General features: G+C 34.4%; 5 protein-coding genes and 2 pseudogenes across 6 annotated transcripts; 2 read left to right on the forward strand and 5 right to left on the reverse strand.

The window, feature by feature from the left end:
- Positions 1 to 8,870: 8,870 nt before the first annotated feature.
- On the reverse strand, positions 8,871 to 10,412 carry LOC120215883 (annotated as a pseudogene).
- A 5,167-nt stretch (positions 10,413 to 15,579) lies between these two features.
- On the reverse strand, positions 15,580 to 31,788 carry LOC120215987 (pentatricopeptide repeat-containing protein At4g14170-like). Its single transcript, XM_039213516.1, has 2 exons — positions 30,311 to 31,788; positions 15,580 to 15,589 (listed from the first exon to the last, which is right to left on the reverse strand). The coding sequence occupies exon 1, from the start codon at positions 31,779 to 31,781 to the stop codon at positions 30,345 to 30,347; it is 1,437 nt and encodes a 478-aa protein (XP_039069447.1). The 5' UTR covers positions 31,782 to 31,788; the 3' UTR covers positions 15,580 to 15,589; positions 30,311 to 30,344.
- On the forward strand, positions 21,284 to 44,084 carry LOC120215986 (SUPPRESSOR OF GAMMA RESPONSE 1-like). Of its 2 annotated transcripts, XM_039213514.1 has the most exons (7): positions 21,284 to 21,299; positions 40,979 to 40,987; positions 41,337 to 41,466; positions 42,152 to 42,338; positions 42,423 to 42,928; positions 43,235 to 43,783; positions 43,866 to 44,084. In XM_039213514.1, exons 2-7 carry the CDS (start codon positions 40,980 to 40,982, stop codon positions 43,917 to 43,919), a joined length of 1,434 nt encoding a protein of 477 aa, XP_039069445.1. In that variant the 5' UTR covers positions 21,284 to 21,299; position 40,979; the 3' UTR covers positions 43,920 to 44,084. The 2 variants fall into 2 exon arrangements, with proteins under 2 accessions (XP_039069445.1, XP_039069446.1); XM_039213515.1 differs by lacking the exon at positions 21,284 to 21,299 and having other exon boundaries at positions 40,882 to 40,987.
- LOC120215989 (transcription factor bHLH30-like) lies at positions 23,654 to 26,605 on the forward strand. The gene is made up of 3 exons (XM_039213517.1): positions 23,654 to 23,925; positions 23,999 to 24,575; positions 25,441 to 26,605. Exons 2-3 carry the CDS (start codon positions 24,012 to 24,014, stop codon positions 25,906 to 25,908), a joined length of 1,032 nt encoding a protein of 343 aa, XP_039069448.1. The 5' UTR covers positions 23,654 to 23,925; positions 23,999 to 24,011; the 3' UTR covers positions 25,909 to 26,605.
- Positions 32,007 to 33,502, reverse strand: LOC120215991 (annotated as a pseudogene).
- On the reverse strand, positions 37,662 to 57,653 carry LOC120215985 (serine/threonine-protein kinase STN7, chloroplastic-like). The gene is made up of 11 exons (XM_039213513.1): positions 57,178 to 57,653; positions 56,990 to 57,079; positions 56,492 to 56,614; positions 56,277 to 56,375; positions 55,892 to 56,060; positions 55,717 to 55,810; positions 55,079 to 55,172; positions 54,939 to 54,995; positions 54,392 to 54,805; positions 54,125 to 54,305; positions 37,662 to 37,695 (listed from the first exon to the last, which is right to left on the reverse strand). Exons 1-10 carry the CDS (start codon positions 57,607 to 57,609, stop codon positions 54,144 to 54,146), a joined length of 1,734 nt encoding a protein of 577 aa, XP_039069444.1. The 5' UTR covers positions 57,610 to 57,653; the 3' UTR covers positions 37,662 to 37,695; positions 54,125 to 54,143.
- LOC120215990 lies at positions 51,149 to 51,516 on the reverse strand. Its single transcript, XM_039213518.1, has one exon. The coding sequence runs from the start codon at positions 51,493 to 51,495 to the stop codon at positions 51,352 to 51,354; it is 144 nt and encodes a 47-aa protein (XP_039069449.1). The 5' UTR covers positions 51,496 to 51,516; the 3' UTR covers positions 51,149 to 51,351.
- Positions 57,654 to 64,152: the final 6,499 nt, after the last annotated feature.

Consider the following 64,152-nt stretch of genomic DNA (forward strand, 5'->3'; position numbering starts at 1 on the left):
TAATGCTTCATCTTTAGTACTTAAGAATAGAACCCAAGTATATCTAGAATAGTCATCTACCAAGACAAATGCATATTGTTTTCCACCCAAGCTAGTAGTCCTAGTTGGCCCAAAAAGATCTATATGGATCAATTGTAATACTCTACTAGTTGACACATCATTAATGGATTTAAAAGAAACTCTCTTTTGTTTTCCTTTAGCACAAGCATCACATAATTTATCATTATCAAATTTTAGTTTAGGCAGCCCTCGAACCAATTCTCCTTGAACTAACCGTTGCAAAACACTCATGCTAGCATGTCCTAGTCTCCTATGCCATAACCAACTATCATGCTCATCCTTTGCAACTAGGCATAAAAGTCATTTCTATAGAGTCTAAATGCACCATGTATATGTTTCCTATTCTATGACCAACAAGCATAATCATATTAGATGCAATGTCAATGACTTTACAACCATTAGTTTCAAATATGGCATTGAATCCCTTATCACATAATTGACTAATACTCAAGAGATTATGCTTTAATCCATTCACATATAACACATTTTTAATTTGTATGGAAGAGGTATTACCTATTGTACCTATACCTTTAATGTGACCTTTTGAATCATCACCAAAAGTCACTTCTCCTCCATTTTTGTCGTTAAGCTCTATGAACTGGTTTTTGTCCCCGGTCATATGTCTCGAGCATCCACTATCAAGGTACCATGAATTTAGATTTGTTTCTCGTGCCTTGTAGCAATGCTCCTTTTCCTACAAACATAGATTAATTTTTGATTTTTGGTACCCAAATTCTTTTGGGTCCATATTCATTAGTTTCCAAAATCCTAGTCCCCTTAGGTATCTATTTATGTAGGATATCCTTATCTTTAGTAGTAATGAGCTCTTTAGGAACCCATATGCTTCTAATAATTTTTTCATTAGAGGTTCTTTGGGGACCTCTATGATTGTAGTTTTTAAAACTTTTTATAACAAAGTTGGATTTTGAATTTTCTCCATTTTCAAAACGTTTTGTTCCAACTTTATCAAAGAAGCTTTAAGATCATCAATTTTCTTTTGATGATCATCATTGACCTTTGAAAGTAAGTTTTGCAAATCCAAAATTTTCTTTTCAAACTCTTCTAGTTTGATTTGCAAATCTTTGATTTTACTTTCAAGATCGTTGTTGGTTTTGGATATGAGTTTATTTTCAATTTTCAATTTTGAAATATCATTTTTATATTTTAAAAACAATTTCTCATACTCCGAAGCCAACCCATTATATTCCTCTAATAACTCATCATAGGATAAATCATCAAAATCAGATGAGTTAGAGGTTACCTTAGAATCTTCCCCAAATGCCATCAAGCACAAGTTTGCTACTTCTTGTTCCTCTTCATCAGAACCTTCTTCATCGCTCCATGTAGCCACATGAGTCTTGTGCTTATTCTTAATTGACCATTTCTCTTCAATTATGGGCAATCATATTTGACATGCCCCGATTTTTTGCATTCATAGCAAATGATCGGGTCCTTTTCTTTTGGTTCATTTTTTAGGCCTTCACTTCGTTTGAATTTTCTTCCTTGGTAAGGTCTCATCATTTTTCTGAACCGTTTGGAAAACAATTCCATTTCCTCATCATCGTCATCTTCATTAGAATCACTCTCATCTTTTGTGGATTTGAGAGCAACTCCAATGTTTTTCTTCTTCTCCTTCTCCTTTGGTGTCTCGTCAATCTTATCGAGGTCCACCTCATCTTCAAGTATCATTTCATGAGTGAGGAGGGAACCGATTAGTTCTTCAAGAGTTAAGGATGTTAGATCCTTAGACTCGATGATTGTCGTCTTCTTTGATTGCCATGATTTTGGAAGGGAGTAAACTAACTTCCTCACAAGCTTTTCATTTGAAATGATCTCTCCATATGATTTGAGACCATTGACAATCGTTGAGAATCTATCTGTCATAGCTTTGATATCTTCATTTGGTTTCATTCTGAAATTTTCATAGTTATGCGGTAGAATACTAATTTTAGATTTATTTACCTCATCGGTACCTTCATGAGTGACTTGAAGTTTGTCCCATATTTCTTTGGCGGTTGTACAAGATGAAACTCTTCCGTATTCATCTGGTCCAAGAGCACAAAATATGATATAGATGGCTTTGGAGTTGAGCTGGAACATTTTTGTCTCTCCTTTACTCCACAATCTTGGATGAGTGAGAGGCTTGATGTATCCTTCTTCTACGGCATTCCATGCTCCCATGTCACTTGCTTGAATGAAGTACATCATCCTATTTTTCCAATAAGCATAGTTAGCCCCATTGAAGAAGGGAGGCTTGTTGACGGGCATCGAATCGAGACCGGAGTCGAAGTTTGAAGCGGAGGCCATTGATGACTTTGATTATCGATATAACTCTTCCCGAATCGACTCAAGAGGCGATTAAACATTCAAATGAGTTAGGCTCTGATGCCAATTGTAGAGTTAATCGATTGACAGAATCGGCCAAGAGGGGGATGAATTGGCAATTAAAAATTTGTGGAAGTTTTTACAGAAAATTGAAAGTAATTGCATAGCGATTTAGAGTGGTTCGACTTTATCAACCAAAGTCTACGTCCACTACCTTAGCTATCCACACTAAGGATTTTCCAACAAATTCACTAATTTGTTCTTTCTTTTGAGGCCAAAGAGATAACCTTACAACTCCTTCAAGAATATACCCCAATTATTGAGAACACTCTTTTCTCAAAGAGAAGATTACAAATTTGCAAACTTACAAGAAAAACTTCACAAGGAAAATATGTTTGCACAATTCTAGAACAAAGAAAGAACACTCAAGAATAAATACGATTGAGCACAATAAGTGTTCTTGAAACCAAAATGAATATTGAATGAAAAATAGGCTTGAAATGCTCAAACTTGAGGTTTGATGCTTTCTCTTTGATTCTCTCTTGATTCTAGTTGCTTGATGTTTCTTGTTGTTGATCAATGGCTTATAAGCTTGCTTAAATATACCTTGAATCACTTTTGAACGTTGGGGATCATTAATGAAGTTATTGTAGCCGTTTAAGTGTGAAAACAATTAATATTTCTGCTTGGAGCGTGGGGGGAATCGATTCCCTAAGTGTAAAGTTCAAATATTTCAACCGTTGAACAGTGGGGGGGAATCGGTACCCTTGGGGGGAATCGGTTCCCTTCGAGCATACTGGAATTCTCGGAGCCAAACCATTCAGGGAGAATCGGTTCCCTTTGAGCAATCTGGAATTTTTGGCTTTGAAATGGTTCGAAATATTTTGTAAAATCGTTTTGAAATTATTTTAAGATTAAAACTTAATTTTACACTTGAGTAAGGATTTAAAATGAACTTTGAAATACTTTGAGTAATATTTTGATATTCGATTAATATATCGAATGTGCTTAGAAAAATCATTTTCAAAATTAAAATTCTTTTAATTTAATTTGTTATATCAAAACATCAAAATGTTTTCAACAATATTTATGGAAATCCATGCAAAGTGATACAAACTATGTGACATATGAATATGAATTCATATGAAAAGTGACATGAATTACATGAAAGTAAACTACGTGATTATATGCACATGTGATATGTGATCATAAGAGCAATGATATGAGTACATGAATATATGGAGCATAAGAATAATGCCCATGTTATATGATACGAGAGCTATAGGTATAGTTGGCATGCCAAGAGTAGAGGGTCTACGCGGTCCTTCGAGACAAATTCTATGTGGTCCTTCGGGACGTATATGTATTATTTGGAGCATGTATGAGGTCTTTTGAGACACTTACTTGATCATTGGTATATGTATATGATTCTTAAGGAATTTATATGTGGTCCTTATGGACAATCTTATATGGCACTACGGTGCATTTCTACGCGACACTTCGGTGCAAATTCTACGTGGCACTTCGGTGCAATTTATACGAGCTGTGGTGACATCATTTGTGCACAACCTCAGTGTACTCACATACCTTAAGTTCTCAATAATGTACATGGGCTAATAAAGAAATTTAATAAGTATATTGAATATGATATGTATATGTGATTTGTTATATGAAATAGATCACAGGATTTATATAATGGTGTATTGCTTGGTTAATGCATGATACATTATGTATAAGATTGTTAATTATAAGGATTAATGATAATGGATATGAAATGATGAACGTGTTGATCAGGATATATGTGTGTGTGGGTATATATTACAGAAATAATGTATGTTTTTATATGATGTGATCGTAATAAATGTTCATGCATTTGATATGAATGATATGAGGTTAAGTGTATTTATTTATGAAATGTGTTACGGTTTCCATTATATGTTTATATGCTTCACTAAGTCTATGACTTAACGTGTGATTGTTTCACACGTAGGTTTCGAGAAGAGAAAGATTGATAAAAGTTATACAATACAGTCCAGTTTCTCCTTTTCAAAGATCAGATCAGAAAAGAAGTTAATAGTATGTATTTTGTAATAATTATAGTGGTTGACATGTAATAAAGATTTGAATATGATATGCTCTAATTTGCTTGTAGAATCATATGAATGAGTTTTCTAATGTTTAAACATATTTATGTATATGTAAATGTAAATGTATAGTAATGAACGGTTAATTTTTTACGAGTTTTATGTATGTTTTACGAAAATCACTGTAGCAGTACTTTAGCAGTGCATCGATGCACTATAGCCGTGCATCGATACATAAATTTGCTTCGCAATTTTGGTGCATCGATGCACTGTAGCAATGTTCATGGCAATGTTCATTACTGTTCACGATACTATTCATACAATATTTTACTGTTCATAAATATATTTTTATCTCAAAATTTTATATCAAACACAATTGAACAATATATGATCATATTTTCTTAATATAAGCTCAAATGTTTTGAAATTTTGTAAGAATATGGTTTTAAAAAAAACAATGTGACATTTCGGACTCGTATCCGGATCGGGTATGGATTGAGGTGTTACATTACCAGTTCAACTCGTTTATGATTGGGGTGAGTCGAGAGGGTTTTCATACCTTGGGAATCAAGACTATGTGAATGGAATTGACTAAGGTAAGATCGAAGCGACCTGTAATCAACCCGATGTACAAATTACCAATATCTCTGCCAACAATACGCCGAAATCGTTGTTAAAATAAAGCACCAAGTCCGTCAGCGCCAGACGCCTTCAAAGGGCTTATCATCTTCACGATACAGTGAACCTCGTCATGCGTGAACTCTATCAGTAAAGCTCAATTATGCTCAGTCGTTATGCACGCTTGAATGCCCATTAAAGTTCTGCCATCAATCTCCTCCAAATTGGACTTGAAGAGGGTTTGAGAGTAAACCCATGCCAATTGCTCTATTCCTGCCTCTCATTCAACGTGTTGTCGGAGTCAGTCAACAAATGAGAGATGTGGTTTTGTCGTTTGCGTTGCGAGGCAAAGCGATGGAAAAAAGCAGTGTTATTGTCACCGTGCTTAATCCAGTTAGCTCGTGCTCGTTGCGAGGCAAAGCGATGGAAAAAAGCAGTGTTATTGTCACCGTGCTTAATCCAGTTAGCTCGTGCTCGTTGCTCTCAGTATAATTCAGTCTTATCGATTTCCATATTTAGTTGCAGCTTGGTGTCCATGATTTCATTAAGTACCTCATTATAAGGAGCCCTCTCCATCAAATCCTTAAGACGTCTCTCAAGGTCGGCTTCAGTCCACCTCCGACTATCCCGAATCTTAAGAAACCAAGCATCAAGCTCCACTCGAACATGTTCTAACTATTCCAAAGTCGAAGTTGCTGGGAGATTCCAAAGTCGTACATGCACCCCAGTCAGCCCATTTCTCATGATTATTGGGAAATTTCGCTGCCAATATGGTACTGTACAGGTGAAATTATACAGTCAGTCCTTATACTTGATCGAATTTGAGATTTGGTTTTTTCTATTTGAAAAGTTGAAAAATTATATATATTTTTATTTTGAAATCTTCGTTTAATCATTAACATTGCACATTAATATGATTCTTTTATCAGAAATCGTCATAAATTCACCCATGCAATCAGATTGATTTCAAAAGCAAATTATTATCAACTCAATTAATATATACGACGATACGCAAAATTTGTCAAACTACAAATACTAAAAGTGTGGTTTTACTTTATGGATAATTGTCACACATATAAGCTCGATAGTATTTCAATTTTAAATCGAATAATGACACCAACAAGCACATATGAACCAAAAAGAGACCAACAATTACGATTATTGTTGCGAATATGATTGCAGTGTCACGGTTATAGATGATACATACATTATAACGTGATTTATTTTTAAAAAATAATTATATTTTTAAATTACATATACAATTATAATACTTTGACAATCTTAAAAATCGTATACCAAGTTGAAATTATAATATAATATTATCCATGTAAATACAAATATAAGTATTTTTGCTTTATTCGTTTCTCCTTTTTTCTATACGTGTGAATTTACAAAGGCGGGCGCATATGATGTTCTGAATTGATGAAGATTCAAGACAAGGTATTCATTTAGCATTTAAGTTTTTACCCATCTGGCGGCGGCCGGTCGGGTACACGAGTAGAGGATGGTTTATGAAAACTAATTTGTTTACTTCCGGAGTTTTTGAGATATGTTTCTTTGGGAATGTTTATGGAAGTTTATTTGGTTTAAAATTTTGTTTGAAATGTAAAAATATTCTCAAATAATTTATTTTCAATCAAAATTTACGTTTGAGATGTGATTTTTAACATAAACTAAGAAGTTAGAAAAACTGTGCTTTTACCTTTGAAAATCTTGTTGGAAAATCTCGTTTGGAGAATCATTCCTAAACGAAGTCGTAATTATCAGTATTAGTTGCTTGAAAAAAAATATAATGTGATAACTAAGAAAAGTTCATGAGAACAAGCTGGAAACCCATCTAACTTGTCATGTTAGGACAGAACAGCTGAGCTTCATTAAAAGTAGCACTCACAAAAGCTTGCCATTCTTCCTTGTGGCAAAGGATGACCATTAATATAATGGTTTTACATAGGCAAAAGTAGCTAGGAAATACATTGACTTGAATGATCAATTAAGCATATGCATCGTTAATCTATAATATGGAATATCTTGTGTAAATCAAGAAGAAGAAGAGAGAGAGAGAGAGAGAGAGAAGATCAAGTGATGCGAGACCAACTTTAATTCCTTTAGCAAAACAGTTTATTGGTGGGGTAATTAGCAAAATAAATGCATACCTGCCTTGCAGTCTTCAATGGTATTGATGCATATGTTCCCCAACCAAATTAAGCTTCTTCCAATGACTTGCATGCTTTCTTGCTATGCCTATTTATGCATGGTTTCTGCTCTTTTATTCTCCTTTTTCTTTTTACATTTTAGAAGAACGACAGTATATGATCGGCTATATATATATATCTTAGGCCACGCAAAAGCATGATCGAGTAATATACAGACACGGCAAAATCAATTAAACTACTTGCTATAAGTTTGCCCTAGCCCCTATGTTCCATAGGGCTTCTGTGATCTTATAAGTTATAAGGCAATACGTTTACAGATAAAGATCAACATAATAAGGCTAAAAGCAGTTGGTCAGCGGACCAAAGAAATAAAGTTGGAGCAGAAGTACCATTAAGGTTGTCACTTGTCAGACATAAAATTAAGGAAATAAGACTACTAACTGCATTCATAATATTCTGAAGAAAGAGAAAAGAGAGAGAATATACAATCAATATTGCATGCAATGGTAAGAGTGTCTACCAAAATATAGACCAGCAAAATAAGTATAGTTTTCTGTTGTCCTGATCTGTTTATGTGTTCTTGCTACTGTAATATCACGTTAACTATTACAGGTTTACCATCTAATTACCTCTGTTGTTTTCTATATCTAATGAATAAGTATATAAGTAACTAAGGGAGAATTCATCAGGATTAAAGAAGATAACCTTGAGAAATATAAATATTTTACCATAAATATTTCTTTATGACAGCACGTACATATATGAATTCTTGTATCCATCTGTAATTGAGATGATGAAAACTAAACACATATAAGTAACCAAGCCTTTGTACCTTGCACTTCATCGAATCTCCAAGAACTTTTGGTGATACCAATGTCCTGCGCACGGCTATTGTCGCGCTTTCTAGAGGTGGGGCATTAATGTTACATCTTAAAGTAAAAGGCAGGTCATAAAGTTTAAAACCGGTGACATTGTAAATCATGTCAAACATATCTTTCGAGAAGAGGGTAATGGTCACAACAACCTTTTGACTGTTCGATTTCATGCCAAACATTCTAGTATAGACAGAGTAGACAGAATGGACGACCGTTATAATAGCCCATAACGAGAGTGTCACGAGAATAAATAATAGAGAATGTTATGTATTGATGAAACGAGGGAAATTTAAAAATGATAATACTTATACATCTTATCAAAAATATATTTTAGAAGAAGGGTAATCACCCATAACACTCATAAGATAAATTAGCTTTTCCATAGGAAAAGAAAGTGAAGAATCCCATGCCTATAATTAAGCCTTACTAGTTAAGGGACAGATTAAGTCCTTCCTAGGCTCCTACCAAGCCAGTGCAAAACATGCAAAAGGCACCAAAAACATAAGCACTCCTTTCCATCAACGATTAATTCTATTTATTTTCCTTCTCCTTTTCACCCTCCATCATAGACATATACATATAATATGAACATTTATCTTCCACAGAAGTGGAAGATAAACAGTATATATATAATTTCTCTCTGATCTAGTAGGTACCTTTATATAATTATAACAATAAAGAATCATACTCAGAAATACTAGACTGACAAAACACAAAGTCAAATTCTGATAGACTTGATAGAAGAAATACAAGATTCAATCAATCCCACCATTAACTTAGTAGAGAGGATTCATCACACAGAAATCAAATTGAAGATAGAGGAACAATTTTTGTTTAAAACGATTAGGAAATATAAGAAGAGTTTATCAAACAATCTTCATTAATAAAAATTGTGGAATTTGCTGGCAACAGCAGGGTTTTCTTGGTAATCTGAATGCAACCCAAGGTCAGAGGTGGAGATGAGAAATGAAGTAGGGTTTCTTCCTTCATGTGTATTTGAGGGGTTCGTCAAATCTGAATTATGGTTCATTATTTTTGCATATGAGTTGGCAATGAGATTCGAGCTGGATTTTTGCTCTTTTCCATCGGGGTCCGTCATGAAAATTATACTAGGGTTTTGTTCTTGGGAATTACCTGTTGAGTCCTTGATGCTTGTCATTGCACAGTAACTGTTGTGTCCTCTCATTGCTCATGCCCCAATTTCCTGGAAAAGCTGGACGATTCTCCGCCGAGTATTCTCCGTCTTCGATGTCGTTCGAGTAATCAAACATGGATGACGATCTTGTGATACCAAGAAATCTCTCGATGGTACTTACATAATCCATTTGTTGTTCTAGCAAGTGCGAATGTACAGTACCATCATGTACTTTATGTTCTTCCTCGGCCACTACCTTCAGACTATTGTTTGTTTCAGAAGAGGACTGAAATTGTATCAATTCATTAGGGTTCGACTCATCTGAAGAGTTGTTAGTTTTCTCAAGCCCTTTTATCTTCATTTTCTCTCTAGTTCTCTCCCTTGCTCTTGCCCTCGCCTTGTCCCTGGATTCTCTCCCGACATGTTTGAATGAAACTTTACGTGATTTTCTTTCCTTGTTCACTCTAGCCGTAGCAGTACTTCTCATAGATTGATTAGATTCACCTCTTGCTACGCCGCCTTGCCGGTCTCCCGTACTGTCTCGACACATGGCGGCTGACACCACTTCGCTTTCAGAGGTAGATGACACGCTCTTTCCAGTACTGCATCCGTGGTTCAGTGCTTCTGGGAGGTTCTCAGTGAGTTCCTTGATAGAAGCCTTGGATTTAGAGAAGAGCCATTCGATAGTCTTGCTCGCCTTGTCGAACCCCAACATGTCCTGAAGATCGAAAAACTTACGGGCAATCTGAAGTGACAACCTTATGCGCCGATCTCTCGGACCATGAGCGGTATAGATCTTGCTGTGCCTGTCTTTCTTTCCAGTTCTCTTCTGAGGAATCCCTTGCTTTGCACCGCTACCGGTGCTTCTCTTCCGGTTGGTCGGAACCTTTTTGGTTTCCTTAACCGGAGAAGCCGCATTGATCTCGGAATCCGGCGGTGCCATGTTGCTAGTAGACCCCAAGATCTGTGGATGTACTTGGGACAGAAGGTGACTCATAAGCAACCCATCATCATTATCAAGAAAGGGTTCAGGAAACTGAAAGAAAGGAGATGTATGATCCTCCAGTACTGAAGCACCTGCTGGGTGTTTATCGCCTGAAAAAGAGCTTCCAGGCATGATATGGGGGTTGTAACCGTTGCTTGAAGGAAACATGGCCGCAAATTGAAATACTCCTACTTATTTGAGATAAAAGTTGTTCATATTTTTTTTAAAGGAAAGAGGAGAATAGGGGAAGCTTGAAAAAGAAATTAATAATTGAATTTGAAGTTAATGGCAAGCTGCAAGCCCCAAGTTCCGGTATTGTGACACTTCAAGTGGGTGTGGGTTAGTTGCTTGATAGCAACACTTCATGTTTCTCTCTAATTCTCTTTCTTCTTTCCAAATAGAAAGGTTGAAGAGTATCAGAACCGGGGTTTAAAAAAAAAGGTCCGCGATCGCGATTTCGTCCGCGATATAGTGGTTTCGTCGTTGTCCGAGTTACCCGCGACGGCCGCAATAACGTCCGCGACGACCGCAATCACGGTAAATTCGAAATAATCGAAAACGCGACCACGACCGCGATTTAAAACCCTAATCAGAACCGCCACGAGACAGAAGTAGACATGGCCTCCTCTAGTAAAACCTAGGCTAGCTGGTTAGAGCTAAAGGAGAGCAAGCAAGAGAAAGCAAAGCAAGGACAATAATTAACTATAGCGATAGCATATGATATGGTATGAATGTACAATGTAGAGAGGGGGGGGCGATAGAGTTTGCTTTTACAGCCCATGAATGTGCATTTGCTAAGTGAACTCTGTTTGACTGGAAGACCAGATGTCGCTTTCGAGCTTTCATTTCTCTGTGACTAGTGTCTACTGTCTACTCGCTTCGTTGTTCATTGGGATCCTTTCCTTTTTCTTTCTCCTTAATCTACCTACTAATTATTTCCAAATAAAGTTACTCTATTCTATGACTAATCTTTATAATTATGTCCAACTATGCCTGAAACTCATAACTTATCAGTTTGAGCTGAATTTAAGTAAATCTAGCAGTAATGAAATCTGTCCAACTATGCCTGAAACATCTAGTCATAGTGGCAATTAAGTTTCCATGCTCATTTTTCTTGCAAACTATTTACAGTTGCAGCTTTGGCTTTGTACACCTGCAGGTTTCAGTGAGAAAAAGATAAACTTGATTATTTAATTTCCACCAAATACATGTATATAATATGTCTGCATGGCTAGCTACTAGTAGACATAGTACAACCCTGTATCCATTTCAAAAATAGTTTCTGAAAACCCTAATCCACGTGGGCTGATATTTAAGCGCATATATATATATATATAGCCTGCTGTTCTGCTAGTTGAAAACCAGAACTGCTGTAGCCTGTACACGTGAAAACCCTAATCTCATGTTTAAGCTTCACATCTGAATTCATTTATTTTCATTTCTACATGAAGTTGTTCACTCAAAATCAAAACGCCTTCAACTGATAAGGAACATTTTCTTTCCCCTATTCTTGGAGTGATCATTTTCATTTTAAGAAGATTAAGGTGAAAATAAAATATTCAAGGTTTATCAGAGGTGTGTCCGGCGAAGCAATTATTTACTAGATAATATTTTCTACACGAAGTTGCCACTTGTCTGGATTGCGGATGCTCTCAATAATGGACAGCAGCTTGGTTCATAACAACGAGAGGTAATTAAGTGTGTGAAAATAAAATATTCAAGGTTTATCAGAGGTGTGTCCGGCGAAGCAATTATTTACTAGATAATATTTTCTACACGAAGTTGCCACTTGTCTGGATTGCGGATGCTCTCAAATAATGGGACAGCAGCTTGGTTACTCATAACAAGAGACGAGAGGTAATTAAGTGTCAGGGAATAAACTACTTCGTCAACAAAAGTAAAAAGAAAATGCAAAACTCAGATGACAGATTGCGTAGATGGAATTTAAAGATTACTTATAAATAAACGACCTGCCTTTTGTGTGTGGGGGGGGGGGGGAGTTCTTTTCCATATTGCCTACTGTCACACAAATCTGTTTCCCAAGAAGTAATACTAGTCTTGATGAATTAACAAGCGAAGAAGAAGAGGGTAAACTACATGTACATATGTGTGTGTGAAGTTGATGGATGGTGTCCTTTGTTTTAGTTTTATTTGGCCTGGTTTCTGTGGTCTTTACCCCACAATGCCAGGGAAGTGGCCCTGGAATTGTATTGTGGAATGTGACTGAACAGCAGATGAATATATCACCTGATCAAAGTATTACTGCCCGAAATTTTTCGATGATTGCAATAGCTCATCAGTTCGGATTCCTGTTATTTCCCCATCATAAGATGTCTACTTGCCAATTGCCATTACACCATGAACACTTGCTTGTAGGTTTGTACGTGCACTTCTACCAATGATCAGCCAAGCAAACCTATTTATTTGTTTGGATTATAGGATGACCAAAAAAAGATACACCCATATAAGTGCAGGATATACTTAAATATCGGTCAGATTTTGGCTTTTTTATGTTCAAAGTTTGACAATCAAGGCAATCTTCCATTGATACATGGCCAGCCATCAAGTCCTCTACGTAGGCAGAACCTAATTCATTGTATACGTATAGAGATTCTCTTTCAAAAAGGAATAGGTTAGGCTTCAACTTGCAGGTAATTGAGACCAATTTATTCTCAAATTATCTACATTTAGTAAAAAGGAAAATGGTACATAATGCTATGCTATTCTGCCTATTCATGCTAGGTAGCTTTTTATTATCTTTAATGGGAATATAGTCCTTCTCCAATTTCCCAGGGCATAGGTAGCAAATATTCTAAATGGTCTGCACCGCTGCTCAGCATGATTTTTCAGGTACAAGAACACTTTAACTGGGATCGACATATTCCAATTTTTTTTCTATGAAGACAACATGACCGAAGAGGAAGATCTTGTAGGAGCTAGGATCAAGACATTGATAATAGTGATATTTGGTAGAATAGCCAAGAAAGACACAAGGTTTTAACTTAGAGTCAAGTTTGTGTTTAGAGTATGGGCCCAGCCGAAGGTAGCACAAACAACCAAATGTTCTAAGAGTGATATGGTTTGGGCTAGTGCCGAAAAGAGATTCATATGTTGACACGCCTTGTACAATTGGTGTGAGCATTCGATTGACAAGAGAAGTATCAGAAGGCAAGGACATGAAAACATGATCGACGCATGATTTTATACAAGGAGATTGTCGACTTAGAAATTTATATTAAGAATTTAAAGGTATAATATTATAAAATTTAAATAGGTAAAGTATACAAATGGTCTCCGATTATAGGATATCGCTTTATCAGGTTCATCGACTGTTAAAAGTTATAAAATGGTCATTCGACTATAAAATGTTACTTTGTTGAGTCTCTCGACTTTTAAAAGTTACAAAAATGGTCACCGGCTATTCATTGTGCTCCAAACTCATCTTTTTCCACTAAAAAATCGACGGTTGTTAAAGCTGTTAATCTTTTTACTGTGATATGATAGTCGGTTTTAGTAGAAAAAGACGAGTTTAGAATAAAATGAATAGTCAGATAACTATTTTGTAACTTTTAATAGTCGAGGGACTCAACAATAATCAAAGGACAATTTTGTAACTTTTAACGGTCGATGGACTTACTACAGTAATATCCTATAATCGAGACCATTTTTGTACTTTATCTAACTTAAATTATATGAAAATTTGAAAAATTTACAGGTGGATCGCATTCCATCCACCTTCGATTAATCCGTACGGAAGTAGCTCATGTATGTGTGACTTCTACACAATTATTATCTCTGACAATCATATCGTAAGCTTGCTTCCATCCATCCCTATATGGAAGTATGTGCTGAACCTGTGTCCATCACCCGAATTGCATTATGTTTTGGTATCGGAGAAGAGTAATTTGCATGTGGAGCACCATCAAGAATGTGAGCGTGAAGGGCACACCCATGTAGTGTGTACATAATTGTCACAAAGTTGATATTGAACTCGAGATTAAATGGCTCAGCAAAGCTCTACCTTTACTAGAGATTGAAAGTGCCCAAAGTTGCCATAATCAGCCCAGGCCTCAATTCCAACTTCCAAATTTTCTTCTGTTACAAATGAAATGGAGATAATGTCTCCTGCATGATGAATTTAATTTTTTTATCTTTTAAAATGTTATAATTTATTTTCTCTAGAATTTTTATTCAAATTAATTTTATATCATGTGTGAAGAGTTTAGTGCTAAAATCATGAAGCCTTGATAAGCAAGGGTTATCATGTGTCTGGCATGTTATTTATGTATCATGTTAACAACTTTAAGGCGTGCTGCCATTTATCCAAGTGTTTTTGTTAAACGAACTGATCAAAATTATTACTTACGAATGGCAATCATGAATGTGCATGTGATCTAGCGTTTGGTTCAAGCATACATCTCATGCATGAATTCACTTTTATCTTATTATTACTTTTCATATCAATTGCAATTATTTTATTTTCCAAACTGCAATTATTATATTTTTATTACACTATTCTTTTAATGTGAAACTAAAAATTTAGAAGAAAAAATATCACAAAATTATGAATAAGACTGTTTTGTTAATTCATATTAATGAAAACATATAACAAAATTATTTTCTAAATCAATTAATTAACCTTAAAAACAAAATAATAAAAGTTTGAGTTATAGTAAGATGAACCCTTACAATCTTGTGAGACCTTGTAGTTACAAGCCCCTGTAAGCATTATTGGAGGCCCAAAATGTAATTTTTGTAAATGTTAAATCACATTAGAAAGAAAGGAAAACAATGAAGTGATAAAATAGTTTGAGATCATCATAATTACCTATTAACCATTGTTTGATAGTTTGAGATTATGTGGTCTAGGGACAAGATTAAAAAGAGGGATGCTTGTAGTGGGACTCACTTTCGGTTTAGGAAAGAAATTAATGAATAGATAAAAGGATAAAGAGCATAAGATGGGTACTTTGTGTAAAAGAAAATGTTACTGAAGGGAAAATTGCAGAAATCCCACTGTCCCACTTTGAGGACACATTCCATGGAAATTTGGGGTATAGCTTTTGACTCTTCCCCTCTGTTTATAAGCAAAAATATACCCAAAAGAAGCTGCTTCCAGCGGCAGCCAGACACAGGGTCGATTCTTTTGAATGTAGTCAAGTTGAATAAGTTCGAGTTTACGGTAAAAAAAATCTAACTCGATCTGATCCGACACAATATCATAATCATCATTTATATATTTTAAGATAATTATAATGATTTTTTTATTATATTTTTTATTTGATCTTTATTTTATCGAATAAAAATTAAAAATATATATATATAAATTGAATATGAGTGAAAGATTTTAATTTCTGAATTAAATTTGAATGAATCAAAAATTTGATCTGACTTGATCAGTAATCATCCTTTTTATAACATACATGCCTCAATGCATATCATGGAACCGTGTCCCATTTGCTCATTGAATGGGACAAGTCGGGCATTGAAGAGATAATAATAATCCCATATCCGCCGGTCAAGCACCAAGGACGGCTTTACTTGAACAACCTTGTGGATTCTATTTGGACCCACCAACAGATCTCCCGGCCTTTGATAGGATTATTTCTGACCGTCCAAAACCTTGTTGATTGTCTTAATTTTGTGCCGTTTAGATTAATTAACTTATCTAGTTTCAACGCAAAGTAACTGAATCAGTCCCTTCTTGAAAACCAGCTAAACCAGGTTCTGCTGCTTTTACAACAGTCGGTCCTGTTATATTATAAGGTGAAGTCTTGCCTCTAATCATTAACAGCATGCAAGTGTGGGTTGAAGGTAATCATTTGGTTTTCCTCATGTTTTGCACCTTAAACTTGGGATCTATTTCTATTTTCTATTGCTCTCCCCTTAAGGTTTTGGCTTGATTAATTTGGATTAATTTGTGTCGTATATCTGATTTTAGTGAGTAAATCTTTTAGCAGAGATTTTCTACATACACAATAACTCAAATTCAAGACCTTATTTAATCGATATCAAATTATTTACCACTTAAATCAATCTCTATTAATGGATATATTATTTTAATCACATATAAAACAACAAACAAAGAGGAAATTAATTATTTAATTCACTCAAGATCTGCTCAACATGATTCTATTGCTAGTTACTTCAACAAGACTTGGGCACCCACTAAAGGTTGTTGGACTGAAAATTGAAATATATCCGCTAAAAAAATTTACACATATTTAGGATTCTTGGATGTGGAAAGATCAAATGATGAGATTAACAGTAAAAAATGTGAAGATATTCACTGAAATAAAATAATTTAATCTCGATATTTGATTTCTCTTCATCTACCGATACTAAAAAATATAAAACTAAAAATTTTACACTATGTAAAAGTGTATCATAACCTTTTATAATCGCACTAATACTGGAAATTTGTTATAAATGTTTATTTATATGGAAGTTTGGAATTGTATATTTATTATTTAATGAGGTGATATCTCATCGAATAGTGAAAATGTTAAGAAGCTCTTTTTTATTTTTTAGAGTATGTGTCCTTTCATATAGTTCAAAAAAAATTATTTTATTTAGATTGTGGCGACATCGGTTTTGATATTAGTTGTCAATCGTTATTTTTTTTCTCTTTATTTCTTTTTTATTTTTTTAATAAAAATAATCATGCTTTTGTGGCATTTTTTCTTTGTCGTTGTGGTATGTTTTTTTTATCTTTTATCTTGATTTTTTTGTCGTTTCTTTTATTTTATGTTTTCTCTATGTTTGATTTGACGATGTCACAACTTAGCAAGATGTGCTTATTTGTAATCTTGTTTATCTTCCCTACTATGGACCCTTGAATTGAATTTGGATAAATGATTTTGTGTTAGTGGATAGATAGATACCCACGATGCTCGAATCTGATTTGTGGTTCTCTGTTGTCTTTGAATAACTTAATCCCTTTTTGTGGTTCATTTGGTAATGAAGTCATATTTATTTGTATATATTTTTTGTTTGAGCCATTTGGTTGAATTTTTAAAATTTTCCATATATAGTCCTTATATGATTTAAAATGATTAGTTTAAATGTTTTAGAAAAATATATAAATTATGTATTGAATTTACGATGATAGTTATAAACGTTTCTTGTGATTTTATATATTTTTACTTTTTAACGTGATCAACGGATTCTATTAAAATAAGGAAAAAAATGTTAAGAAGATAAACAAATTGATTATACATATATGATTTCATGATCTGATAGTATATATTAATATTATATATTTAAGGGTAATTCTACTGTACGACAACCTAATACAAGGATAAAGAAATGTGCTATTGGAAATGTTAATATTTTTTTAACATTTCCTGTAAAACGTTACCTAAAATGTTTTCTAGTCAAATGATTGTTCATACAATTGAATGAGCTTTTTCACTTTTTGGCCTCTTACAGGATTTCTTAATGAATAAGATGTTGTCATCCGCATAAAGGAGATGAAAGACTCTAGGTCCTCACGTGCTTGCTTTAACTCCCTTAATGAGTCCTCTTTGTTGTACATCCAATAGCCCTAGTGGTAAGACCTTATTGACCCTAAGACAATCCTTTAGGGTGGCTCTTTTTCTTTGTGCCTATGGTAAATCCTAATGGACCTGGGGCACTCCCCTCATGTGGCTCCTACGCTTCGACTAGGGTAAGTCCTTATAGACCCAATGTGTTCCCTTATGTTGGCTCTTAAGTCCAATGAACTTAGGGTAAGTCCTTATCGATGCAGTTTTGGGGAACTATATATAGAGTGTTTAGGTGGAGGGTAAGTCCCCTCATGTGGCTCCTACGCTTCGACTAGGGTAAGTCCTTATAGACCCAATGTGTTCCCTTATGTTGGCTCTTAAGTCCAATGAACTTAGGGTAAGTCCTTATAGATGCAGTTTTGGGGAACTACATATAGAGTGTTTAGGTGGAGGGTATTATTGTGTTTTTAAAAGTTTGTTTTACTAAAATAAACTATATATTACTTCTGATTGTAAACGTCCTAGAGTTCTATATTATTGAGCTTCTCAAAACTCACTATGTTATGGATCCTTTCATGTTAAAGGAATTGATCTTGTGCAATATCGACATAAGTATGGAGCTCCTTCAGCGTTGCTCGTAGAGTGCGATACTCATATATTTAGGGGGCATGTATGTCACATTTGTTTTTATACGGAGACTGAAACTTTTTATGATACAATGTATGAACGAATTCTATTTTTGAAATGTGGATGATTTTATGAACTTATGTTTATTTATAAATTGTGTTACAATTTTTAAATGATTTATCAAAAAATTTATTTTTTCGATATTTTTATCATAGGTCGCTCCGCTGGCCCTAATATGACACTTCAGATCGGATGGAGTCACCCGTATTAGTTTGAGGGTGTTACATAAAATTTAGTTTTAGATTTAGTCTTGACCTTAAACCAATCACTACCATTGTTATAATCCTTTTTTTTCCTAAAGGAAAATTCTACCCGGAGAGAAGAAGTTAGAGAGAAGCCAAAGAAAACTCTCTCTCTAAATCCCATCTTTGCTTAAGTGTTTTAGATATTAATTTATTGGTTTAAGGGCTATTTTTGTTTCTATAGTAGATTCAATTTATCATTTTTTTACCTTATGATTTTTTACATCAATTTAGCCCTCGAAGTTGTTTAGAGGCATCATTCTAGCCCTTGAAGTCTATTTTAACTAACAGAATTGTTAGTCTTTTGTATTTATTAATACCGATAATTTTCACGTAAGCTAATATTGCTGAAGTGACTTGATGATGATGCGACATTTATTAAAAACTAAATAATAAAGTATTTACTAAATACAACAGTTAGAAAATCCTCAAAAGTTTGACGTAAACCCTTAATCTCACTTAAATAAATAATAAAATTTTGAAAAAAAAATATAATCATTGTGTTTAGTAAATATTTTAACATAATCTCTTAATCCACAAACGTGGAAGACTCACAGTTTTGTTAGTCAAAATAATTAACGGATTTCAAAGGCTAGGTTGATGCCCCAGCCCTAAACAACTTCGAAGGCTAAATAGGCAAAAAAATCATAGGACCGAAAATGATAAATTAAATCTACTAAAGAGATAAAAGTAGCTCTTAAGTCTAATTTATTTGATTCAAGTTTTTATATAAAATATTATTTTTTAAAATACATAATTTTTATTTTTTACCTACTTTTTTAAACTTACCTAAAATTAAATACATGTTAACTGTGGAATAGATATAAATATATAATCAATTTGTTTATCTTAACGTTTCTCCTCTCCCTTTAAATTTTATACTATTCAATGCGATGTCACCTCTTGAAATTTACATTTTTTTTATGTTAATTCTTGATTCTATTCAAAATGTTCGTCCTAAAAATTTATTTGTGTGTACCTTATATGAAAAAAAATTCACTATTAATACATATGTGTATATCCTAAAAAATATTTCTAAAAATATAAACAAGGTTTAGTATTTTAATTTTTAAGTACTAATATAATATAATTTTACACATCATATACAATAATATTAATAGGTAAACTAAAAAAATATCAATTAACCAATAGCACACATGTGATGAAAATTGCTTGTTGAAGATCAAGAGGTGGGGATAAGCAGCCACCTACCTACCTTGATCTGGATCGCACTGCCCAGTCTATCCATTTTCTTTTTAGTTAAACATTATCATTAGTGCTTAACTTAAAAAGCAAGATGTACTTGTAAGATTTTCTGGTAACAATAGTTTTAACAACAACGTGATGTGAACTTCTTCCAGTAGCTTCAGCTTTTCAACCTGTTTTTAACTTGGGATTTACTCCTATATTACACGGTTTCAGTTTTTTTTTTTCAAGTGTAGTTTCGTAACATCATAATCCAACAGGCCACATTTTAGTTCGTGCTTGTATTAATTTAGACCTGTTGATGAAAATTTTGGGTTCATCTCTTCTAATTTGGACGGAGAATTTGATAATTTTTGAATTGGAAAAAGAGAGAACAAGATCTTCAATTCAGCTTTGTGTGATTGTTTGTATAGGTTTCTTTGGTATTGATGTCTAGAATAATGATGATCATTTGTAGGTCAATAGGTTGAGTAGATTTGATCATCATATAGCACATTTAGTCGGTTTAGGAGAGTGAGAGCGGACACGCTAAATAATTATAAAAGTTTGGAAGATATGAAATTCTAGAAACCTCAATGAACAAATAATTGCATATGAATAAGATCCTTTGCGTAGCTACCATGTTCATTCGCGGTTGCCATTCATGCCAACCTGGCCATGCACCATAGCTCGCCAGCTAGGGCAGCAATATATATGGTTTCAAGAAAATTAGCAAGAAACCCTAATTAACACGAGAGCAATTATGGAGAAGTTGGTTGAACGTCATGACAGGGTGGGATGATGTCATCAAAAATCCCTCGACAATTGGGGTGGGGGGACTTCTCGTGGGTTAAGATAGTGGTGGTGCAGCTATCATAAATTGTTTGAATATTTCTTCTTTCTAAAAAAAACTTAAAAAGAAAGCTGCACAAAAAAGATGAAAAGATAAAACATTTGGGGACCAAAGCAGCCAAGCGTGTAACCACAAAAAGGGGTTCCCTCAGAATATACAAACTCATCCCTTTCTTCTCTAACCTTCCCTTGCCTTTGCCCAATGCCTCACCCCGTTCAGTCAATTCATCGTACCCCAAGGTTAAAGCAAAGAAGAAAAAAAAGCATACACTATATAGTCAATATTATACGGCAAAATTACCAAGTTCCATTTGAACAAAAAAAATAGGGAGTTTGGCCTCTTGGAACAGATAAAAAAAGGGTACTGTTGGTTGAATGATTTTGTGTTTTGCTTTTCTTGTCAAAGTTGAATGACCGTGTAATTACGCATAGTTTGCTGCTCATCAAAGGTTTAACAAGCTTTTATGTCATGATTTCTGATCACTTTTACCATAAAAACATCACATTTGGATATCCTGTTTAGGCCAACCAACCAGCAGGCGCTTAGCCAGGCAAAGGCTATGAAAGAGAACTATGCAATGAAACATAGAAGCTATGTGCCTGCCATTTGTGCAAAGCTAAAGGACACATCTATAATTCCCTTTTAGAGTCTTGGTCTATAAGTTTTTATATACTCAACTCCATAGCCATTCATCAATTGCACCAAGCAAAGCAAGATATAATCATGTTTTCTTCCCAATAAAGTGTCAAAACAAAATGGTTTGGAGAAAAAAATTCCCCACCTTCATTTTCTTTTTGGCCCATTCTTAATATGACATGCATATGTATGTAAATTTCAGCTAGAAGCTATGTGTATTATTGTTCGAAATTGTAACATCTTTATCCGCTATCAATTCCTAAATACGAGTTAGAATGTCACATAATAATTTACTAACATTCAGTAGGAATCATTTATTAAAAAATTACAATTGAACCACTTATTGATTTATAAATCAATATTAATCTATATTCGTTTTTTGTTTTGAATTCATAGTGACTTAAGAGGCATTTAGTTAACCAAACATTAGATTATAACACTGAGTTTTAACTCCTTAACAATATTAGTTTTTTATTTATTTTATCTCATCGTTTTATTCGTCAAAGTCAGGGATTTTTTATATCATTTTTAGTACTTATAAAAAATCATCTTTTTTAGTGTCTTTTGCAATCATTCTAGACACTAATCAACTTGTCTCGTCATTATCTACCACTTTTTCGATTTAGATTTTCTCAAAACCCTTTAAAAATGATAAAAATAAATGAAGAAAAAACTATAATTTTTTGGGTCGGAGGGCTTTCTCGAATTTGAAAGGTTGTAGTATTTGTTCAAAACTCAAAATTGTAAGAATCATTCATTCGAGAAGATAAAAATCATACCTCAAAATTAGTCACATTAGATAGCCATCAAAGGATGTCAAAATATTAGATTGTCGAACCTATAAGTGAATTTTCATCCGTTTTGACTATGTCTCATGAAAAATTATTTTAACGAGAAAAAAAGATGAGTGAAATATAAACGTTTTAATATCAATCTTGTCGTAAATGGTGAATGATGACAAGTAACGGTTAACTATCAGTGAAGTTTAGTGTCTAAAATGGATGCATTTTAAAGTTAAGGGATAAAATTGATACACAAATTAAATGCTTTATATTAGAACGACATTATTTTGAGCATCAATAGTCATACAAAAATGACATCGCTTTAGCCATGGTTTCATAATAACGAAAAGATTCATTTAAACCATCATGCCGTTTGAACTTTAACGTTCCAATATTTACATTATAACAAATCAAAAATTCCATACTATAATTGAATGAAATTAAGGTCTAGTAGTAAAAATGTTAAAGTGTATAATTTACCCTTATTTTTATTACTTATATATTTATTCCATATCAATTTTAATTCTATACACATGTAAGTGAGTACATTAAATCATTCCATATCCCAAAAGAGTTAACCGTTTCTTCCTTTAACCAGTTAGTTTCTTGCTTCGTCAGGTAGAGTCCTCTATGATTGTATTGTGTTAGTTGCTTTGTTGAAGGAAGCTAATGGAAGAAGCTCCCATGCCTTCATATATTTTGATGATGTCTTTGGCAACAAGTCTCCCATGCCAATGCTACCTTTTACATGCGCATGTGAAAACGAACAAACCACACCACAAGAGTCCTACACACTAATAATTAAACGAAGAAGTACTCAAACTCCCTTGCACTATAATATATATATATATTGAACGAGGATTCATTATAAGACAAGCAAGGCAAGTAATGGATGTGGATAAATACATACATGTAACCGGAAACCCAGATAGAGGGTGAAGAAAGAGAAGAAGAGGGGGCCATGAAGGGGTGGTGGAGTGTGTTCCAAGACACAATGATTACATGGTCTTGGGGAAGCAGAAAGGGTGGCGTGGAAATAGCCAAGAGTGTTGAAGAACGTGGGGGCTTGACCGAGGTAGGAAAAGGACGAGGCGATGCAAGCAATACGGATAGAATAAAATTAAAAGATGAAGAAGAAAAGAAAAAGGGTGGGGGTTAGCTAAGCCCTTTTATCATGATGATACTATCAGCCTTTTTGGTCTTTGGTTTGTCGACAGTCTAATGTGTTGTGTGTTCACTGTGTTTTGTTTTTGTTTTTTTGTTTCCCGTCCCCCACTCGATCTCTCTCTTCACCAAAAAAAAACTGCACTCAATGACACAGATTGTAATTATACACTTTGAACCAATCACAAAAACCAAACCCAATTTCGATTATTTTATAAAACACAAATACGGAGAGAGAAATACTTTATGTATAAACTACTAGCAGTTTATAAAATAAGATATCCCTGATTGTTACAAGAATGGATAGAGAAAATGGCTTAGGAAGGAAGCAAAGGAGACTAACAGTACTTGCACACACTATAAATTTAGAGTGGTGGAGAAGAGTAGAAGAGAGCAAACTCCCCCCCCCCCAAATAAATAAAAAAAGACACCAACAAAGCATATAGGAAAAGGAAAGCTTGTTTTGAAGCTGAGGATAAGAAAAGTGCCTGCCAGAAACTAACCTACCCCAAGTGAAAGAGATTGAGTCGTCTTCTTCCATCCTACACCCAAAACCCAATTCCTTTTTGCCCTTTTCTTCCTTTTTAAACGCCAAAGAAGAATTCAGACCCCTCTTAAAAATTCATCTATGTAAGCAATATATATCATAGCAAGGTTTGTCTCCTTTTATTCTCTTTCGTATTTGTTTTTTGCTTCCGTCCATATTATCGATCTTTGTTTTATCCAGGAAAGATCGAGGGATGCGTGGAAAGAAAGAAGAAGATCAAGGGGAGTGTTCTCAAGCTATCCATAACATACAGGGTTACCAAGAACAGTTATTTATGCAGCAGCAGATGCACCAGCAGCAGCAGGGGAATGATTTATTTGGGGGAACAAGGGGAGGGTTGATATTCCCTGAAGTTTCTCCCATACTACCATGGTCTCTCCCTCCGACTCACAATTTCAATCCTTCCCACCACTTCACCGGAAACCCTGTTCGAGACGACGACCCTTTTCTATTCCCTCCGCCGCCGTCCTCGTACGGTGGTTTATTCAACAGGAGGGCTCCTGGCCTTCAGTTTGCATACGATGGGACATCGGCTGACCATCTAAGGATCTTATCTGACACTCTAGGACCGGTGGCTCAACCAGGTTCGGCTCCTTTCGGGCTACAAGCCGAGTTGGGGAAGATGACCGCTCAAGAAATCATGGACGCTAAAGCTCTCGCTGCTTCTAAAAGTCACAGCGAAGCGGAAAGGCGAAGAAGAGAACGCATCAACAATCATCTCGCCAAGCTACGCAGCATACTACCAAGCACCACGAAAGTAAGTTGTAGTCATCGCACATAATAGTAATGCAAAATAAAAATTTTGTTTAAAAAAATTCGAAAAAGAAACCATTATAAATCATCACGCGTACAAAATGCCCTACAATATTATAATTATATGGGAACTATGGAAGTGTCACTCGATACACCTTTTCCGCCCCCCATTCCCTCCTTTTTGTTTTGTATTATATTCAAGGCCTTTCCCACCTTCAAAGTTTTATCTGCAAATTTTTCCAAGATTCTTCTTGGATGTTCTGATACTATGCTCTCAAAACCTACCCGTTTAGACGTGAAAAGTTCGTCACATTTCTTTCTCGGCCCGTCTTTTTTTAAGAAAAGCTCGACTTTGGGTTTATTCTTAACAGTCTTGTGGTAGTTCCGAGGAAGAAAAGGGGATACGAGAAGGGAATGAGCGTTAATGTCGCTATGGTGATATGATAAAAAGAAACCAAGGAGCAGTTGAAAAGCTTCCACAGAATTTTCTTGCCGGTTCATCAGTCAAATTAAGTAGGGAAAATGAAAAGATGTAATGGAAGACAAACTATAGCATGCTGTCAGTTCATACTATTACACCGCTGCCATTCCCTTGAAAATCAAAGAAAGAAATAAATCAAACCCCCACCATTAACAGCCTACTCTTCGAGCTACTTTCGAGTTTTAGTTTCATCAAAGCAAGGAGAAAACAGCAAAACCCACCTTTTCTTGTCTATTTCATTATTTCTTGTTCCGCATTGATGGGACAAAGATTTTTAACCTAATCACTTGCACGTTAATTAAACCGCAATTTAGCTTATAAACCACGTTAAAGCATAAATGGTGATCCTTTTAATTGTTGTTTTGTGTTGTTTATCACTGTATCGTAGACGGACAAGGCTTCATTGCTTGCAGAAGTGATCCAACACGTTAAGGAGCTGAAGCGACAGACCTCATTGATAGCGGAAACGAGTCCGGTGCCGACCGAAATCGACGAACTAACGGTTGATGCATCGGAAGAAGATGGTAAGTTCGTGATCAAAGCTTCACTTTGCTGTGAAGATAGGTCAGACCTCTTGCCCGACCTAATCAAAACGTTGAAAGCTTTACGTCTAAAAACACTAAAAGCCGAGATCACAACGCTGGGTGGGCGTGTAAAGAACGTACTATTTATCACCGGAGAAGAAGACTCGAGTAGCAGCGACGAGCAGCAACAGCAGCAGCTGCAGTATTGTATAAATTCAATACAAGAAGCATTGAATGCGGTGATGGAGAAGACGTCTGTGGATGAGTCATCTTCTGGGAATGTTAAGAGACAAAGGACCAACATCAGTATTCTTGAACACAGGTCTCTTTAACTTACCAAAAAAAAATACCTTTGAATACGTACTATTTTTTAATCTACTAAGTATTCATGATGGGGGTGTTCATTTTTCTGTTTCGTTTTTTTTTCATTTTCTGGGAGTGTTTTAATATGTGTATTTTGCTATCCGTGGACAAAATATATGATGATGGTGTGGTAGGTTTGTATACATAAACAATGGATTTCAAATTATAAACACGAATTTCAAGGAAAGAAATCAAAAAGGGTGGTGATGGCATGATCATTTGATGAGGTGTTTGTGCTTTGGGTTTTGGGTTTTGGTTTTTTAGTATGATCATCATCAATGATGCTGATTGCAATGGAGGGAAGGAATAGGCCAAAAAAAGAGTGGAGGATCTTTTTCGTGGGAAGAGAAACCTTATATCAAAACCCAACATAGAAAACGTGAAGCTGATTGCTCTGCTGACTGGAACCAGCTTAGCTTGGAGTTGGGACAAAAACCCAACATGTAATGAAACTCTTTGTTCTGGTTTGGTCTGGTCTGGGGTTTTGTTTTGTAGCAGAACTATACTATATCTATATCTATCTATCTCCCTCTCTCTATGTCATCAGATATGGTGGGAATTTATGATCAGATCATATGGCATTAATATATTAAGAACGGTGACGACCAACTTCTTTTTTACCTTCTTATGCTTGTTCTACTCATGATGTTACACTACCACCATCATCATATCTCAGCTTCTGATAAGTTTTTGCCTCTCCTCTTTATTTATTTAAAAAAAACCGAGTGAAATAATGGAGAAAGCTGATAGAGAGAGATTAGAAAGAAAACCCTAACGGGTCTGGCAAGTTCTATGCGCAAGAGAAAGAGTTTTTTTTTTTTTTTTAATTTCAAGTACATAAAAATATATAATATAATAAAATTCGTATATTTGACGTATTAAATGAACAACGAATCAAATCATAATTGTTATAAAATTATAATTATATTCAAATAATTTTATATAATATATTGATTTGATTTATTAATAATATATAAATGTATACTTTATTTATACATAAAATATTTATTAACCTTATCCGATACATAAAATATTTAGATAATTTTTTTAATAATATAGAATGATTATAAATTATTGACAATAAATAAACCATATGGAGCGTTAAAACCTCTAAAAAGAACAAACGTTTTTTATCATCGAGTTCGTTTGATAAATTCATTTAAGTTGATTACAAAGTAGTAAATGTTCAAAATGATTTCAACCATTTGACAATAAACGCTCAATCACCCTGCTGCAGTAGCTGGTGCTCGAGCTCATTACCTCTAGAAACAACAATCATTCATTTAACCACTGAGGTAAGTTGGTTCGTGTCTCTTTTACATTTTTTCTATTTACTCTTAGTATTTTATTCAAATTTTATATTTTTTTAGAAGATATAATAAATATGTAAAAGTGTTTTCCAAATATAAGTAAAAATTGAGTGCGATATGAAACATATAAAGTTGTAGGGTTTGTTCACATTGATTCTCGTTCAGTTTGTCTATTCCGGCTTAAATCTAAGCTTATGACCCATGAATTTTTTAGGGTGGATATTTTCAAAAGTATTAAATATAACGACATATCCAAAAATATTTTTAAGATACGTACGTATATATTAATAACATAAATTTTTATATGAATAAACACAAATAAACTTTATAGTGAACACAATCAATAAAATAAATAATAAATAGAAGAAAATTTAAATTTTAAGATAAACTTTGACCTACCTACAAACCTTAGCAAAACCACCGTTAATTCAACATGAAACCCAAAATACAATATTCAAACTCATTTCAAATCCAACTCGTCCAAACCTGACCCAATCTCCAAACTAACATCCACATCCCTCGATCTTCATACACATTCAAACTTGAACACAACCTTATTCCCTACATCATCATCTAATGCCTAAGTCCCACTGTCGAACACTATTATATAAACCCTTGAAACCTCATTTGAAAACCCTAAACTTGAAATCAGAAGAAAAACCTAGAGAACAAAAGGTCGAAACTTAGATCCCAAAAAACCCTATACGAAAACCATGTAAAGTTCAAATATCAAAGATCAAAAACCAAAAACCATGCTTAGGAGGTTAAAAAGAGGGAAATCGATTGTTTTTGTATTTGATTTTTCTAAGTTACAAACTCTGATATTTAATTTGTGATCCCTTGCATTATTTTGTATATAATTACATTGTCTTCGTAAGATGAACTTTCGTGCAAACATAGAAGAATTTATATGTATCTCCACATTAAACTTAATCTATATGTGTTTATAATAAGTGAACATGTACATCAAGGGTTTTACTAGCTTTAATAAAAGATAAAGAAAATAATTCGAGCACCTTTTATGGAACTAAACCTCATGTACGTATTAGACCATAAGAGTCCACCTTAATAAAGCAATGTAGAACCTCCACCCGTTAGTGATAACTAATATGGATATACCAGGGAAACACTTCCAAGTTTTGTTTGCTTTTGCTTATCTTTACTTTATTCGTGGTGTATATCAAGCATGCGTGAGTAAGACTTTCAAAAAGCATGTTGACTAGTATGTACAAATATGATTTAGGGTAAATTACATGTTTAGTATTCTAATTATTACTTTTGTTCTATTTTAGTCACCCAACTATTTTTTGTTTCAAAATTATACTTAACGTTATATTTTGGTTTTATTTTGATCACTCACCGTTGAAAAAGTAATGGTGACGTTAACGTGTCATCATTGAAATTTTTTCAAAAATGTATCGTCAATAGTTTTGTTACTTTATAAACGGCGGATGACAAATGAAAGCAAAGCATAACGTAGTTGAGTAATAGTTGGATACTAAACGTGTAATTTACCGTAGGATTTATTTATAACTTTTGATCCGCGTTAACCCTAAACCATGACGAGTCGAGATATACATCTTGATGGGAAGAGTTGTCGTGATGGTGATATACTATACCTTCCAAGTTGCAATATCATATCGTTTAAGGTAAAAAATGGTGATGAGATTTGTGGTATAAAAGAAAGAAAATATACAGCAGTACAGAGATGAGTAAAAGCATTATATATATAGGGTAGAAGTGAAGAATCTAAGAAAGCCCTATTTGAAGTTTGGAGTTTGAAGAATGAAGCAGATGCAGGTGGCAGTGGGGGGGGGGGGAATCAAACAGCTTTTTCTCACGATAAAAGGAGACTGTTGTGGTCAACTGAAACTAAGACAATGGGTTTTAAGTGTAATGAACCGGAGCTGCAATTTTGCTGCGTAAATTGAAGACAGTCGCTGATGAACATGTACTATGAACCACTGTTTGCTTGCACCCATGTTATTGTTATAATACTAATAATAATAATAATAATATATTGCTTCTTGATTCCTGGGTCTAACTAAAACACCAGGCCGCCAGGATTGATTCGCAACTTCAAAGTTACTGTGAAGATGCCCGGAGGTGAAAAAGTGACCGCCGGTAAAATCAAGTAAGAAACAAGGTTTTCATCAAATATCATATTCAGTTTGAATAAGTTTAGCTTCAGCTAAATATTATAGGCTTAGGTATTGTTTGTTTTGAATGATTCAAATGTTGAATGATTCAGAGGCTTGTATGAATTAGCTCTGAATGTGACATGTTGTTTGATAATGGCTCTGAATCATTCAGAATATACTTATGTGCTGAATCATTTAACAATGTTTTGTTGAATCAGTCAACACTGAATCATTCAGAGGTACGAAACAAACGCGCTGAATGATTCCATTAAGAGCCAAACAAATAACCCCTTAGTATTCGACAAACCAACTTGCAAATCACCTACCTTACCATCTTTTAACTGTTTTTGGACCGAGTCTAGTTCTGTCTTGACTAGGATATGAAAAATAAATTTATGTGGTGTAATGTGCAAACGGAAATGAATAAATTAGTAGTCAAAATTTCTAAAGATTAGTGGGGAGGAGACATCAGCCAGCAAATGGATAGAATCAAAGAATTAGAAAGTGGGTTTGTTAGTTGTGAATTGTGAGTGGGTATATATATAATTTTTTTAATAGATTAAGATAATTAAAAGAGAATATTTATGGACAACATAAATAGAATATGCAAATACAATTTGCTTAAACCTTTGACCTCTAGGGATAATAAGATTCTTTTTTACCAATTATACATAAAAATCATTAATAACATGTTTAATATTTAAATAATTTTTATTTATTTTTTAAATATTATTATTATATAAAAGTATAAAAAATACTTTTATCATAATATTTGAATATACAAACTAATTTCCATATTAATGAAAAGACCAAACATGAAAACAGGCAAGCAATTTTGAAGTTACCCAAGGATATATGCCCATTGAAACCTATAAGCCCAATTAATTTCAGGCCCTAAAATACCCAACGTTTTTACGTACTTCCTTGCAGTAACAGCAAAGCAACAAAATAACTTCATTGCTTTGCTGAAGAAGAAAGCCAACTCTCCAACTCAATCGAGCTACAACCCGGTACTTTTGATAAATTCTTCCCCTTCATCACCTCCCTTACTTTCTCCGCTTCATCGAACTTACCGGCAGCAGCATATATGTTCGACAACAACACGTAATAACCGCATTTCTCTGGCTCTAGACCAATGAGTTTCTTTGCGATTCGTTCACTGATTTCGACATTGTTATGAACTCGACATCCAGCTAGAACAGCTCCTAGTATGGCCGCGTCAGGTTCCATAGGCATTGCTTCTATAAACTCCTCTGCCTGCTCCAAAAGCCCTGCTCTCGCCAAACAATCCACCATGCTAGCATAGTGTTTCAACTCCGGTGTCACCCCATAGTTTCCGATCATCTCGAAACATGAACTCGCTTTTTCAGCTAGTCCACCATGGGAACATGCTGATAATATACCAAGAAATGTGACTTCATTGGGTTTAATCCCTTTGGCAATCATATTATCGAAAAGTTCGAATGCGGTCCTAACATCCCCACTCAAACCGTGCCCCAATATTAGAGAGCTCCAAGAGATGACATCTCTTTGGTTCATCATATTAAAAACCCTGTGAGCATAAGTTAACACAGCACACTTTAAGTACATATCGACAACAGCATTGCCTAAATTCAATTCCATCCCCAGTGACCTTCTCACACACCATCCATGGACACTCTTCCCATGATTTAACCACCCCGATTGTCCACAAATTAAAAGCAAGCTTAACATAACCACCCAATCAGGCGAAACCCCAGCATCCACCATTTCTCTGTATAATGCCAAACCCAACGTCGGTTCCTCATGCTTTGCATATCCATCCAACATTGCCGTCCACAACACCGCATCCCTCTTTGGCATTCCATCGAACAAGACTCGCGCATCAAAAATCTTCCCAAGACTCGCGTACGCGAAAACCAAAGCAGAAGCGACAAATAGACTCCTTTCGAAACCCAATTTCAAGCACAACCCATGAAAAGAAAGAGCTAGTTTTACCAGCCCAGAACTCACGCATGCCCTTAGAACAAGCGGGAGAGTGAAGTCATCGGGTCTGACATCAGAACTCTGCCACATGTGAAGAAACAAATCTATGGCTTTTAGAGGGGAATTCGAGCGGGAGAACTCTCCGATTATGATGTTCCATGAATAGATATTCCTTTGGGGCATATGAAAGAAGACAGAAAGAGAGTAAGGGACAAGGTGGTTGTACTGGGAAAAAGCCAAAACAAGCCTAGAACTGATAACAACATTGTCGTAAAGCGAGGTCCTTAGCAAGCGAGCGTGAAGGTGGCGTAAATGCTTGCAGCTCGGCGATGAGTTAACGAGGGATAAGTAGTAAGAGATGAGGTTGGAATTGATCGGACTCGAACAACCCAATGTTGAATACAGCTTCTTGAACAGGGTCTTCATGGTTGCTCTTACAAATATTGATATCAGTACAAGTCATTCTAACAAATATAGTATTTGATATCTAAAATGATTTAAAAGAGCCACGTCGGTGGTTTTCTTTGTCCTTACCTTCTTCCCCACCTTGAACAGATTTTTACTAATTGGAGTCTTAGACTAAACATTCAATCATCTTATTCAATCTTCATACTAGAAGTAAACAAGGATAGTTTTGTGTTGCTTTTGAGGTCAAGCACATCTTGCCGTGACCGCAAAGGCTTCGACCACCGGCTTCGGGGCCGGGATTTCATTGCTTTGCTTTGTGTTTTCTCCCTTCAACTTCATTAGAAAGTCGTTGAAGCATTCATCCAACGTTCGAAATGGCTCGTCGGGGTACAGGCTGCTCACTTCGGTTTCGTTCAGTCCGTCGATCGAAAAATTGACTTGGCAACCTTTTATGAAGATGTCATGCGTAAATGACGCAACAATACTCTGTGGGGTACGATTCTCCGCAAAATCAAGCCATTAATTAAGTTAAGCAATGCAGGGGAGATTCAAATCGAAACAGGACTGGTTTATGAGAATCATGGACCTTCAGTGACCGAGAGAAGGTCATCTTCGGTGACGGTAGCTCGAGGGAGTGTTCGTCGGATTTTCCTTTCCCACAAAGATGCAAGCTCGTTCATGTTGTAGAAGTTGCACGCTGGCCTAAAATGAACCGACTTGTTCACGGTCCTAATGTCATCAACAGTTTTCATGGTGAATTTGCCTATATCAGTGCCTGCAACAAAGTAAGCTGCAATGGAAACATAAACAAAGAATTCACCTTTTTGAATTGTGACAGAACTTTACATCTAGTTCCGTTAAAACGTACTTTTCAAAAGCAATACTAAACCAAGGCTCGATAGTCAACAAGATTGTAACTATGTATGGACCACCTAACCTAGTCACATGTGGTAGGAAGAGGAGAAGAGTGATATTGTCACTGTATTTTATTACCTTTGACACTTCCATCACCGTAGATTTGAAACAGATCCAACGGAGGAATGACCTCCGAAGGGCGGCGGTTGTCGTAGTAGGGCCAAGAAGCAATGGAATTACAACAAATGTAGGTGTAGGGAACGTCCAGTTTTTCAACCAAACGCCTGACCTCGCTTTTCTTTGTACATTTGGAGCCCCGGCTCCACTGGGTCCGCCCTATCCACATCGTGTCCGAACTCAGACGGCAAGAACCTCTGCAACAAAAAGAAAAAAAACACAACCCAACAAGTTCCTTTTTGTGTCCTTGTACTAGTCATAAATGAATGCCTCCGACCTTATACCTTAACTGTACCAGCAGAGCTAATTGCCTCGACTAAACACAGTTGATCCTGCACTCTTTCACCACCCACAGCCGATATCACTATCTCAATGTGATGCTCTTTCAACAGATTCACCATCAACTCCTTGTCATTCGCCACTCCCTGTAAACAAAATCCAACCATCAGAAGCAAAAAAAAAAAAAATCATCTCTTTCTGTAAATATTCAATATAGAAACTATGTATGATGATACATTCAACAATATGGCGCCTCTGTCCTGAAGGGATTTGGCTACTTTGTTATTGGAGTGGTTTTCCGAGCTGGGCCTGAGCAGAACATAAGTGGGTCGACCAGCATCTAAGCTGGCTTCCGCCACAAACCGACCGATGAAGCCGATTGCTCCGACTATGAGGACACGGCCATAGGATGTGGTGGAGACAGTCATGCCTGCGAACTAGCCGAGGATCTTAATATGTTATCCGACTTTTGGCGTTATTGAAAGATATAACAAGAGAGAAGAGTGGTTGGTCTATATATAGGGAGGCAGCGGATGATCCAACTACCCGTCAGGGGTTCAACAACTTCAGCCATGGATCCAACTCTCCGATCCCTAAACAATTTTCATACAAAACATTCCATTAAATATGCAATTTGTTTGGTCGGATAGTCAAAATTAAACTAACATCAACTGTTGTAGATTCCCCGCTTGTTTGTCACCTGTGTTAAAGAGATAATTTTCTTCTTCTAAAATATATGTAATATTATAAATTAAGTAGAGAATATATATATATATATATATATATATATATATATATATATATATATATATATACTACCCTACAATATAACTGTATGGAATATAATTATTATTCTATTCATTTCACTTTTGTGTAATCATAAAACTTTTTAACTCTCATAAAACTAAAATTAAGAATGTAATTACATCTTAATCCTCCATGCCATGTTCAACAACACAAATTATAAGTATACAATTATATTAATTTAAATTCTAAAATAATATTAATTGTTATAAAAAACTATCTATGAGACTTAAAAAGCATTCTACGAATATTTAAATAAGTTTGGACAATAAAATTATTAGTAAAAACAAGAACAAGCATATTATGTAATTTTATCTAATTGTTCTGACATTCCAAAATTATTGGGTTATTAAATATATTAATACTCATCTTATGTTGATCCTTAAACAAAGTATTTATCACCTGAATCAAAATAATTTATTTACAGAGTATAGGGTCATTTGGCCTCCAGATTTAGTACGAACAAAAATAGACGGTGTTTACGGTCGGTTAATAGTATTGTTTAGTTTAAACAGTCTGGTTAACCATTATAACGGTTACTAAATTTTACTAACTATAATCTAATCATTAAGAAACGGTTAATTGATAACGATTAACCGTTACTAACGGTTCGATTACACATGTTAACCTGTAAACCTATTACAATTTTTTTCCCACATTTTTACTCCTTAATTTTTTTAAAAGTGCATATTGACACTACATAATATTTTTTTTTAATCAAAAGCCAGAAATTTATTAATATAAAACAGAACAAAAAAAAATATCTTTAACTGTGTCACACCGACTAATTGGATTGCTTGTACTAACCCTTCGCTTCTGCTTGAAATGAAGAGGTAATTCTGAACATCTCTCTTCTATTTGCCACCATAGTTTGTCCTAAGTCATTTCGAATAACAACACCCGACTAGGCCTTGTTATGTGATAGGGAGCAGTGGACATCAAAATTTATCTTGACAGTCGGAGCGATAGGGGGTTTCCACCGAACAGCTATAGGCATCAAAGAGCTCCGCAGGCAGTCATTTGCTGAGACATAGTCCTGAGTCCTGACACTAAGACCGAACCAGGGTAACAATATCTTCTACTCACTTTGATTTCCACCATGAATGACTATATTCGGGGCATACCACAATGCCTAAATGGTTGTGATAATTTCTGCATGCTTTGTTGATGGGTAATTATTAAACAAATAGCCTAACCAGTCTATCATAGATGCATGGTCAACACTGTGAGACTACTTTTAAGAGAGAGCAACCCAAACCAATCAGGGTAGAACACAATCCCGTTGTATGAATACCAGACTCACTACCACTAGGACATTGCACACACGATGGGTTATTTAAGACACGTCGCACATACAAATACTGCTTTGAGAGGATGCAGTTGCATACCAGTCTCCAAACCTGGATTTTTATTTTACGTTGACATGAACAAGCCCAAATATTTCGAAAAACGACTTTCTCCAGTTGTGAAACTTCTTGATCAACAAGTAACAAACAATAACCACTTCGAACCGTATATAACCCTGAACGCTCCCCACTCCATATTTGACAGTCTGCTTTTGGAAACGGGGAGAGCGAAATATTCAGAATAAGATTCACTTCTTCTTCTTCTACAAAGGACTCATTAATTAGCTCAGTACTCCAGCAACGCGTATTCTCATTAATTAGATTGCTCACATGGCTTAGAAATTCAACACGACCAGATTCCGCTCTACGCGGAGGACTACCTTGCCCCACTTTCCATCTTAATCCTCGTAACAACAAGCCCTTAGCACTCCAAATGCTTCGCCAGGTGTAGGAAGGCGTCGATCCAAGCTTCAAACTCAAAAAATCCTCCCTCGGATAATACTTCGCACGTAGTAAACGGCCTACCAACAATTGAAGGAAGTCCTAAGTATTTCTCCGGATTAGACTCATTTGTTACTGCAAGTATACGACGAACATCCCGACGATTCTCCTCAATTACATTTGTGCTAAAAAAACACACCTAATTTGTCGAAATTTATTTCCTGACCCGAGATACGTAAGATTGGGTTTTATAGTTATAGGTTAAGGGTTATTCGCGTTAAAATCCCTCAACTTTCTCCTATTTTTTCATTTTAGTCTCCTGTAGGGATCTTTTCGAATTTAATTTAATTTTGTTTGCCCTAATGATGTCATTTTCCGATTTTATCTTTCAGTTAAAACTTTTGGGCTATTTTTATTTCAGTCATCCATAGTTGCGAGCGTTTTTATGTTTAGGTCCCTGTTTTAATTCTTGCATTGCATGTTTAATCTTAGCTTTGTTTCAATTTAGTCACCAATTTTAATTCATGCGTTAGTTATAATTAGGTTCCTGGTCAATTTTTATTATTATTTAGTCCTTAAAATATTCATTTTTGTTAAACTAATTCTAATTTTAATCTAGGATTAAATAATCCCTTTATTTTATTTTATGAGTTTTTTTACTTAATTTTGCATGGATAAATTTGATGTATTAGGGTTTTATTATGCATGTTAATTAATTCTTCTTGTATTTTATTTTAGTGCTTTAAATTTATTTTCTTAATTTTATTTCTTACTTTAATTAATTAGATTAATCTCTTAGTTTTACATATAATTAGAGCTTTAAATTTAGGTTCTTATCACCTAGTCCTTAAATTAAGGGATAGTTCGATTTGGAATTTAGTGTAAAAATATTCTATTGCCCAAATCGATTATCTGATCCAATAATTGACTAGTTTTTAATTAGGTTAATAATCAGGGCCTTAAACTTTAGTTAGTCCCTTAACTTTTAAATTAAAATTTCTATAGCATAGATTAATTAGGGTTAACAGATATATTTTCTTAACATTAGTTTTTACCATCTAGCCCTTTAACTTTTAATGACATCAATTAATTAGGTTAATTAAAGCCTTCATTTTAGTTACTTTCTTCTTAGTTCTATGATGATAGGGGATTATTTGATTTGGGTTTTCGCATGAAAATGTTCGATTGTTCAAATCAATTATCCAATCCAATAATTGGTTAATAAAATAATAGGATAAACAATTTGACACTTTAGGTTAAGAAAGCCTTAATTAACTCTCTTAGAGTTAATTAGGTCCTAATCGGTTGATTGATTGCATTGGTTTTAAAATATAAGAAAATGTTCACTTATTAGGGAATTAAGTATAACTCTCGCAATTATGCTAAAGGGGAAACTATTGGTAATTCCCAAAATAGGTCAACATTCTTTCCAAAACCCCTTTATTTTTTAATCTTGAGGCAATATCCGATTATTGGGCCAATAATTGATCCCCGATATTCATGCTAGAGGGAGAATATTATTGGCCTTAATAAACGAATATTCTCTTCAACTTTGCATGTGTAGTATTTTTTAAATTAGATAACGTTCGAACTCCAAATTTCCAAATTTTAAATACAGAGTAGTAAACTAAGTACTAATTTCTGGGTTCTATGGGGGTGCTAACCCTTCTCTACGCGTAACTGACTCCTGAACTTGATTTCTAGTTTTCGCAGACCCCAAACTTAGTGTTTTAATAAAAATAAAATATTTTATTAAATCACCCAAATTTTATGGTGTTCCAATCGCAACTTTAAAATGATTAGTGAAGACTCCCAACATTTCATAAAATCATTAAAAAAACCTCATTGTTGCAACTAGTCGGTCTTTCCCCCGAAGGGTCGGTTCTAACAAACACAAATAGTATCCTAATGACCTCCCCAACAAAGCATATGAAACCTCGTTGGCAATCGATCCAAAATTTCCAACCAAACAATAAAAGAATGACAAGGGATCGGTTGTTCTAATGAACCACAAAAAAATATGAAGATATTAAAAAACCACCGAAAAATCGTAAATCAGTGTCAAGCGACGTGAGAAAACTATCCGCGAACGCAAAACGTGTATCCAAATCAATTTGAGGGTCTAAAGCAGGAAAGATCGGCATGATAATAAATAAGCGCCATCTTGATCAGTGGTGAAGATGTCAAATCCAACCCTTAAAAAAAGATAAACGAAAACAACGACCAAAAACCGAAAATTACCAAAAGACAGTGATAAATGTACCACAAAGGCAGAAATAAACATGTCATAAATATATAATTATTCATAAAAGAAACAAAGACAAAAGACAACCGACGGTCGACAATCAGTATCAAAACTGATGCATCCATCGACTAAACAAAATCAAAGAAGAATAAATTGATTTGATCTATAGAAAATAACACAAATCGTAAAGAAGAGAGAGAGGGGGATGAAGAGAGAGCGATACGGGTTTTTTTAGTCGAGTTGTTTAAATTATCTTTTACACATGTTCATAATTAAAAATATATATAATCTGTTTATATTAATTATGATTACATTTAATAAATTTACATATAATATTGATCGTCAAATTTTGGTGTTTATTTTTATTATTGTGTTTTAGTTTTGTTTTAGTTTATTGTTTTTATTTATTTTTTTATAATTTTGAATAAAAGATTATTTTGTTTGATTTCATAGTTTTAGCATATTTTGCTTATGTTCGACTGTCTTTTTGACATATTTTAACTATATTCTTATGGAACATTTTCTCTGCTCTATGACATGTTGTTCGCCTGCCTATGTGATAGATATGCGAGTGTATATAGATTCTCACGTCGCTCGTATATGATTTGCGATTGTCGATATTTTTCAGTGGTTAGATTCCCTTTTGTGGTGGTTTGCAAATGTATTCAGATCTAGTTTGCGAAGCAGCCGGTAAGTTTGTTTCGATTCGCTCGCCACTCCATCATCATCTCCGAAACGTCTAGTTTGATATAGACAAAGGAGTACTATTGACAATTATTAAGTTACTATGGATGATGGACGTCAGATTCGAAAGAATGTTTCGACTAATATTGCACTTTTGAGTGTTTTTTTTTTGGGTGGATTTAGTCCCTAAAATTCTTTTTTTATCGAGTGCATTGTTAAAATTGTATCTTCTTTTGTTTTAATAAAATTTAATATCGTTTCAAGTTTAAAAAAATATTAATACATTTTAAATTTATTAACAATTTCAATAATAATAAAATATTATTTTTTATAAAAGTTATAAATTGAAACAAAGATACGTGTGTTTTATGTTTGCGTTCCCCTGTCATAAAAAAGATATTTCTATATAATAGAGATGGTTGAGCCTACTATTGGATACTGCAGGTAGGTAATGGCAAATGGGTCCGGGTCCAGAAATGCTATAACCCTCGAAACACCAGCTGCACATCCCAACAAGTATACTGTTGTATGATCCATTTATGCTTTAATCTCAATGTTCTGTGCTCTCTCTCAAGTTCAATCTCAAGCCCAACATAATCAATCACCCAAGTTGTTAAAAATAAAATAAAAGGTTTAATAGCTATTTCCTCCTTATACCTTAATTTAATTCTTATTTTGACCCATATATTATTTTTTTCTCATTTTATTCGTACTATTATAATTTTTTTAAATATAGTTTCAAAACATGAATTCTGAATTTTTTATACTTTTTAAAAATATTTTAATTTTTTAAAATTTTTATGACTTTTTTTTAAAAAAATGGTACATGATTTATTTTGGCAAAAAGGCACCCAAGGTCCTTGAACTTTTAAAAAAATCAATGTGGTCATCGTCCTATTTTTTAGATCAATGTGTCCCTCTAACTCGAAAAGAGAACTCAATGTAATCCTTTGACCAACGCTTTTTGTCATTGACCTTCTACTAATTCTTGTTGTCATAAATTGGGTAAATTACACCATCCATCACTCAACTATTTTTCCCTTCTATTTTGGTCACTAAACTCTAAAAATTTTCAATTTCAAAAACTTTAGAGACTTTAGGGACAAAGACTGTAGTTAATCCATTTTATTTAAAGGGTAAATTACACAAATGCCACTTTTGTTTCAGAGATAAATTACTAATCATGGGTTTTTTTTTGTAAACCCAAAATAATTCATAGATAAAATATCAATTTACCCTTTTTCGTATATTTTCTTCCCCAAATATATCGCCGCTTCCCCTGTTTCCATTTTATTTCCACAATTTTGATAATTAAAACTTATTCATAATAACAAAGACTCGCTCATAACTTCAGTGTTGGGAATCATAAATTTACTAAAAAAAATATGTTATCAAATTTGTAGATTCGATTGTGATTTGAGGTGGAGAACAGGGGTAAGACTTGTTCCAGTGATCTGTGAAAGTTGCAATAATTTTCGGATCACTAGATGTTGAAAGTAAAAAAAAAAGTGGCCAATTTTCGGTGCGTTAATGCACCGAATTTGGCACAGTAAAATTCAAAATTTACTGTTGTAATTTGGTTGAAAAATTGGTATATGTATTTTAGAGTATTTATAAGATTAGACCTTAAGCTTTAAATATAAATACTTTAACTCATTTAGCTTTAAAATCATCCCAAATCATTCTAGTTTTCTCCCAATACTAGAGAAATTAGAAAATTTTATTGAAAGTTCTTTTCTCTTTTTTATAAAGAGAGAATTATCATTGTTTTCTCTTTATTAGATCGAGAGAAGTTATAATTTCTATTTTTCGATAGTGAAATTATTCTACCTTTGCCCGTAGTTTTCACTCTATATTATTTAGGAGTTTTTCACATAAAATTTGTGATTTTTTAGGAAAGTTCAGGGACTTCAAGTGACTTTTTACCAATTTTTTAATATTCACCGCATCTAGAATCAAGTGATTGGTTAAAATGATCGTATAAGGATGAGAGGAAAATAGTACGAGGGTTAAACTGTAAGCTAAAATAATGAAGGAATTAACTATTAAGCCACAATAAAAAGGAAGCTTTTCAAGTCTTAACAATGGCAGTAATGATGGGCGTTGATAGTCAACGGAAGTTCTTTTAAAGCATCGCATAGAATCCTGCACTTCACCAACCTCTTCACAACTTTCATTTCTTTTTTCTTTTAAAATTCTAAAGAACAAAACCTCCATTAATTATCTGCAGATGTTTTTTTCTTTAATTTCTAAAGCAGAAAAAAAGGCACAACAGTGGTAGTAATCCACTATCCGGTTTTAAATTTAGAAACAAATAGTTGATATTTCTGTAGAATATTCGTAATCCCTGTTCACCAGAACTGAAAGCCGAGAGAGAATTGATCCATGGCTGGGTAAGTTGACTAGCATCCGTTTCTCTTTTGCTGTTGTGAAGAAAAATGATTACTTTGGGTACTTATACCAGTTCCTTATATCAACTTTGGACCCTTAGCTAAAATTCCCCCTTTTTGAAAAAAAAAACATATTTATTGATTTTCTGGGTATTTTCTAGCAAGTATGGGCAGTGGTTAATACATTCAAATTGTTTGTTTATGACTAGTTTTTTTTTTTTGTATTCGATTACTGTAACAGATATAGATGATGTTGGATTTTCTGGGTTTTTTATTCGATAAATTTAACAGACATAGATAACATAACTACTAATAGTGGCGTCTTTTTCTCATTTTTGGATGCTTTATGCAGAACATGGTTGGTGGATGGTAACAGGATTGCAACAAAAATCAGGAGTGCATCTGATCCTGAAAGGGCGACATGGAAAAGCAACCCTACCAGATCTTGTCCTAATTGCCATCATATTATTGACAATAGTGATGTATAAGTTTCTTTTTCCATTGCTCTATGTTATATGTTTTCGGTACCTAAAAGAGATTGGTTGAGCAAGCTTATATCTGTCTGTGCTGATTGAGTTTATAATAGTTGTCCAGGGCCTTTCTCGAGGTTCATATGGTTACCTTAACATGATATAAGCAATAAAACGAAATGTTAAATTGCCATTGTCTTAAACTGCTACTTTATACTTTATAGAAGCTAAGAATTTTTTACATATGGCATCAGAAGTAGGTCATCCGCCTATCTCTTCCAACGGTCAGGCTAGGAACTCTGTTTTGCAACTACTTGCCCTGCTTTATCTTGGCAAATCCTAATCTCACCGGAGCTAAATTTTGTCTTACAATTATCTATATAGATATTTACTTGCAATGTGGTTTGTGTCTAGTATTAGATGTCTAGACTTATTACTAATATACCAATTATATTCAATGAAAAGTTGGAGATATTGTGGATTATAACTGTTTTGGAAATCATAAGTCCAAGTATAAGTGTTTTCATGGACATATAACAATACTCGTGATGTTCTGATTTCACTGTTAAAGTGATAATTTTCTTGCTTGACTTACTAATAACCATAAATATTATGATATTGGTTAATGTTCATAACCATGAACATTAGGGAATTGATACATGTAATGTACTCAGAAACTAAAGGTGTGTGTTTCTAGGTGAATCAAGAATGGCCAGGGTTACCTCGAGGTGTCAAATTTGATCCATCTGATCAAGAGATCATATGGCATTTACTTACAAAAGTTGGTGTGGAAGATTCAAAACCCCATCCTTTCATTAATGAATTTATTCCAACCATTGAAAATGATGATGGTATCTGTTATACACATCCCCAAAAATTACCAGGTTGGTTAGGATTAATGATATTCCCTACTCTTTTCTTTAAGCATCTTTTTTTACTAGCATTAATTCAAAAAATTGAAACTTTAGGGGTTAGGGAAGATGGAAGTGTGTCCCACTTCTTTCATCGAGCTATCAAAGCTTACAATACTGGAACACGGAAACGTCGAAAGATCCATGGAGATGATTTTGGTGATGTCCGCTGGCATAAGACTGGTAGGACAAAACCAGTGTTGTTGGATGGTGTTCAAAGAGGATGCAAGAAGATTATGGTTCTGTATATTACCCCGGCCAAAGGTGGAAAAGCGGAGAAGACTAACTGGGTGATGCACCAATATCATCTAGGAACTGAGGAGGATGAAAAAGACGGGGAGTACGTTATTTCTAAAATATTTCATCAGCAGCAACAGCAACAAACCAAACAGGGTGATAAAACTGAGCCGGATTTACCTGAAATGACTGATTCAGTGACTGTTAAAGTAGATCCTGTGACTCCCAAGTCTGTGACACCTGACCCTCCACGAACAGGGAGGCAATGCCACGAATATGACCAAGGACAGGACTATGCAGTTTCTTGCATCAACCCCCCTGCTCAGGTAATATCTTGTTATTGTTTTCCTAGCTATCGGCCATGTAATCATCCATGGACTGCATTTTGTCTACTTGAAGCAGTAGGCTTATATTTCAGACCATATTCTCTGCAGTTACCTTTCCTCAGTCAAGAAGCTTATGTCAGTGCTTTGGCATTATTTCTATTTCCCTATAGTATACAAAAATTGTTTGTTAAGAGATTTGTAATGTGACGAATTGTGGTTATTAACCGGTAGAGGTAATGCATTCATTTGCTCTGTGTGATGTAAGTGGCCATATTGAAAGAGGTTCTGATGTTCTCTTTCTCTCAGGATTTTTCAGCAAAGCATCCTACAATGCAGTATGTTGAAAAAGTTCCAGCTGAATGTGAAAATTCCAGTCAAGATGATCTACCTGGTCAAGAAAACCTTGCTAATCAGATGTTAGATAATGATGATAATAATGACAATGATAATCATGCCGATGAAGTTCAAGCTGAATGTGAAAATTCCAGTCACGTTGAGCTACCTGGTCAAGAAAACCATGATAACCAGATGTTAGATAATGATGATAATAATGACAATGATAATCATGCCGAGGAAGATTCAAAATGGTGGGATGGTGAATCACAGTTTTTGTTGGATTCACAACAGCTAGTGGAAGGGCTCTCTCTTTGTGATGAGCTCCTTCAGAGCCAGTCACCAAAGAGGGATGCTAATGATAATGATGGAATACCAGATTGCAATCCCCGTCTTTCTGATTATGCTCATCTGGGAGCAGAACATCTCAAGAAGGATCTGGAGGAGTTTCAAAACCTTGAAGATGATGACCCAACAAACATAGAACTCGATACACCACCAGAGTTCCGCCTGAGTCAGCTTGTACGTTATATCCTTTCCTAACTTGTTTTACTATTTGGTCAACATATCCTTGTTAAAATGAACTTGTTAACTGTTGTTGTAGGACTTTGCATCACAGGATAGCTATATTGCTTGGGGTTGGAGCAAAGGTGACTGACTGAATACGTGTCATGAATCATGGAGAAGCACGTTGTAGAATATTTTGCGAAAACTTTACCTTATCAATCTTTCATTATTTTGGGGCTATCTCTACTGTAAATTTTGGTGGGAAGCTTGAACCATGTTTAGTATTGGTCGAGATACTCAACCTTGTGGAGGTTGCTCTTCCTAGAACTTGAATGCATCCCTTCTGTTTGAACCACGGATCGAAGACGTTGTTACGAACGATGTTTGTCTGTTTTATAAATTGCTAACGAGTTTGCTTCCTAGTAAATGCTGATTCCTTTGGTTTATAGATGCAGAACATGCAGCTGACTAATTGTTGGCCGAATGAACTATTTCGAACTCACCAGTAAAACCAGAAAACGAACGTTAAATTCCGCCCTAACATTAGTAAAACCAGAGGACCATTTAGCAGATTGGACGGAAAACATAGGGCAATGGGAGGAAGATCCATGCATGCATCCATACATGCATACATACACTATATTTGTGCAACAGAGAAATTTCCTCATCTCTTGATTGTTTGGTGAAAGATTGTCATGACAATTTGAATTCAATGCCGTGTGGACCTATTCAATCAATAGGGGTAGTCACGATCAACCAAGGCCGATAAGGCATCATCACACACTCAGATGAGTGAAAGGTTCATGAACCTGTCGAGCTTTACAGATCATATATTGAAAGTTGGATTGAAATGGCTTAGAGAAGAGACCACCATGCCTGCAGCCTGCCTATAAAAAATCTGATCAAAAAGGTCCCAAATATGTTCTTTAGGGAGCATGATTGCTTTTGTGAAAGCTAGATTATAACATGACCCTCTGCAACAGTCCCGTGTTGTCTGGCAGCTCGTCGTAAGGCACCGCAGAGTGTATGGCACTTACATAGGGTGTCCGAGGCAGGTCTGCCATTAAAGATTTGTTGAGCACAACACATGAGCCTTGAAAATGGGCCACAAGGGTGTCTTTTGAAGAATTTCCGAATATATAACCCAGGGCATATTGAACTCGTGGAATGCCATGATGCAAACTGAAGAACAGACATGAAGGACCACAACAACCTGGCCAGTAACCATCGGTAACATGCTGGTTTTGGCTAAGGTCAATACTTTGTCCAAGCATTTCAAGTTGTTGTTTTTTAACCAAAAGGCTTCCATTATTGTAATTTGCAAGAGCGGAAAGCCAAAGGATCGAGTAGTTTTTATCAATGAACAAAGACATCCCACTCTTCATCTCAACAGCTCTTCTCATAGTTAAAACCCTAAACAGTTATAACTAAACCATTCAATTTTGACATGGACTTTAAAATCCAACTTATACCAAGAACTGATTAGTTTAGTAGGATAAAGTATTAGATTCTTCAAGTAAATTCTGACGTTGTGAATGGATCATCCTAGGTAAGGAGGATTGTTTCCATAATGAGTCTATACAATATCCGATCATAGATTAATCGATTAATAGATTAAATATCAGTTGTTAAACAAAACATAATCTAGTTCGATCAATCTGAATTTAAACTTATAATTGACTCGAATCAAATCTAACTTGTTCACTTGACTTGTGTAGTTATACATGTAATTAAGGAACCCTAATCCATGTTTTGTAGACTAAAAGAACCAAAAATAACTTTCCCATAACCGAAATTATATTGATCAGCCATAACCAGAATATCCTCATTATGAGAAACTATATTTTATTATTATTTTGTCTGAATATTAAAATCAAGGAGACAGGAAACTATGAAGCACCCGAAAATGTCTATTTCATGTACACAGATTTGACACATCAATCAGTACTTTCTTCTTCTTCTTTTTTATTTAGTTATTAATATATATCGACTATCGTATCTTAGTTAATAAGCACCAAATATAATGGAGTAAGTTAATGAATATGATTTTCGACATTTTCTCCATCAGTCTCCTACCTAATTATTTCAAAGAAAATACCATATTGTATTGATCATATAATGGAGTAGGTTATTGCATATTGATTTCAACATCGGAATGAGATTGATGAGATGTTTAGGGAACCTTTTAAACATTGTACCAAAAGCCAAATCCTTTTTATGAAATCTTGGTGGGGGGCAACTTTGCACAACATCACTCCCATGCACCTAGTTCTCATTACAGCTTTGATGAATTTTGGTCGATCGTGCTTACGTACGCACTGCACATGCTGTTCCATTTTGCAAGTCCATGAATTTGAAGGTTGAGGTGGTTGTTATAGAAGGTAAAGAGTTTAGAGTTGCTGACTACGATAGAGATGATAAGAAAAGAAAGAGATTATATGTAAAGAAAAATTAAAACCGAAACAACTCAAAAACGAATATAACGAGCTAGAAATTCATCATCTTATCACGACAGAGAAATCATATTAAACATAAATTTTCATAATAGTTAATGAAAGGATTTAAAGAAAAACATTTAGATGTATGGTTGTAAAGATATTATACACGTACTCTATAAATACAGTTGTTAGAATCTGAGATCTTTAAAAAGAAAAACACTCGATAAATTCGAATATAAAGATATTATATAATGTAAAAGTTTGTGTCAATTTTATACGTGAAATAAAAGTAAAATTAATGTGTATAATTGTTTGGCCCACTTGAAGGAGAAAACTACGATCCATTCACCTTGAGTTAACAATCGAAATCATGCAAAAGATATGATTATACATTTCAAAGTTTCTCCCCCATATATATAGGGGTGTAAACTAGTCAAGTCGAGTTCGAGTATTGTTGATCTCGACTCGACTCGAAAACTCTGAAATAAAGTTTGACTCGACACAAACTTGAAATCCTGAACTGAAGCTAGTGAGCAGCTCGAAAAGGCTCGAAATGAAAAAAAATCTTAAACTTAAATAGATTGAAGTCTCAAACTCGAACTCGAACCTAAACATTAAATACATGAAAGTCTTACTTTATTTTTTAAAAAAATCAACACATAAATGTTAATATTATTAATAATTTGTTTTTTTAAAAATAAAATCTTAATATATTATATTTTTTAGTTGCTCACGAGCTTTTCGAGTCAAGTATTAAGTAGCTCGTTTCGGCTCGTTAAGAATTAGAGCCGAGCTCGAGCTCGAGTCGGGTTCATTCAATCCGAGTATTTATCGAGCCTTGACCGAGTCAATCTCGAGTAGCTCGCGATCTGTCTCGTCTCATTTAAAGCCCTACCCATATCAATCGAACCAACTCCATCATGACAATTATAATTTATAGGCGTATTTATTCATTAGAATATGTAGGATTGTTTTATATAGTCTGAAATAATTATAATGTAATATATTATTTATTAAAGAAATAAAATTTATTGATGTTATTGTTTGAACTTAGAAAACTTATTAATAATATATATTTTTGTATAAACAAATTATCAGTGAATTTAAAGTGTGATGAGCAAAACAATAATGAAGAAGGGACCCAATTGTTCGAACATAAGATTGGAGGGACCTGGGTGGGGTACGAGGATAAGGAGGCGCACCTGGGCTCATGTCTGTTGACCATGGCCCTAGATAGATAGACCTCACCTGGTTACTTCCTATTGCATGTACATCACTTCGATTAAAAACTAGTCATGGCAGACCGTCCACTTGAGTTTGAAAACATTGGCTCCCAATTCTGTTCCCATCTTATCTTTAATGTGGCCGACAACATAATATTGCATTTTTAATAATTCCATACTTCAAATTTTGTATATCTTTTGTTACTTAAATGTTTTTATTTTAAAATAGAACGAATATATGATTTTATATTAGATGTGAATTTATAAAATTATAAGAAAGATAAACTTAAAAATTTTAATAAAAATAAAAATAATTTTAATAAAAAATAAAAAATACTTAAATTATAATAATTTAAAATTTCTAGAAGGTGATTGTCTCGCCAATTCCATTCAATCTATTCCTGATCGTCAGATGAATATATTCGGTTGTTAAATTATAATCAACTTCAAAATCCAACATTCAAGGAGAGTAAGATGAGTACATGTAAGGATGAGCATGGGTCGGGTTGGGTCAAATTTTTGGTCTACCCGACCCGATAACAAGGAATCTTCCATCTGAGAACCGATTTGATCCGACCAAAATAAAATTTCACCCGACCCGACTCCGACCCGATATATAACTTAAAAACCCGATCTGACCCGAAAATAATAAAAAAAATATTATTTTTATTCAATAAAAACAGTGACTTAATTGAAAAAAAATATCTGGAAGGGTATTATTGTAATTATTTCTAAATATATAAAGTAAAATTATATATTTTTTCGGGTCGGGTCGAGTATTTTTCACCTTAAACCCGAATCCGTCCAGACCAAACATCACATTTAAAAAAACCGACCCGACTTAACACAAACTATATTTTTTTATATATAAAAAACCCGACTCAATGAAATCGGGTTGGTCCCATGCCCATCCCTAAGCACATGTTGTACTAGTCGAACTTAAGATAGTACAAGATGAACACAAACATCAATGAAAAATGTGAAGTTGTAAAAGAGAGTGCACAACCTCAACATACGAGCATATTAAACCTGGATAGAGTAAAAATATTAGGTTAATAATGGTTTAAGCTCAATCTATATAGTTCTATATTCAACTTAACCATGTGATAAATATATAATCATAAAATACTTAAGACGTATAATAAAGTATCACACGAGGATAAAGAGAGACAAAAGACCCTATCTCATACCTCTATAGGATAATCGATCTTAACTCGATCCAAATCAGAATGAATGAATCACAAATCGTTAGTTTAATTATTAATTTTCATTTACCGTAAACAATATTACTCGTTATTCATTGACAAAATTACAATAATCTTAATTCAAATATAAATTCTATATAATCAAAAAAAAATTAAAATTTAAATCGATCTTTAGAGTAAGCGGTTAATTACACATCCTTACCTCTCTAAGTCATGGATTCAATAGTCCTCGTGAGTAATTTTGTATTCTCTTTCTTCTTAAATAAAAATTATTCTAAATAAAATTTATATCGATCCGAACTGAAATTAACTAACCGCGTACAATTAACTGAATGGCCCACCTGAACGGATTCCGTAAATTGTCATCTTTCCCGATTACCTGTTGAGTGATTAAGTTTTAGTGATGGCACGTTTAAGAAAAGGACAAGGCAGAGGGAGGGACCGTCTTTGCCGCTCGGGTGGCGCACGTGAACGTAGGTTATTTATGACTTGTGGTCCAATAATTCAACTCATTTACATGCAGCTTTTGACCCACAAACGCCTCAACTTCACTTAAAAACCTTGCATTAAAGGATAAAAGTCTGCGGTTTTGGGTTGAGTTGTATTATATCCCAATCTAATTGGAAAATCAATTTTAATTCTATTCAATATAATTTTTATTTAATTTCCTAAAAAAATCAACAACAAATTTCATATAACAAGGGTTAATGTAGTTTGGTCCAAGACAAGAAAAATAAAACAAGGGGTTATGATGGAGACCTCCTAACAAATTGAAATAGTTTAGTAGAATAATTTTTGTCTTCGATGACTCCCACTAAGCTTGATTTAGGTTCTTTTAGGGCATGACCAGGACGGATTCAAAATTAAATATTGACAGGTATCGAAATATTAGATTATTTAAGAAATATATAAAGACTTATTAGGTATTTAAACTCGAAATTCAGAATGAATTAAGCGACCTTAGTGATTAAGAGATTGTTGTTATCCTTGAGGTCCCGAGTTCAAATACGTATGTAGCGGTATGAGTGCTCATTGTCAAATAGTTGAAAGTCTTTATACAAATATTACCTTGTATTCACCCTAAATTAAAAAAAAAACTCAAAACTCAAAAGACAACTTCTAATTTGTCTAATATTTAAACTTACAATGACTTAAATTGTAATTAGACCAAAAATTTGAGAACACATACTTATCATTCGTTAGTTCGATCCCCTACTTGATTAAATATTTAATAATTTTTTATATTTTTTAATGTAAATATTTATTTTTACATGAACTAAAATACTATTAAACTAAAATTATATGAAATATATAAGCGTTTGGTTCACGAAATGTAAGATTACCAGCGAGAATGTAAGATTACCAGGGAATAGGATTACTGAGAATGTTGTATTTTGTGATTGGTAAGTTTAGCAGGAATGTAAGATTATCGTGTTTGGTTAAAGGAATAAAAGATTATTAGAATGTATATTTGACCAAATTACCCTTATTATATATTTGTTTTTTTAACAAGTTGAAAAATATTTATATATTTTCTTTAAAAAATTTAAATTCATAAAATGTATATATATTTTTTTACAAAATTGAAAATATAAAAAGGTTTAATCTAAGGGTAAATTTTTATTTTAACTCCTAAACTTCATATAAAATTTTAATTATAGATTTTTTTTTATAAATCTAAAATAGTTTAAGAATAAATTTGTAATTTAACTTTCGTAGAATTTTATTATTAAATGACAGAATAAATATATTTTTGAAGAAAAAAATTTAGAGGCATTTTAGTCCAAAACGTCGGTAATCCAACAATACCTAAAGAAATTGAGGTAATGACATTCCCGGTAATATATCTCAAAAAATTCACTATTGGTAATATAAGATTACCGGGAACCGACCAACCAAACGGGAGAATATGGATTCTATTCCCATGAGAATCTCATATTTCTCCAACCAAACTCACCCTAAGGGAGCTCCTTCCCTGGGCATGACCTAGTTGTCTAATGCTAGTATTAATAAAATATGATCAAATCTAGAGCCTGGTTTTTGGGAAAAAGAACTGGACAATTAAACTAGTTTGCAATGGCCACTCTGCCATCATTTTCATCTTATGCGGCCATGAATCATGAGGATCATGAACACCTATGATATTTGTTTATCTCTTAACCACTTTTAGTTGCTTATCCAATAGCTTTATTTTCTTTAATTTTTATCAGTATGAGGTGATATAAGATAGTATATGTTCGATGACAATGAATTAGAGTATATTTGGATCGACGTTGAAATGAAAATTACGATAACAATGAAATCAGTTATTGTAGTGACTGAAAGCTTACGAGTCTCTCCACTTCTATTTCACTTAATCCAAATGAAAAATGATCAGTTGCTTTGACCCCATCAAAACTGTAATTCAAAGAGAAATTGTTGGAATATAGAAGCACTCATGATGTTATGTTGATTTTGATTCATGCCACAGAAACCAGCACATGTAAAAAAAGAAGAAGAATTTTGCTAAAAAGGTAATATTAAGGATTTTGGTTCAAGCTATCTAATTATATTTAGGCCAATGCATACAAAAATTGTTCCTTTTTTTAACTCTCCGATAACATCTGCCGACCGCCGCCGGTATTTACACCCCCACCAAAACAAGAAGCATAAGAAGAAAGAAAGAGAGGGAAAAAACCCCAAATCCTCCATGGCTAGTAGGTAGAAGGAGCGGGGGTTCAATCATGCCAGCAAAGGAGCATAACAACGCATCTTCGTATAATATAAAGCTTAGCCCTTTGCTCTCGGAGAACACCTCCAAGGCCTCTGCTTGATGATAGCCTTCTCTTAGAGGATCCCATGGTGGCACTGCTCATCTTCATCTTTGTTCCTTTTGATGATTAAATATGAAATGAAGATGGAAAATGAAGAAGTGAAGTGAAGGAGGAGATGGAGATGTGGGGCTTCTTATAGGGAGGAAAGAGGGGGCGGTGGGTGTGGTCCTGCCGGCAACATTGGTCTAATAAAGTCCCAGCGATGGGCACCAAAGGCCAACGTGCACTGCCCTCTAACCCACCCGACAATTCCTCTCCGACCCCACCGGTCCCCCTCTCACTTTGGGAATCCATCCACTCCATTTTATATCTTTAATTATTTTATTTATAATAACGAACGTAAAATTTTATATTAAATAATTTTAATGATTAAAGAGATCAATATTCTTTTTAAAATTTTGGATCTAAGTAAAAAAAGTATAAATATATATTCCCTATAATCAAGATGATCGTTCCAGTCAATCAGCCTGATATATCCCTACTTGTCTCTCTCGTTTTCATTGCCAAGTCATAGTCTATCTATATCCATGGTGTTGTAGGTATGAGCCAGCAGCACAGTGGGTCGGCCATAATTTTGAATAAGATAGCAAGTTTGTCTTTGTTCATAATAATTTATGGTATTGTCCTCTCCTCTCCCAGTTCGTGGATGACGAGGAGATTATCCATAGCTGATGAGGAGACCATATTGCTGTCTTCCTCATTTCCTGTTGGGACCAACTACTCTTTTTAAAAAAGGTAGTTGAATCCTACATGATAATTCATATTAATTAACGTCCACTCGCTTGTTTAATACATGCATTAATATTAAAGACTTGACGTTTGATAGTGAGCACACCTTAGCTTCTTGATTCTAATTTAAGATCATCTGTATATGTAGGGACATGATTAATTGCATTGTTAGTTGATTAACAGTACATTTAGAATTATTATCGTTTCTAATGATAAAAGATATAAAAATTAGAACATGATTTTTTTAGGTAAATATATATAAATGGATTAGATTGCTTGTTGTATATTACGAGAAAGTAGATATCAGTGTATGTAAATATGTTAAAGTTGGCAGCAGACCAAATAAGAAGAAAGATCCCACTGCACCGACATTAACGTAATTGTTTATAGATTTGGTAGTAGAGGTGGAATTCAGTTCATCTCATCCTGGTGAAGTGTTTGACAGCTGGGAATATCTATCAGAAACCAGAAGTTTGATGATCAAAATTCAACAAAAACCTCCTATAATTACCTGTAACCCCACCCCACATGGAAGAAGAAAAACTCAAGACTCAAGGTTATATATGACCGACCATAGATTCCCTTGTGGTGCTAAAATAATAAGCAAGGTAAGAGATCAAAACCCAATTAAGTGATTGATTAAAAAACCTTTTTTTTTTACTTAACATCTAAAAGCAAAGCTCTGATTAATTTAAGGAACCACTTGCTTGGTCTCGTGTTCCTCCCATTTCAGTTCAAGACGTCAACTTCCATTAGCCCTTGCTAATTAACAAATCACTTTAAGATTTTTAAGCTGTCATTATCGGTTTAAGAGCTCTCTCCCTTCTTTTTCTGAGCCACACTTTAAGATGCCATTTCTACTTCTGCATGCTGTCCTTTAAATATTATAATAATCTACGTTTTATGATCTATGAATATTAATTTTTCAAAATTCGTAGTTTTCTCCTTCGATAATATTATTTTTAAGGTTTTGATCTATCTGATTCAATTCTTTATATGATCTGTATTCCCTTTGTAGGCGTGCATGGCCAAATTTCATATACAATTCATTTGTGTTTAAAGCTGTAGTTGGTTCCAATAAAGGGTTGTTTTCTCTGTGGTCAAATTCAGAGGTTGTGTCCCGAAAGATGATCAAAATGGTTATTATAAATTAATATGGACTGTTTAGGCACCCAAAGCTTTGGGGATTAAACTAAGATTAGAGACAGGGTTTACATAAATTAATGTGTGGGACGCACGGCGTTTTAAACAGGGTTCGGATCGATAAAGTGGTGACTTTACGTCGGCATTGCCAACAGCTGCGACAGCATTAATTCACAATTATAAAATGCCTTTGGTTGTGTTGTACTGAACAAGGAGGTCAGAGTTGCACGTGAAGTTGTCGTGATCTGCAAATGGCATTGCCTCCATTGGCTTCAACATTATTGATTTACTTATTTTCCCTCTCACCCATTACTATATTATATCATGCGTATATATCATCATATTATACGAATTAAAACGAAATTCGGATCACGAAACTCTAATGTAAATGGTTTTTAACGATGGACGAAGAATCTATCAAATGGCTAATGGTTTCCAATTCTCCTTCAGCTACAGCTGGAGTTGCCTATTTGCTTACACATGATGAGTAAATAAATTATGCCCGACTTTGCTTAATTAGGAAGAAGTTTGCATGAGAGTTCTTCTAGTAATCTACTAATCATGTACGGATGTGGTTTCTTTTATCTGCTCAATGTGCATATTAAGCAATCAAATCTTCAGAATATTATGCATAGGGCACAGCTAGCTTCATAGCAGTTTCAGTTAATTCAGAACTACACATATATACTTCCAACTAAATTTATCATTCACAAATGCCCTTACACGTGCATGCAAAAGATTCCTATAGTATTCCAGCTAAATTCCTGATCATCAAACATATACAAACTCGGATATATTTGTGTGTGTAGATAGATGTACAAACTCTATTCCTCTTTGGGGATCCACCTGCTCCACCATAGGCTTTTACTGCGTCTGCTAAGCTCGTCCATGCTCTCGTTCAATGTTCGAACAATCTTCCTCTGGAGTCTAAGAGCTGAAGCAAGAGCATTTCTCTGTGGACTCACCTTCTTCTTAGGCTGTATATCCTACACAATGAGAACTCCGATGAAGGTTATCCAGTTAATGATGGTTGCAAAAAATGCACTTTTAATCGACTAAGTTCGATACAGACTCTGAGCTCCTGAAGCTGTGCTTCTGTGAAACCACCCTCTTTCTCTGTTCCAGATTTCGCCATTAAATTGATTATCCACTTGGCAGCTTCCCCATAATCTTGCTGTGTAGCCCTGAAGACTTGTAGCTTCAGATTCTGTACGGATGATAAAGCTAGTAGTCCTTCTCTGTCGAAGTAAGGGTGAGCCAATGCTGCTTTTGCACTAATTCTTTGCCTTGCTTTGTAGCGAACCATCGATGTAAGAAGTTCCCAACATATCCCATTATCTAAATCCAGTAGCTCAAAGCCCTTCCGGAGGTCAGGGCTTGCACGAGGCTCGACGGTATTCCTCCATGCAACCAAGTCATAATCACACCTCTTTAGCTGACGGTTGAATTGAATCAATGCACTATCTGTCCTTAACGATGGAAATGCCTGTTAGAAGAAAACAGTTTGGATGGTATTAACCTCTATATCTGCTTTCAGCATCGGTTTAGCATTAACATTGAAAGGTCTTCAAGAAAAAAACACAATAGTAAAGATGACTTCAGCATTATCCTACACTCACCATTTGAAGGAAAATGAGACCAGCACTATAGATATCGAACCGATCGGGCAGATTCATCTGTTAGCAGATAACAACAAAATTCTGTGTAGATGAAAGCAGACAGTAATAACAAACATGGGAGAATCTACTGGGGAACAAACCTGCCATAGAACAGGGGAAAGTGCAGTTGCCACTGGCGCAGAGGGTGCAGAAGGAGTTTGTGTACTCATGATATATTGCTCCGGCGCAGCATATCTAAGAAATTTGTTGCAGTTCACTCATTTCAAATGCAAAACCATAAAAGAACCCTTTCCCCCACCACCCTTATGACACCTACTCTGCCCTTAATTTCTGCTTCTTTGTTAGATCGCCATTACTTTAGAACCAAGTAATATGGATAATTGGTGTCAGTTGATCTTTCTATGCAAAAGCTAAATTATAGGAGTATTTCTGTTAACTTTTGAGCTTGAAATTTTTTGATACTCGATCAAACTTAGTGAAGTTCTTGTGCTGTTAAAATCAATGATGTATCTCCTTAATTAAGGTCCATGATCTGACAGTGCTGCAATATCATATTGTTTGATATGTATGCACATATCATGAAATGAATGCAAAGGCTAAACGAATTCTTCAGTTCTTCAGGCAAGTGATGGTTATGCATGTCGTGGATCAAAGCCTATTCTCTCTTTAAAGCCCTAACAGCCATGGATGACAATGATAACCAATTTTGATAATACTTGTCACAATTAAACATCAGTCCACAATCAAATATCCAAGTTTCTTATAGATATGAAATTACCTTGGATCCAAAAGAAATTCCTTTGGAATGTAGTTGATGCCCACTCTCAAATCTGCCGCAGCTCCAAGATCGATGATTTTGAACGTACGAGAGCCTACTCGAGTTTTGAAACAGAAAAATAATTAATCTAGGAATTTTTGAATTCGAAAATTTTATCCGAGTAAGTAAAGCTTACCTTCTGAGAAGATGATGTTCTGGGGCTTAATATCCCTGTGCACAATTCCTGTTGAATGAAGACCATCCAAGGCAAATAAGATCTGTCTCATGATAGTTAGGATGATTTGATTTTCCCTTGCCAAGCCCTTGGGCAAGTTCTGGACCTCCCCAAGTATCATTGTTTCTACCTGATATTAAACAAATAGAGTTAGCCATTGAAAGGCTAAAGTGAAGTTCGATAAAGTGATGATCCATAAGGCGGTCATTAACGAGAGAAGCAGTTAACATTCAAAGGTTATTTCAAATGGCCTAATAATCTAACCATCCACCTACAGAACTATATAAACAAAGTTACAGAAGAGGGCAGAATTGTCTGAGAAAAGATGATCAGAGAAAGCAGGTACATTGTAGGGAAACTCTTTGCTCTGCATCAAATCCGAAAGTGTGGCCTTCCCCTCGAATCGCCATACAAGCCAATATTCTCCTCCTTTCTTTGAGGAGCCCTGGATGATGTTTTAAAGATAACAATTTCAGTATGAAGAGACAAAAGATGAATTGTCATAGTCTCAAAAATCAAACTAAAATTTTTCTATTGAGAGTAGGCAATGAAAACGAAGACCTCAAGGAAGCCATATAGGAAATCAGCACAACTGTTGGCACAAGCTCTTCGCACACGCTCATTCATCCATATTTCCACCGCACCATATTCAGTAGCCTTTTTCACTACCAGGTCACCCTCTTTCTGACAATGACAAAAAGAAACCCTTCAATTTGTTAACAGTTGACATCCCATATTCAATCCCACTACTTGAAACATACAAAGAGCCTATTCAGTCACCCATCAAGATTCAAGAGTCATGCGTTAACCATGCATATGACCAGTTTCAGGGACGGACGTAAAATTTCTGCTAGGGATGCGAAATTAGATTACAAGTATAAAATACAAAGAAAATACCTAAATTATAAGGGAATTTGTAATTTCCAGGGTACAAGCATCAAACGCGCAGATTCAACATTATCTTAAACTACTTAGTAACGAAAGCAGCAAAATTCAGGAGCTTAGCATCCCAATTCAGATAGTAAGTTAATAAATTGGTCATCAAACACGCAGCCTTACCTTTGAATTAGGCTTCTTATTAGCCAATGAAACTTTATAGACGACGCCAAAAGCACCCTCGCCCAGCTTCTTTCCCAAAACAAAATCATCCTGCAAAGCCAGAAACAACCGCTTTGTTACTATAAAATAAATCTCCCATTGAAAAATCTAAACCCCAGAATTCGATATGATATTCACTCAGAACTCACCTTCTTGAAAGACGGTCTAAACAGCCTCTCAAGAAAAGCAAGAACAAACATGTCGAAAAACCCAGGAGCCACACCTGGAGTCGCCCAGAGATAAGACAGAGCACCCAAAGCCAACATAGCACCAGGCACGGTTAGGGTCAACCCGTCGGGCTTAGGCAAAGTGCTTCTATATATATCACCACACTCCATGACAGTGCATGGCAAACCCACCCCAACTCCCACAAACAGTTCACGGGCCGCATCGATCAGTTCAGCTTTCAAGAACAGAACTCCGGTCGTTTTAGGAATCGAGAGGTTGGGTTTCGAGGAGAGCTTGAGTTTGAACTTCTTGCCGAGAAAAGGAGATGGAGATGAGTGTTTTATAAGCTTCTGGGAGTTGCAAGGGTTGTTGATAAGGCCGATTGCAGCTCCACCGTATGCAACGGAGGCCATGCCTTTAGAGAAAAGGTAGGCAAAGCTGGGATGCTTGCAGAAAGAGTAGAAACAGACACTGAAGCTTGCACGAATCGGCTTCAAATTTAGACCACTAGTTTGCTTTGTACTTTAGTTCATGATATTTCTTTTTCCATTTTAGGGCTTGTTCTTACAGTGGCAGTTATTTCAGATAATTTTTGTGGAAGAGAGAGCCGCTTAATAGGATTGAACAAGTGCCGCGCACCACATATTACTCGCAATTAGAAGTTCATAAAAAAAAATCGAATATTCGATTTTGTTTAAAAAATATCTGAAACTGAATTTAAAAAAAAATGATTTTTTTTATCGGATCAGATTTTTTTAAATCGGTTATTTTAATCTATTTAAAAAAAAACTTAGACTGATTTTTTTACAGGATAAAAAATTAGTTTTTATCCAGAAAAAATCGGTCTGGATTTAAAAAAATTAATCGTTAGGGTTTTTTTTTTTTTTACTGTTTTTGACCTTTTTTTCTTTAAAAAATTATTATTTTACCACCCTAAACATGTATAAATAGGTTGGGGATGTATTTGGTTGATTATAACTTTCTCAAATCTTATTACACAACACCTAAACATCTTTCAAATCTTATTTTTATAATTTTTTGTTCATCATGAGTAACACGGCTGAATCTTCCGTCGGGGAAAACCTTGAAGTCGCGAGAGTGATCGAACACACTCGAAACAAAGATATTTGGGATCACTACGATTTATGTGAGATGTTAAATGGCTCGAGGAGGACACGTTGTAAACTTTGTCTAAAGTTGCTTGCACCGGAAGGAAACACAACGTTGAAGAATTATTTGACAAAATCATGCAAGGCACTTCGCTCAAGATCGGATCCAAGTCAATCGAATCTTACACCGCAAGGTGGTGTTTTTGTTTACGACAACGAAAAATTACGAGAAGCGTTTACAAAGTTCGTGATTACAAAAGCATTGTCGTTCGACCACTTTGATGATGAATATTTCACGGCAACAATTTAACAACTAATGCAACCACGTTATACTCAAGTAAGTCGTATTACCCTTAGAAGAGATGCTATAAAAATGTGGCGTACGGCGAGGGAAAAAATGATTTTAGGATTCCAAGAACATCGTTATGGTGTGTCGCTTACATGTGACGTTTGGAGTTCCCCTCATAATACCGAAAATTATTTTTTAGCCGTTACGGCACATTGGTTATATCTAGATAATTGACAAATGATGAAAAGAACAATCGCGTTTGAATTATTCGGTGAGCCGTATACCGGTGCTAATTTATTTACACTTTTAAAAAAGGTAATTTGTCTTTATAAATTAGAAAATAAAGTTTTTTCTATATCCTTTGATAATGCATCGAATAATACAAACGCGGTTCCAAGATTGAAAATATTATTTTCACCGATTTTAGACGGTGCGTTTTTTCATACCCGTTGCGTTGCACACATAATTAATTTATCCGTACAAGCCGATTTGGAGGTTATTGAGCCGATTAGATTAGAATTTAAAGCAATAATAAAATTGGTTCTTTGTAACAACAACAAAATACTAAATGATTATAAACGATTTTATAAGTCGGTTAATAAAAAAGCTTTGGGTCCTAATTTGGATTGTCCAACTCGTTGGAACTCAACTTGGATGATGATGCATACCGCCTTAAGGCAAAGGGAAGCATTACAAACATTTCACGATCGACTTTTCGAGAGGGGTCATGTCTCAAACATTTATCCGGATTCGAGTTGGGAAACTATAGCCAAAATAACCGATTTGCTTGGGGTTTTTAAAAATGCAACAACTTTTTTATCCGGTGTTTATTACCCTACTAGCCCGTTGGTTCTTAATCAAATATTTTTGTTGGCTACTCGACTAAATGACTTTGAATTTGAAACCGAAGTTTTTCAAGAAATTGGCTTTGCAATGTAGGAAAAACTTTTAAAATATTTTAAGGAGATTCCCCTCATTTTTACTTGTGTCGCCGCTTTAAACCCAACGTTAAATGTTGACGGGGTTGAAACACTAATTAAACAAATTGTATTTGCTTTTAATCTAACCGATGATGAACCCAACTTTGTCCAAAACCAATTATTTTAACAAATGTTTTCGATACATGTTTGCAATTTATTTAACTAAATACGGATCAAGTAGTGTAATACACGATCAAAAGAGAACGAATGCGGAATTATCTAGTAAACGTCCAAATAACATAAATTTGTCACCTTTTAACACTCTTGTAAATTCTCAATCCAAACGATCACGTACTACCACCCCAAGTAGCGAGTTGGGAAATTACATGTCATGCGATTTTCTATAAAAAATGACATTTGAAGAGTTTGAAAGTTTAGATATTTTGGCTTGGTGGAAAGAAAATGAAGCACAATTTCCAATTCTAGCCGCCATGGCCCGTGATTTACTAACCGTCCAAGCTTCTACGGTAGCTTCGAAATCCGTTTTTTCTGTTAGTGGCAGGGTTATATCGCAACGGAGATCAAGACTAAGTCCCGAGTCGGTGGAAGTATGCATTTGTTTGAAGGATTATTTGGATAGAGCGGCTCAGAAGCAACATATCACCACCCTAGAAGATGCAATTGATGCCGATTTGAAAGCAAACTTACACATTGAAGAAGTCGAACTTGGAATATCCCCTCCAAACGAAGAAGGCGAAGATGATGAAGAAGAGATGACAATGTAGTTTATTTTTAAACTTTATTTCAATTATCGTAAACTTTGTTTCAATTATTGAACTTGTAAGTTTTCAAGTATTTGAATTTATCGAACTTGGAAGTATTTAAGTATTTCAATTATCGTAAACTTTGTTGCAATTGATGACGATGTAATTTTAATAATATTAAAATCAGTTTTTTTTATAACCGATTTTTTTAAAAAACTGGTTTTTTTCAAACCGAAACCGGTTACACCGGTTATGATATTCGGCCCTCCAAACCGGTTAGAATCCGAACCGGTTATTTTATAAACCGATTTTTTGTCTATTATGGTAAAAAACCGGATCGGATAAAAACTGATCCGTATCGGATTGAAATCCGGCTTCTGTGCATGTCTGCAATGTTGTTAAATTAAGGGTAAACTACGAATTTAGTATCTAAACTATCAGTTTTAGCATTTTTTAGTTTCTATACTTTCATTTTTTTCAAAATCATACCTAGAGTTTAGTTTTTATTTTATTTTAGTGTCATATTCAAAATGTTAACGTTAAGTTTTGTAAAAAATTGAAAGTTTAGATACTAAAACAGATCAAAAGTGATAGTTTAGATATTAAACGTGCTAAGTTTTAAACGGTGGGTACTAAAATGAAATCAAAACTAAACGTTAGGTATGATTTTAAAAAAATTAAAGTTTAGGTACTAAAATGAACCAAAACTGAAAGTTTAGGTAATAAACATGTTAAGTTTTAAACGGTGTGTACTAAAAATAAAATAAAACTAAAAGTTATGAATGATTTAAAAAAATTAAAAGTTTAATTACTAAAATAAATCAAAACTGATAATTTAGATACTAAATATATAATTTATCTTAAATTTAATTATTTGTATTTAATTTATTAAATGATTAATTTGAATTAAATATTTCAAAGACAAGAAAAATTCTCTCAATTTAGTTTATTCTATTTGGTTAAATAAGACATCTATCTTTTATAGAAAGAAATGTTTACATTTGATAACAAATTTTTCAGTTAAATTTAAATTTTTAATATTTTTTCTTGATTAAATTGATAGTAAATTAGCCTAAGATAAATAAATATTAAAGTGAAAACATATAAATATTAATAGTTAAATTTATTATTATAACACCATTCTATCACTAAGGATATTATCCACTGCTGATGGGCTGCAATATGGGCTTTTCTAACCCATTAGGCCCAATGCCTTTATTAACTAAAGTCATGGGCCAAAATAGAAGTTCACATGTCCAATTCACAATGTACCTCATTTACCAAGACATGTTATGTGCCTCGCTCTACTTCATCCAAGGCAAATTCAAGAATGGATAGACATACATGGTACAAATGATATATCATAAAAATTAAAGGGTAAATTATACCAATGATCATCAAACTATAGCCCCTTTACATTTTAATCACCATTTTTGAATTTTTGTCAATCAGGTCACCCATCTATTTAAATGCATTCAATCAGGCCACTTGCCATTAACATCTAACGGAAGTGTTGACATGGCAATTAATAAAATTAGTATAATTACACATTTAATCCTCAATATTTATATATTCTATCAAATTGATCCTAATTTTAATTCAATTTAATATATTCAATCACCAATTAGATGGTGATACGTGTCACTATCAGATTGTATGATATTTTATTAATTTTAATTATTTTATTTTATTTTACATTCAGTCTAGTGATAACACGTGTCACCACCTTATTTATAAGAAAAAAATGCTTTAAAACATAACCTACTTCCTAAGAAGCTTAAACTCAAACTGAAACGTAAACCGTAAGTACATGGAAATATTATACTATATTTTTTAAAAAAAATTCAGAACATAAATGTTATTAATAATTTAATTTTTTTTTAAATAAAATTTTAATATATTAATTTTTCGAGTTACTCATGAGCTTTTCGAGTCGAGTATCAAGTAGCTCGTTTCGACTCGTCAAGAACTCAAGTCGAGTTCATTCGACTTGAATATTTATCGAGTTTTAACCGAATCGATCTCGAATAACTCACGATATGTTCCGTCCCACTTACACCTCTATACATACTTCATTTATTTACTGAAATGCAATTAACATTAACAGCATCCGATCACTTTAATACGAATTAACTCATTTAAGATATATGTGATGTCCATATAATTTAACAATACTATCCTCGTTTCGCAATTATTTGGCGGATCGGACGGGAGAGTTTTGATTTTGATAGTTGTCCACTAACCACCATGAGGGGACCATGGATGCAATCATAGAGTTAACACCATGGAAAGCTAATCAATTGCTCCATAAACAGACTTTGAACCCAATGGGGTCTTAGAGAAAGTCCCCCTCTCTGTTAAAATGCAATGCATCCCTCTTTTTTTTTTTTGTCTGTCATTGATTAACGGATGGAAAAGATAACCGATGTGCCCATAACCCATTTTGTGACATGTTAAATGATGGCACTAATGTGTACCAATAGGTCCCAGGTTTTGACATGGCTGCCTCATCGACTACAATGAGGTTCAAGGTTTAAAGAAATCCAATGGCAGATAAGAGAGAATACGTGATTTTGATTCTCAGCCAAAAATGTCAAACAAAAAACCGAAAGCAAGCAATGACTTTGAATGTCGTTTGAATGTTATTACCATTATTATTGTTGTTATATGTAATGGTCCTATTTATGAGCCAACATGGTCGTCGTTTATTGACTCGGGAGTTGGCTTTAGTATTGTGAAATTATTTTTCTTTTATTTATTTCGATTTAATGTTTCGTTTACAAAATAATAATATAGTTGGACTTTTCTCAATGTATTTATGGAGTTTGATTATTTTTCTGTCTTGTTTCCGGTCTTAGATTTCTGCTTGCCAACCAAACTGAATGCGGTGACCTTCACAGTTCAACTCCCTCTATTAAGAAAGAAAATAAAAAAAGGCAAAAATACATTAGAGGTACCTGTACTTTTAAAAAAAATCAATATGACCCTCGTATTATTTTTTTATTTTAATGTGGCCCTCCAGCTCAGAAAATAAACACAATGTAACCCTTTGACCAATGTTTTTCGTCTTTGACCATTACAATGTCGTTGTGGCAGTTCACTGTACTGACTTAGTGATTCACGATACTGACGTGGCAATCCACGATGGTTGATAACATGACAGATGAGTTAAATTGGTAACTCAAATATGACAGATGAACTGATACGTCAACACCGTGAACCACCACATCAATAAAAGTGAACTGTCACACCAGCATCGTAATGTCACATTAATCCCCTCTAAAGTACAAAGATCTCATATGCTTTTTTTGCCTAGAATGAAAGACAAACTTAATAAAAGTCTTGCATGTTGATTTAACGTAAATCTACATGGGAGAATCAAGGCTACGTAGTCTATCCGAAGGAAATATTAGTATATTATTCTCCGGAAGCCAGTTAACTTCATAGTTGACGTAAGATAATATTATGGTTACAATTGTAAGTAATTAAAATATTATTTTATATATTAGTGGTAAAATAATATATAAAAACTACACTCTTTCCTTAAATATGGAAACTCTATAATTGTTGTTGGTTTCTGCAAGTAGCAACAGATGTTAGGCAGAACATGTTTTTCAAAACTAATTTTGGAGTTATTTGACCATTAATACAGGTTTAAGAGGACTGACTTTTTCTTTTCTGAGGAGCCAATAAAATACAAAATTATTTAGGTTTCAATCTTTTCTTTTAAAAGCATCAATTTGAACACACACAAGTGGCTCACCACAATGAACGCAGCCCTACACCACTCCACACTTCTTTTCTTATTACTTTTCAATATATATTAGGTCAAATTTTTTGAATAGTATTATACTATTAAATAATAATTTAATTA

The sequence above is a fragment of the Hibiscus syriacus genome, unplaced genomic scaffold (assembly GCF_006381635.1).
Source record: "Hibiscus syriacus cultivar Baekdansim isolate YM2019G1 unplaced genomic scaffold, ASM638163v2 tig00110156_pilon, whole genome shotgun sequence".
NCBI classification, from domain to species: domain Eukaryota; kingdom Viridiplantae; phylum Streptophyta; class Magnoliopsida; order Malvales; family Malvaceae; genus Hibiscus; species Hibiscus syriacus.

What these genes read in the sequence shown, in the direction of transcription:
- LOC120215989 (XM_039213517.1), top strand. Translation starts at nt 24,012, where the DNA reads ATGCGTGGAAAGAAAGAAGAAGATCAAGGGGAGTGTTCTCAAGCTATC. An exon ending in TACTACCAAGCACCACGAAA is followed by an intron (nt 24,576 to 25,440) that starts GTAAGTTGTAGT and finishes ACTGTATCGTAG; the next exon opens with ACGGACAAGGCTTCATTGCT.
- LOC120215987 (XM_039213516.1), bottom strand. Translation starts at nt 31,781, where the DNA reads ATGAAGACCCTGTTCAAGAAGCTGTATTCAACATTGGGTTGTTCGAGT.
- LOC120215986 (XM_039213514.1), top strand. An exon ending in ATATTATTGACAATAGTGAT is followed by an intron (nt 41,467 to 42,151) that starts GTATAAGTTTCT and finishes GTGTGTTTCTAG; the next exon opens with GTGAATCAAGAATGGCCAGG. An exon ending in GCATCAACCCCCCTGCTCAG is followed by an intron (nt 42,929 to 43,234) that starts GTAATATCTTGT and finishes TCTTTCTCTCAG; the next exon opens with GATTTTTCAGCAAAGCATCC.
- LOC120215990 (XM_039213518.1), bottom strand. Translation starts at nt 51,495, where the DNA reads ATGAAGATGAGCAGTGCCACCATGGGATCCTCTAAGAGAAGGCTATCA.
- LOC120215985 (XM_039213513.1), bottom strand. Translation starts at nt 57,609, where the DNA reads ATGGCCTCCGTTGCATACGGTGGAGCTGCAATCGGCCTTATCAACAAC. An exon ending in ATAAGAAGCCTAATTCAAAG is followed by an intron (nt 56,615 to 56,989) that starts GTAAGGCTGCGT and finishes TGTCATTGTCAG; the next exon opens with AAAGAGGGTGACCTGGTAGT. An exon ending in GTCTCATTTTCCTTCAAATG is followed by an intron (nt 54,806 to 54,938) that starts GTGAGTGTAGGA and finishes TTCTTCTAACAG; the next exon opens with GCATTTCCATCGTTAAGGAC.